The sequence below is a fragment of the Zingiber officinale genome, chromosome 4B (assembly GCF_018446385.1).
Source record: "Zingiber officinale cultivar Zhangliang chromosome 4B, Zo_v1.1, whole genome shotgun sequence".
Classification (NCBI taxonomy): domain Eukaryota; kingdom Viridiplantae; phylum Streptophyta; class Magnoliopsida; order Zingiberales; family Zingiberaceae; genus Zingiber; species Zingiber officinale.
Window position 1 is genome coordinate 109,742,431 of NC_055993.1, and position 62,978 is coordinate 109,805,408.

At 37.8% G+C, this 62,978-nt stretch overlaps 4 protein-coding genes across 7 annotated transcripts; all 4 read right to left on the reverse strand.

The window, feature by feature from the left end:
• Positions 1 to 577: 577 nt before the first annotated feature.
• Positions 578 to 13,905, reverse strand: LOC121976027 (glutamyl-tRNA(Gln) amidotransferase subunit A-like). 3 transcript variants are annotated; one of them, XM_042528006.1, is made up of 14 exons: positions 13,732 to 13,905; positions 13,338 to 13,430; positions 13,136 to 13,252; positions 12,838 to 13,065; positions 12,666 to 12,748; positions 12,473 to 12,573; positions 3,856 to 3,979; positions 3,615 to 3,769; positions 3,384 to 3,520; positions 3,125 to 3,295; positions 2,759 to 2,983; positions 1,973 to 2,206; positions 847 to 929; positions 578 to 754 (listed from the first exon to the last, which is right to left on the reverse strand). In XM_042528006.1, exons 1-13 carry the CDS (start codon positions 13,891 to 13,893, stop codon positions 855 to 857), a joined length of 1,905 nt encoding a protein of 634 aa, XP_042383940.1. In that variant the 5' UTR covers positions 13,894 to 13,905; the 3' UTR covers positions 578 to 754; positions 847 to 854. The 3 variants fall into 3 exon arrangements, with proteins under 3 accessions (XP_042383940.1, XP_042383942.1, XP_042383941.1); XM_042528008.1 differs by having other exon boundaries at positions 13,338 to 13,416; positions 13,732 to 13,863; XM_042528007.1 differs by lacking the exon at positions 13,338 to 13,430.
• A 111-nt stretch (positions 13,906 to 14,016) lies between these two features.
• Positions 14,017 to 16,066, reverse strand: LOC121976028 (UPF0481 protein At3g47200-like). Its single transcript, XM_042528009.1, has one exon. It carries the CDS (start codon positions 16,006 to 16,008, stop codon positions 14,233 to 14,235), a length of 1,776 nt encoding a protein of 591 aa, XP_042383943.1. The 5' UTR covers positions 16,009 to 16,066; the 3' UTR covers positions 14,017 to 14,232.
• Positions 16,067 to 18,925: 2,859 nt separating this feature from the next.
• LOC121978526 (zinc finger MYM-type protein 1-like) lies at positions 18,926 to 23,023 on the reverse strand. The gene is made up of 3 exons (XM_042530862.1): positions 22,621 to 23,023; positions 19,312 to 20,948; positions 18,926 to 19,168 (listed from the first exon to the last, which is right to left on the reverse strand). The coding sequence occupies exons 1-3, from the start codon at positions 23,021 to 23,023 to the stop codon at positions 18,926 to 18,928; spliced, it is 2,283 nt and encodes a 760-aa protein (XP_042386796.1).
• Positions 23,024 to 30,620: 7,597 nt separating this feature from the next.
• Positions 30,621 to 32,394, reverse strand: LOC121976029 (red chlorophyll catabolite reductase-like). 2 transcript variants are annotated; one of them, XM_042528011.1, is made up of 3 exons: positions 32,052 to 32,394; positions 31,084 to 31,347; positions 30,621 to 30,990 (listed from the first exon to the last, which is right to left on the reverse strand). In XM_042528011.1, the coding sequence occupies exons 1-3, from the start codon at positions 32,367 to 32,369 to the stop codon at positions 30,718 to 30,720; spliced, it is 855 nt and encodes a 284-aa protein (XP_042383945.1). In that variant the 5' UTR covers positions 32,370 to 32,394; the 3' UTR covers positions 30,621 to 30,717. The 2 variants fall into 2 exon arrangements, with proteins under 2 accessions (XP_042383945.1, XP_042383944.1); XM_042528010.1 differs by having other exon boundaries at positions 30,621 to 31,347.
• Between the last annotated feature and the right edge of the window lie 30,584 nt (positions 32,395 to 62,978).

Below are 62,978 nucleotides of genomic sequence, written 5' to 3' on the forward strand. Positions count from 1 at the left end.
TAGAATAGATCTCATATTCTATGCATTAAATAAATTTGACGATATTATAATTTAGTTCTCTGAATTTGTTTATTTACATTTGCACCCTTTTTGTGAAATTGCACCCCTATGAAGCATGCGTAAGCCATTATTATAATGGATAAAAGTTATCTATTTATCTCTTCCGTGTCAATCCTAAGACGAATTGACAAGCACATCAAGAGCTCATCTTTTGCCAACTTTGAAAAAAATCTTTTTTATAGTGAAATTGTAGCTAAATATTTGGCCAACTGAACTCTTCAGTTCATTGTTTCACTAGTGTTTTGCAGCTTAATTTTCAACACAACTGTATTGTGTTGTCTATGTGATAGATATTTTGTTGATGTGATAGAGGAATGCCTAAGCCTAAGAATTTAGAATGAGGAATTCTTCATATTTCAAAATAAGCTCACAATTGCAATAAAAATTAAATCAGGAAAATAGGGCAGCCAACATGAGAGAGGGCATTATACACTATTTTTTTTATCCAAATTCGATCCTTGCAACAATACTACCACATAACAATACTACCACATCCTGGCCAACTCAGCCATGCACGGGCCAAAATAAGCTCACAATGTATTGAGTTGAAATTGTTCGTAGGTCATAAACTCACAAATGTTATCGAACGATTAAGTTTTTGCAACAAAATCAACACAATGTATTTTGCAGTAAATAAACAAGCTTTAACTCATTGCATTTCTTTGAGCAAAATATCCTCAAGAAGCATTCAAACCTGAGAAAAACAAGCAAGTTTCAGATCATGTAGAACTTAAATATTTTGAGAAGGGAAAAAGAATAAGATGATCCCTAGAACATGGACAATACCAGTTTAATTAAGGATCATCGATAGGAGGGCGTTGCCTGTGATGATTGGTGGCAGATTGATATGCCATGGCTAATGCTAGAGCCTGAAAATCAACCAAATTTATCCACATTTATATTGTTCAGATTTACAGCTTAAAAAAAAAATAGCAGTTGAAAGAATTGAATTAACAACTCTTTCACATACAGAACTCCACACTAACAATCCTATGCAAGTTCTCATTTCCAGAATTTTGTTGATATCTAAAACATGCATATTTAGACCAACAATTGTTTGTACTTTCTGACATCACCGCCTTCTCTCACTTTATATTACACTTTTAACTTTGGGCTCTTCAAGAATCTTTCTATTGAGAAGTATCAAATGTTTTTCTTTCTTTTTTTCTGAAAGCGTAATAACAATCATGAGATCACATGATGTGTAGCAAAATCTAAAATTATGTATCAAACTTCATTTCTTTCAGCAATTCTAAAATCTCTTAAGTACACTTTTCTACTCATATGATTCCCCTTTTTTTTAAAAAAAAAAAACTCCTACAAGTCCAAATTTTCAAGTCATTAGTAGGAACAGTTTGCTATAGGTTTTTCAAAGTTCTCTTTTGATTGGATCACTCAGTTCTACGGGAGATACATGATTCATAAAAAGATATGAATTTATTTTCCTAATATAAACTTTAGTGAAATAGTTCTATTTCTAATTCTCTTATCTTGGGCAGCATTATCAATATCATCCTTATCTCAACAAGGACATCTAATTTATTTTTATCTTTAAAATTCATTACACTATACTGCAAAACTATGTTACTCATTCACTTACCTTTTGTCATTTTGTTTTCTAAAAGCATATTATGTTTCGTATGAATGTGTTTTTTTATTCCAAATTGCTAGTGTAATCCTATACCAGCTAAATTACCTTCTTTACTAGTATTAGCCCATGATAATGTATATGTCATAAATTTGGTGACTTACAAGATCTTTCGATCACTAGACTGGTTTTAACCTTCTGTTTTCCTGAAATACATTGGAAGGTACCTATGTTGTCATTATATTTCACATAAATATCAACATCAGAAATCTTAATTATCATGACCTAAAATCACTGAGCATATTAAGCATTCAAGCAACTTACAATGTGATCACGATCTGGTGGAGCATATATTCCTGTTGTTATTGTGGTTCTTCTCCTAGTACCACCTGGAGGAGGATTTTTGATGTTCTCGAAACCAGTTGGGACAACAACTACAGGAATGCCAACAAGGTTTCCCAAGCAAACGCGTTCCCAATCAGTTGCATTACCAATAAAAGCATCAACAGTAAAGCTCTCACGGACCTCTCGAATCAGCTTGCCCCGTGCTCTTTGTGCCTGAAAGCACTCTTTGAATTAGAGAGAAACCATATATGGTATGCTATAACATTGTGAAATAAAAGTGGCACAAAGTTTCGATAACATCGTAAAGAATACACAAGAGGCAATCATAATTTCATGTAATGGATTCAACAAAATTAGAACACAGAAAAGTCATTTGTTTGTACTCTATGGTTCTTCATATGAAGATGTTTCACTCATTAAAATAGCATGTAATCCTACCAAGTGTAGCAAATACAAATCAGGAACTGAAAGGCTAATTCTTATTTACAATAAAATGATTCTAGAATGGCATCACTTTCTTTATATGAGCCGTAATCATAGTCCAATATTCTACAAGATATCAAATTATTGAATTGGCTTTCAGTTCATGTTACATGATTGCTAATTGGAGCACCGGAGACACCTGCTATTGATAGATTGAAAGAATATTAGACGAGTTAAATATAACTAATTGAATTGAATTACTATACACAATTTCTAGTTGTATGAGGATTATATAGTTGGTCTACTTTAATGTCATGTCTATCATCAAATATCATAAAGTACCTGTATATAATCTACTGCTGGTATCAACCGTGCACGCCGAAGTTCCACGGGCCACTGATCTTGAGCTTCATAATCATCATCATGTCCCAAACGCTGCCACTTATCAAAGTGGGACAGCATATCGACATCCATTGTGAAGTTTAAAATTGCTGGAACTGATTCGACTGTGTATTTCAACTCAAAAGGAACACAATTTACACCCTTGGACTGAAGAATATGTACAACCTTGAGGAATCAAAAAAAGGTTTAAAAAATATAATTAGAAAACAAGAAGCATACATGAAACAAGTTTACCCTTGTTAAACTCCAAAAACAAGTTCCAGATTGCAGCCCAAGTTAATTCCTCGAAAAAGTAGATACACTCACCTCCATCTCTGCATCTTTGAGAAATCCAACAGTGAGTTTTCTGATGTCGACTTCAAATGGGTCATCAATACCAACATGACGAGAAGATAGGTCACCAGGATCGATTCCCCTAATGGCATCAATCACTAAGGCACAGTCAGCAGCACTTCTGCAGAAAGGACCTAGCTTATCCTGGGAATCAAATTGCATTCAGTCACATATTGTATGTCTCTGTAGTCGAAAGAATAACAATTGATCCCTGAGGTTAGAGATGAAGTACCAAACTCTCAGATATGCTCATGACACCACTTCGACCAACAGTTCCAAATGTTGGTCGTAGGGCTGTAATTCCGCAACGAGCAGAAGGGTATGTAATGGAACCGGCTGTTTCTGAGCCAATTGCAAATGGGACAAGACCTGTCAAAAATACAACCAATCAGTACTTGAAAAATTCATCATATCGGCAATCAGCTGCTAGTTGCTGCCTGATGCTTCCTTGACCCGACAGAACCTGCGGAGGTACTAGCTGCAGGTCCTGCTGATGACCCTGTAGAGAATTCTTCAATATTCCAAGGGTTCCGGGTCCTTCCCCCAAACCAAATGTCATCATAGGCTAGTGACCCCGAAACAAGCTTTGCAACGAGAACGCCTCCCGCAGCCTTTAGCCTACAATGAAATCAAAACTACGATGGTCATGAACTAAAATTGGCTGACTATACTCACAATACTAATGCAGAAGATCAAGATTGTACCTTTTATAGACCCAACTTTCAATGTTAAGAACCTGGTCTTTGAATGTCTTGGATCCCCATGTAGTCTTGTAGTGGGGTACAGCTATAATGTCTTTCAATCCATAAGGGATACCATGGAGGGGACCTGTTATTCATGCCAAACTTCAGCCACAAAAGGATTCTCCTATCTGTTGTTGCTTAGTATTTAGATCAAGGTTCAAAATCTCTAGCTGTGTCAAAGTTTCGATCATTGATTGGAACAAAATTGTTTCAGTATCATGTCGATGTTTCGATACATGGTGTCGCTAATGGATTTAAGTTGAAGAAAGGGGATGAAGCATAGGAATGTGACGTTGTCTAGGCCGAGCATGGTTTTAAATCTTGTACCATGTTGGTCAAAATATATCATTCCGCTAAATTATCAAAAGTCAATACCACTTAGTGCAAACAATATCTTCTTTCTTTGTTTCATCTTCTTCCTCCTTCTACCTCCAATTTACCATCGACACCATGCATCAGAGTATTGACACAATACTGAAAAAGTATCATTCTAGTCAAAGATTGAAACTACAGCACAGCTTGGAATTTTGAACCTTGACGCCAACTAGTATCGAGTTTCAGTGATTTACGAGAATGATATATTTTGACAGGCAGAGTACAAGATTGCAAACCATGATTTAGATAGACTACAGTTATGCAAGTTGCCAATAGCTATTTCAGCAGAACATCCTTGTTATTCAAAAAGAATAAAAAAAATTAAATGTCTAAAATGTTGGAAATGGGACCACTTTCTTTTGGAGAAAAAGTCTCTTTTACTCTTGGGATAATTCCCATTATAAAGGACGCGTCCAAGGGTGATTTACAGGGGTTGAGAAATTGTGAACGTGAGATTCGTTTTCACGTAGAAGAAGAAACATCTGAGGCTGCGAGATTTGATTTGTGAAATTGTGGAGAGCTCTTCAATTTCTATAATTGCTCTTCAGACGGTCAGCAGAAATCTTCTGACGGTGATGAAGAAGGTCCTTGCAAATTGCTGTAAGTGTTTACTGTTTTCATTTTAATTCATGCATTTAAAATGCTACATTGGTATCAAAGCAAGGTTCTAAATGCATGAAAGAATTTATAAAATGCATGTTTGAATGTTTGCAATCATAACGAATGTAGATTAAAATGATTCAGTTCATTTTTCTTTATCCTCTGTTTGTTAGTGCAATCATGATACAGATTGTTCAACGTTTTTTTTCTGCCCATAGTATTTTGCATCTTCTGTTGACATGCAACTTTTTGAGTTACAATTTATGATGTCATCGTGGGCTGGTAGAGACTAATAGCCGTGGAGGACAAGTCGGTGTTGATCTCACAAATCCCAGCCGTAGCCGGGTCATGCACAGCCGCCGGGAAATCACGACTGCGTGTCTTGATTTCCTTCCAAGCCCACAATGGGTCGCGAGCAATTGCCAGAAAGAACCGGCGATGGCATCCGGAGGCAGGCGATGAGCAGCCGTTAATGTTGGCGTGTTCGTCACGGCAGAGGACGTGCGGCGTTCAACGCGCATTGTGCGGCGTGGGAAGGGATGTGTGACGGCGTGGTCATGTTAGCAGTTTATATATAAATATATGCATGTTATTTTTATTTCGGCAGAACAGTATTGTCATTAAAAAAAACGTTAGCTTATATAACTTAATGATTTAAGTCTCAATTAATCAATGCATGTTGGATATTAATTGTAATTGGGTTTAGATCTCAATCTGGTTTACTGAACCAGATCGACAAGGTTAGTTTAACCAGACTATTTTTTGGTCTAATTAGATCTGGTTTAGATTAAACCATTAGTTGGTTTAACCGAACCAGTTCGATCAAATGGATTAGATTTGTTCTAAAGGGTCAGACTTAATCCGACATTGGTTTGATCAAACGGATCTGAGTTTGATCAATAAGTTTGAGATTGGTTGAAATGAACTTAGATTAAATAATAACAGAACATAGGTATAGAAAATCCTGTCCAATTAGATTAGTTTTAACGAGGACGATGGATCGAGCTCAGGATTTGGATTCTCAATTGATCGGTAAAATGGGTCAGTCGACTTAGACTCCTGAAAATTGAGAAGATTTGTTTTTCTTGATTAATTATGTTGGTTTTATGTCTGTATAAATTGAATTAAGTCGATTTTGTACTGACTTGTTTAATTTCAATTTTTCAGATGGCTAGTCGCGATATACGACAACATGAGCTTTGGGAGGAGATTAAGAAGCTTGACTATGGCCCGGTTCGTGGAGTTGGATGGTTTATTGGTCGGCTCGATTGGTTGTTCTGGAAACTTGAGCGAAAAGAGTTTCCGATCCAAGACACACACAGAAGATGGACTCTGGTTCAATCACTGCCAAAACATCTTAGGGAAATAGCACTCCAACTTTGGGATGATTCTGAAGGGCACGTCTCATATTCAGAGATGTACATACATTTATTTTATTTAGCTCAAGGTCCTGAAGAATCAGAAGAGGATCCAGAGGAGGATTCAGAACAAGCTCTTGAAGAATTAGAGAAGGATCCGGATCCTGAAGAATTAGAGGAAGATTTGGAAAAGAGTGTGTAAAGGATCTAGAAAGGATCCGATGAAGAATTCTGAAGTTGTCCCACCTGTGATTACCCCAAATGAGTCCAGATTGAAAGAGATTATGTTGGCCACTACACTAGTGTTTATCCTAGTGGGAGTGGTGTTAGCCTATATAGTTTATTAGAGTTTTGTTATTGTTATTGTCATTATGTATGAACAATATTAGTCCATTTAGTTCATGTCAGTTTGTTATATGCTAACAATATGCAGCATATTTTTATGTTAATGATATGTTCATTCATAAGTTTATTTATGCTGTTTACTCTACATGATGCATGATAAATGATTAGTTCATTTTATTAAATGATTAGTTCATTTAATTAAAAAAATCATGATATAATAAATGATCAGTTCATTTGTTGTGATGTGTGTAATAGAATTGATCAATATTAATTTGATTGGTCATACAAATAATGAGTGAAAACATAGTTATCACTTGATTTTGTAAACCAACTCAAATTAATATTGGGTCAATCATAAATTGCATGCATATGAATTACACTGAATACTAAATAATGTGTTTATTTAAGATAGATTATAACAACTAAAAATACTATAAAACTCAACAAAGGTGAAAATCTTAATGGGGATAACTATAAGATCTGATACCTCTGGATACAGTATGTACTTGAGGAACAAGAAGTTCTAGAGGCTGTAAATCAGATTATGGTAGAACCTGTAGATGGTCCCACTCCACAAAATAGACGATATCTTGATGCTTACAAGGCATGAACGAAAAAGGACTCCGCTATAAAGGACATATTGATTAGTTCAATGGTAGATAATCGAGCTTTTGAGTATAAGTCGTATCTTACAGCTCATGCAGTCTGGGTAGCCCTTAAGGAGAAATACAATGGAGTAAGTCTGAGCAAGCTTCGACAGTTGATAATCAGATTTGATGGCTATAAGAAGCGTCCGAATGTTTCAATGGTTCAATACCTCAAGGAGATATCGAACATGATTCGGGAGCTTAAAACTGCTGGTCATGAGTTGATCGATGTACAACAGGTTCAAGCAGTTATTCGTTTCCTTCCAGATTCTTGGGAGACCATGAAACAGACCCTAACTCATAGTGAGAGTATCAAGACTTTCACTGATGTCTCATGCGATGTAGAATTGGAGGCAGAGTAAGTTGAATCCGCAAGGATTTCTGAACTAACTTATGTAGTTGTTGGTTCTGTTGGATCATCTGGATCCATGAAAAAGAAATGGTTCAAGAAAGGGAAGGGAAATAAGAAAAAAACTCCTAAGGGCCCAATCAAGAAGAAAGGAAAAAAGACTGGAGTGAAACCTAAAAGTTGATTTGCTTTAAGTGCAGCAAGAAGGAGCGAAAGTCCATTGAGCCAAAAAAGATAAATTCAAGTGTGTCTTCTTTTCCAGAGTATTTTGTTGCTAGTTTAGTGTTGTTAGCTGATTCTTATCCTTTGTGGATTATAGATTTGGGAGCAACCAACCATGTAGCTTGGGAGCGAATTACATTTGTTGTACCGTCGAGTACTAGCTGGCAACAAATGGATCTATGTAGGAAACAATGCAAGAGTTGAAGTCATAGGAATCAGCACTTGTAAAACTATATGCTCCTAAAATTCGACGGAATCTTGTTTTCATTACATGTCTTCTTGATTTAGGGTACTGTATTAATTTTTACAGCTAATGTGTTGAACTTAAGATTGACTCAGTCGGATGTGATTTTTTAACAAATGGTTTTTATGGTTCTTGATGTAGAATCAGATGTCAATTGTGCAATAGAAGGTTGTTTTTCGAACATTGTTCTAACTAGTGATGCAGGTATAACTAATGAGATTTGGCATGCTAGATTAGGACACATAGGACAAGAATGCATGAATCGATTGGCTAGAGAGGGTCTATTGGGCACTCAGGTTAAGATTTACTTGTCTATATATGAACATTGTCTTGTTGAAAAAACAACTAGGAAACCATTTGGTAAGGCTATTAGAGTTGAATCACCATTGCAATTAATTCATTCGGATATTTGTGGTTCAATGAATGTGAAGGCTAGACGTGGAGCTTCCTATTTCATTACATTTATTGATGTTTCTCTCGTTTCGGTCTTTTGTATTTGATTTCTCATAAATTTAAACCATTGGATTACTTTATTCGTTATATGAACGAAGTTGAGAATCAAACAGAATGTAAAGTTAAAACTTTTCACATTGACCGTAGAGGAGAATATTTGTCTGATATGTTCAAGACAATATGTAATGATAGAAGGATTATTAGACAGCTACAAAATATGATAGCTAAAAGAAGAAATAAGACTCTTCTTGAAATGGTTAGGTCTATGATGGAGCAGGTCAATTTGTCGATCTCCTATTGGGGTGATGCATTAATAACTGCGGCCTATATACTTAACAAGGTGTCTTCAAAGTTTCATCTACCTCATATGAATGTTGGATAGGCAAAAAACCGGATTTGAGTAATTTGAGACCCTAGGGGTCAACCGCTTATGTTCATGATAGTTCTCATAAGTATGGAAAACTGAGACCAAGGAGGGTAAAAAATGTATCTTTATTAGATATTATGAGATCTCCAAAGGTTATGTTTTCATAGGTGAGCAACAAGATGGAACCATCTCAGAAATAGATTCGAGAGATGCGACTTTTCTTGAAACAGAGTTCCCAACCAGAGATGATGTTGATAAAAATGTTTCTCTATTTGAGGAGGATGAGATATTATCAACAAGAGAAGTGTCAAAAGGGATGCTTGAGTCTAGTCAACCAAGTGGGAGTGATATGTCAAGTCAGTTGACTTCTCAACATCCCAACTTACGAAGAAGTATTAGTAAAATCAAACCTAAGAAGAGGTTTGATATTAAGAATGAGACATTGATAATACTCCCAGTTGACGATGACGAACCTCAATCTATTGAACAAGCATTGAGATGTAGAGTTAGAGAAACGTGGAAAGCTGCAATGGATGAAGAGATGGAGGCAATGAATAAGAATCATGTTTGGGACTTAATCGATCTTTCTCCGGACCGAAATGCTATTCTGAATAAGTGAATTCTCAAAATAAAAAGATAAGCTGATGGATCGATTAATAGATACAAAGCTCGTTTGGTTGCAAAATGATATACCCAAATGGAGAGTATTGACTTTGAAGAGACATTTTCTCCCATAGTGAAATTTGTATCAATACGAGTTATTTTGACCTTTGTGGCACATTATGACTTGGAATTACATCAAATGGATGTAAAAACTACTTTCCTTAGACGAGGAACTCTATATAATTCAGCCAGAAGGTTTCATTGCTGAAGGCCAAAAGGAGAAAATGTGTAGATTTAAAAAGTCTATATATATACTAAAGCAAGCGTCAAGACAATGAAGCATAAGATTTAACAAAGTCGTGTTATCTTATGATTTCGAGATAATCAATGAGGATCATTGCATTTTCTTGAAAAGAGAAAGAAAAGTATGTCATTTTATTATTATATGTTGATGATATGCTGATAGCTTGAAATGACATAGGGTATGTGAATGAAGTCAAGAAGTGGTTGTCCTCACAATTTGATACAACAGATATAGGGAAAACTAAGTACATCTTAAGAGTAAAGATTATTAGAGATCGTCCTAAATGACTTTTGAATCTATCACAAGAGTCTTATATAAATAAGATATTACATCATTTTAGCATATCTAATTGTAACATAGAACATACACCTATTGTGAAAGGTACTGTTTTGAGCAAGAGTATGTGTCCCAAAACTCCAAGGAAATAATTGAAATGAATAAAAAATCATATGTCAGTGTTATTGGTAGTTTGGTGTATACTATGTTGTGTACACATCCCGATATCAGCTATGCTGTTGGTTTAGTCCAGTCAAACCGAGGACCGAGACACTGGAAGATGGTAAAAGTGATATTCAAATATCTAAATAAGACAACAGATTATTATCTCTGTTTTTAAGGATCGGATATAAGTCTGAAAGGTTATTCGAATGCAGATTGAGCTGGACCTGGATGATAGAAAATCCACATCAGGTTATGCCTTATTGCTGAATGGTGGCGTCATCTCATGGAACAACAAGAAACAAGCTTGTGTAGCTTTGTCAACTATAAAAGTTGAATATGTGGTATGTTCAACGATTGTGTAAGAAGCAGTCTGGTTGAGAAGGTTCCTGAAGCATCTGATCCAGTAACTGTCTGTGACAATCAAGCCACAATATCTTTTTCAAAGGATCCCAAATATCACAACAAAGATAAGCATATAGCGATAAAATAAAACTTTGTGAGGAATATTATGGCTAAAAGAAAGGTAATTCTTGAGTATGTCCTTACACGTGCTATGCTTGCATATCCTTTTATTAAGTCAATACTAAAGAGTCATTTAAAGAACATGTAAAGTCTTTGAGACTTCGTAGAATGTAACAACATTTAATTACAATAAGATATTATGATTTGATTGTGTAATTTGTCATAATTTATTTAGTATATGATTTTGTTACATTCATATAAAATCTCGGTGAGCATGTGGCAGGTAGAGATTAGTCTACTCACATGGACAATCATCTATGTTTGTTAAGTATAAATAGCGGTAAGACCGTTACTTATAGGACAACTTACGTAGCTGTGAATAGAGACAAATTCATAAGTTAAGGTCGTCTTAATAATTATATCAAGATGAGATCATTTATGTGTTAATAATGATCAAAGTAAATGAACCCACCATTTACTGAACATGTTGAAGGTCAGATTGGAATTCATAAGTTGAATTCAAGATTAGACATTAGGTATGTCTAGATCAAAATCTGTACGATATTAAATTTGAGAAAAACATGCACTCTTTTTAGTAAGAAAATAATATCGTAACATATAATTCATACCACATGTATTATTGCGACAATAAGGGTAATAGGAGAGTAGATACATGTTTCTCTACTATATGAGACCTTTGAGATTATAAGTTAATCTCAGTTTTGCCGTTAGTGACCATTTATTTGTTTACTTGAAATTTTAATCAGTGACTGTTACTTTAGCATGTATCATATGGCTATAGATGATTCGATCGAGCATAACTAGGAAAGCGACTGATTAGAATAGATAGATTCTAACTAAAAAGAAAGATTAAATAGATTAACATCTTTTGATGTTATTCACTGGTCGACCCATTTCTGTAATGTATAGAAATGATTGTGAATATTGGATATGGAACATGCTCTTGACATAATAGTCATAATAAAGGATTAGAGATATTTATATTGATGTAAATGAAGATTATTTAATCTGAGTAAATAGCAAGACATGGATATCTCCAAGATAATGGTTGTGTCACCGGGAGATTGGATGTTTCCTGGATAACGGATATGCACCGCCAGGAGAGAGACTATGTGCCATTATGAGAATGTCTCTAATTCATTTGAAAGAGCGGCTAAGTGTAACAACTTGATCGCTCAGAGAGCAACTATGTAAGGTGTAGCAATCTTCTTAGTAACTATCGCTCAGTGCTTGCTGCTGCACGAATCATTTTCTCTAAGTATGGATTGAATGTTCTGATATGGTCTTTGTGACTAAACTCTTATATAGTTGACTTATTTAGTCTTTGTGACAAACTGGTCTTAGTGATTTACCTGGATGAACTAGTCTTAGCGGCTTACCTTGTACGAGTGGGAGATGTAGGAAATGAAAATGTGGGCATGCCCACGTTGCCCACTTTCTTTTGGGGAAAAAGTCTCTTTTACCCTCAGATAATTCTCATTATAAAGGGTGCGCCCAAGGGTGATTTACAGGGGTTGAGAAATTGTGAACGTAAGATTCGTTTTCACGTAGAAGAAGAAACATCCTAGGTTGCGGGATTTGGTTTGTGAAATTGTGAAGAGCTCTTCGATTTCTATAATTGCTCTTCTGACGGTGAGCACGAATCTTCCGACAGTGTGTACGAAGAAGGTCCTTGCAAATCGCTATAAGTGTTTACTGTTTTTATTTTAATTCATGCATTTAGAATGCTACATAAAATCAAAGATTTTGTAATGAGTGGCTAATTGGGTAACAAAGATATGCTTTACCCAAATACACTCCTTGAGCCAGCAACTTATCTGCCTCCTCTGCCTGACGGTATGCTAACTCTTCGGTTAATGTAATCACAGCTTCAAGAACAAGATTATACCTAAAGATTGCCCATTCTAAACTTGTGAGTAAACCTGAAAAACCAAATGTACTAGATAATTTGTAAAAAATTATGAAAATACCAGTAAGTACCTTTTTAATCTTCGAAAGAATAAATCAGTGAGCTCTTTCGAAGTAATTTGCTTCGTCCTAATAAGCTCTCCAAGCTCAAGTATCTAGCATTCATCAAAACAGAAATACTAGGGACAAGCTAAATGCACAGTCTTTGCCAGAAATAAGACATGGAAAAAAAACATTTTCACACCGTCATAAAGGCAATATCTTCCTCTTTGTTTGGCCGTTGTATGCCATGAATGGAAGGATATCTAAATTGTATATACTTATGGGGAGCTTCATCATTTCTACCCCAGGATGATTTGAAAACTAACACAGATGGATCATTCAACCCTCCATCACGGGAAGCAATAAGTTCACGGTTCACCATAAACATTGGTAGGTTGAACTCTTTCACGCCAGTTGCCATTTCTTGCACCTGAAAATAGACACATAAGATTTGGACATACGAAAGAGTAAACAATCATTCTCTTTTCCATCATCAGTACCTTGCTGTCATTGAAAAAATCGGCATCAAAGTATTTCAATGAATCCATAAGTTCCTTAACACCCTCAATAGGTTCTACACTCTTGCTCTCTGGTACTGCAGGGGCTCCGCAATTATCCTGAGAGGACAACCCCAAATAACTCGTCAATGGATAAGAAGATGAAGCTTTCTAAGTGGAAATAAGATGACAATGACTTTACTACCTTCCATAACTTATGATATAACGCTATAAGTTTGTAAGAATAGCCATGAGCTTTACCACACAAGGGTGTCCGTATATATCTAGATGAAATTACCTGTGTATAATAAGTGAGCAAATGAAGAAGGAAATCCAATTCAAAATCACTTCATTGTATCTCCTATTTGACTTCAGCACAGATGAAATAATGAACAAATCCTCTCTAAAATTCTGTTTTCTTCTGATCGAGGATAACCCCTCCAAAGTGGAGTAGTTCGTCTCAAGTTCTAGTAACTAAAAGCAACCACATGCCTTCTTTCCGCGGAAACGAAAGGATCTCCTCATTCGACGACAAAGTAAATGATAGAGGAACGGAAATGAAAGGATCTCCTCGTCCGAGTCAAAAGCAAAACAATTACCAGATGGGAGCGATCGATGGCCGGAGGCATCGGAGTCGAGGAGAAGGCTGGTGTAGCTGCCCAGAGGAAGGGCGTCAATAGCAATAGAAGCGGCGAGAAGGCTGCGGTGGCGCCTTGCGGCGGCTGCAGGAGACGCATGGCACTCGAATTCTGGGAACGCATCGGCCCAAAAAAGACAGCGGAAGGAAGTGAGGAGCTCAAAAGGTCAGCAACTCTTCTCACGCTAAATTAAAACACGGAAATAAATAGAAACGACAAAAAAAACAAGACGAAAAAGATGAATAATTATAAAATTACGCTTTGACTTATTTATTAGATTAATTGACAAATCTTGTTCCTTCTCAAATCTCTTCCAAAATCAAAATCCAAAACCAAAAACAGAGTTTCTTTGAATTGAAGATCAAACAACCAATCTCATCACTCTCATCGAGATTATGAACCTAACAAAATCAAACAATCGATCGATCAATGTAAAGGATACATAAGCCGGAGAGTGGGTGATCAGGGAGGGCGGTAATAGGCGTAAACGGAGTAGTAGGTCTGCACGCAGGTGAGCAGCAGCAAGAAGACGGCGGCGATCAAGGAGATGACCGCCCACGGGTTCCCAAAGTACCTGTGCTTCAGGCTCGCGCTCCACGTGTTCCACCGGTGGTTGTAGTACCTGTTCACCCTCTCCGACAGCTCCGACAGGTAGCTGTCGTCGAAGTCGAATACCACCTCGAGGCACAGCTTGTTGAACAGGTCCGCCACCTCGCCGTCGTTGCCCAGCCAGTGCTCGATGATCCCCCGGTAGTGCAGGTAGCTCACGTCATCCTCCGAGTTGATCAGGTTGTCCATGAAGATGACGTAGGAGGTGATGTCCTTGGAGCAATCGGAGTGGCACTGTTCCAGCGCAATCAGGTTCAGGAACAGCGATTTGGTGCCGTCGTGGATCAGCAACCGCGGGATTTTGAGCACGCCGTCGGCGAACTTGATGTCCCAGAACCGGTCCGTCTTCCGCTTCCGGAACTTGATCCCCGCCTCCCGGAGTTCCGTCACGCAGTGGATCAACTGCAGCCGCCGCCGATCCGCCACGCGCCGGGTGTGGGACCACCGCCTGATCCAGACACGCGGCTCCGGCTTCGGCCCCGTCCGGAGCAAGCTCCGCCGGAAGACGTCGAGGCAATGGAGCCCTGTCTCGGTGAGCGGGTCGAAGGACTCGGCGGCGGCGCGGGTGGAGGACTCGATCCTCGCGCGGTCGGCCTTGCGGAGCGGCTCGTCGGTGGGCATGAGGGGGTCGAAGAAGCGGACGGCTAGGCGGGCGACGAAGCCGTGCTGGTCGGGGCGGCCTATCTGGAGGCCGAGGAGGCGATCGAGGAGGAAAAGGGGCAGCTGGTTCTCGAGCATGATCATGTCGCGCTGGATGCCGTGCATCGTGCAGCGCATCGCGAACACGGGGTCGTTGCGATCGTAGCCGAGGTCCCGAAAACCCTCGCCGGCGCCTCCCGCCGCTCCTCGAAAGAGCTCCAGCACGAAGGTGCCGTCGAGCACCAGCATCTCCACGAACTCATCGCTGGACAGGGCCATGCGGCCCTCGTAGCAGGCGCGGCACCGGTCCTCCAGCACGCGCGCCGCATCGAGATACAGCCGCACGTCGTGACCGGTGCGGCGGAGGACGCGGTAGAGGGCGCGCCACTTATGGTGCTCCATGTCGCGGAGGCGGCGCTTGCCGTGGTGGTAGGGGCCGATCGACACCACTTGGGGCACGTACGACTTCTCGTCGCCCTCGCGGAGCGATTTAGGGACGCGGTAGATGGAGAAGCGGGACCACGGCACGGCCGCCTCCTCGTGCCGCGCCTGCTCCAGCCTGTCGCGGACAGAAATCGCCCACTCGGACTCCACTCGGGGGGCGGCAGCGGCGACGGCGACCACCACTCTCACCTCCTCTTCATCCTTGCCCTCCTCGTCCTCCTCCTCCTCCTGCCGCTGAAGCTCCTCCGGAATGGGTTCGCCCCGGGTGAAATAGATCGGCGGTGGCGGCGGAGGCCTGAAGGGCGAGCCGGGAGTGCTAGGCTGCGACCGGGGGAGGTTCGCCTGCACGGTCTCATTAAGTTTCACAGCGAGCAGATACCAACTCAACACCTCTTTGTTGAACACCGCCACCATCGAAGCGATAGACTCGAGCGACAGTTGTTTGATGTTTTGTAGCGAAGAAGAAGAGGAAGAAGTAAAAAGTAGCCAGTTGGTTTGGCACGGAAGATGGGTTGGAAATGGAAATAGACAATGATGTGCGATCATGAATTGAGATGGCTTTCCATGTCTCTGCAACTTTCTCCAAGGATTTCTAATTGAAATGATCTGGTTGCTTATTCAGCGCACATAGAGAAAGCAATGCGGGAATGAATGATTAGGCAACTTGGGGCCCAGCGGGGTCCAGGACAAGGATAATTTTACATACAGTTTCTATTGAGAAACAAATGTTTACATGTAATCCTCATCTATGAAAATTTTTATTTTTACTCCCTAATTAAATATCTTTATCTAATTATCATGATATTTTTAAATACAAAAAATCTAAAAATCAATATAAATTTTCTTAAATTGAGTATATTAACTTAGAATCTAGTATATTTTCTATCAAATTGAGTATGATTTTTTTTTTCATCTCAAAATATACTCGATTTTAATTTAATGTGCTGAATTTAATAGGAATTATATTCATTTTTAGATTATTTGTACCGAAAAATATGAGGATTAATTTCGATATAAAATATACTCGATCCTAGTATAGAGTACTAGATTATAGTATAAAGTACTGAATTTAATATGAATTATACTTATTTTTAGACTTTTTATACCTAAAAAATAAGAGGAACAATTTTGATAGAAAATATACTCGATTTTTAATATAAAATACTGACTTTAAGAAAAATTATACTCATTTTTTGATTTTTTGTACTCAATTTTAAAATTTTTGTACCTAAAAAATCTGAGGGGCAATTTAGGTATCAATATTTACATGAGGGAGTTGAAACAAGTAATACTTTACATGCAGGGAGTGGAAACAAAGTTTTTTGGACATGAGGATTACATGCAAAGTTAATATTGTGATTAGAGATTTCTCTCTAATTTACCGCCAGGACAAAGATAAGACCGGGAAATTTGCAATGAACTGAAGCACCCCTAATTATATTAATTGCAAATGCAGACGTTGATTTTTTTTAAATAAAATCAATAGGATGCATGATTAAACATTTTATCTGAAAATATCCTTTATTTTTTTAATATTATTGTAATAACTATGGATAACTATTATAATAAATAGTTTTTATAATGTGCATGATTAAATATCCTTGATTTTAAAGACGATGCTTTTAATAAAAAAAATAAATCAAAAGATGCATGATTAAATATTTTATTTGAAAATATTCTTTATTTCAGTATTATTGTAATAACTATAGATAACTATTATAATAGGTAGCTATTATAAACTACTATGTAATTATTACAATGTTTAACATCTAAAATAACATTTATTATAGTATTATTAACAGTTACTTAATAACTTCTATATAATTGTATTTATCTAGTAGATTTTATAACGGTTTAAAATGATTTTAACTAATTTAAAATAATTTGGATGGAATTTAAATAATTTTAACAAGTTAATAAAGAATATTTTGATATAAATAGTATCTAAAATTTAGAATGTGAGATTTTAGGATTTATAATTTAATTATGACGGTGTAACAGCTCTTCAATAACTATTACAATTATGTATCAATTACTATTAAGTGATGTTGATAAAGTTAAAATGATTTTAATGAAATTTAAATAATTTTAATCAAATTAATAAAGAATATTTTTATATAATAATATTTTACATATAATAATTTTGATTATAATGAAAGATATGATTTTTCAAGTTGTAAGATTATCCACACCAATTTCTCTATCCAAAATATATAATTTAAGATTTAGGATAAAAAATTTACTTTATTAAATTTGGATATCCATTTTTCAATACATCATATATCAATTTCCCTATTTCTTCTCTCTCCTCTATAATGTTTAGGGAATGAAATTCATTCCCTAAATTTAGAGAAGTATTGTTCGTAAATGCATAATTTAGGAAATCGATAAGGTAGTTGATGTAAATATTTTTTAGCTACCTTATCCAAAATTTAAGGTAAAATTTTTGAATAGAGTATCTGATATGGATACTTTAAGAGTTACTTCAATGTATAAGAACTATTGAATAACTGCTATGCAACTATAATTGTATCTTAAATTTTAAATCTTAAAATTTTAAATTCTAAATTATAAACATTGTTATATAAAAATACTCATTTATAAATTCGATCAAAATTATTTAATTCGATAAAAATACTACATTGTATTCAGTGTTACATTGTAATAGTTACAATAGCACTGAAAATAAGAACTACTGCAGTCATTCTGGAATGAAGGATATTATTGTGATACAATATCTGGTAGGGTGTTCTTTTAATTTTAATTTTTTTTTTTTCGAAAGGGGCACCATAATTTGGAACGTTTTGCCCTTGGCATTGCATATGTTTGTTTAACAGTTTGACGAGATGGATCACTCCTTTGTTGATTGAATGTCCTCTGTGATGGCATGTCTGGACAAGATCTGGTTCGACAATATTAGATTTGCTGTTGCAGTTGAGATCCAGATCGTGCTGCTGGTATCACTGTTATTATTGTGGCGGATCTAGGAATTTAATCATGGAGGGACGGCCGCGTTCTGAGCACGACGATTTTTTTTTGAACAATTAATAATTTCTATGTAATTAAAAAATATTTTTTAAATAACTTGTATACAAGAGAAAAAGGTACAATATTATGAAAAGAAACTCGTACAATAATATTAAAATATTAAAGCAGTCTACTAACAAATACGTGACAATTGCATTCTTCGAGATTTCATGTTCTGAAAACATTGTAAAATTGGCTCATTGTCGACAGTATTAAAAACATCTTTCTCGATATAGACTACCAAACTATCATTCATCCATTCATCTTCAATCTTATTTCACAAATCTATTTTGATAATATTCATTGCCGAAAACACTCTTTCAACGGTTGCAGTAGCAACTGGAAGAAGTAAAGCTAGCTCAATCATCCGATAAACCAAAGGAAATACACGGTTCTTCATTGTTTCAATCATTTTCTTTGCAAGAGCTCCCAAATCTTAAATGTCTTCAAATCGTTCATCTGATCTGACATCATCAATATATGTTTCAAGCTCTTGTTCAATCAACATACGCTCATTCCAAGAAAAATCATCCTCATAAAAATGAGCTAGACGCACTAACTTCTGTACATCAAATCTAGAGAACGAGTTCCTAGGATCAAGGCATGACATATAAATCAACAAATCTGTAGTTGTTTCAGAGAAACGACTATCCATCTCCTGTAGAATAATATCGATAACCTACAATTTAAAAATCAAACAACAAAAGTAAAAATTAATAAATATGTTACTGTTTAAAAGAATTTAATTGAAGGTAAATAAAAAAAGAATTAAGAAGTTACCTCACAAAAGATTTCAACATGGAAGTAGTGATAAAAATTAACATTTTTTCCATCTCTCTTCAAACGACTACGGCTGTTGATGTTATCTGTTATATTAATTATTTCAATGAAATGAGTGTTACAAAACTTCTTCACATCCTCAAGTAAAATATTCCATCCAGAATCTCTCAACTTTTGCAATTTGGATTTCACATTATTGATCAAACGCATCGCATTCACAATATTTTGATCTTTCTCTTGTAGAACGGTTGACAAATGATTTGTGATTGCCAATATACGTTTCATCAATAGTAGAATAAACACAAATTCATACCTCTCCATTCTTTCAACCAAAGTTCTATTTAAACCCTTGGAAGAATGATCACCATCATCAATCAAATTTTGAAGAACCTCTATAACAGATGGCCACATTTGTTCAATACGACATAAAGTTGAATGATGAGACCCCCATCGTGTATCTCCATGTCTAGCTAGACTAGTTTCTTGGTTTAGTCCTCTACCTGAACTAATCTCTCCTCTTTCAAGAAGTTTAACTTTTCTGTCATGTTCAAGTTGTAGAAGTTTGTCGGCCCTTTTGCAAGATGATGCAGATGTGTTTACAATCGAACCAACAATCCACATGAAATCACAAACATATTGATTTGCTTGAGCAACAGCTACAACCACTAGCTGGAGTTGATGAGCAAAACAATGAACATACAATGCATACGGATTTTCTTTCATTATTAGTGACTTTAAGCCATTAAATTCCCCAGACATATTTGAAGCACCATCATATCCTTGACCCCTCAATCTCGCCATTGACAAACCATATTTAGCAAATAAAGAGTCGATTGCCTCCTTCAAACAAGCAGCTGTAGTTGTTGCAACATGAACTACAACCATAAATCGTTCAATCACCTCTCCATGTTTGTTCACATATCTAATAACAACTGCCATTTGCTCTTTCACTGAACAGTCACGAGCCTCATCAAGTAGTAAAGTGAACCACCTATCTCCAAGATCAGCTAGAATAACATTTGTGGTCTCAACTGTACAAGCATTCACCAATTGCTTTTGAATTTTTGGGGCAATCATTTGATTATTTCCAGGTGCATTCATTCCAACAACTGCCGCAACTTCTGGACACTCTGAGCTATACCATTTGAGCAATTCTAAAAACTTGCCTCTATTGGATGATGTCGAAGACTCATCATGTCCCCGAAAAGGCAATCCTTGTAACAACAAAAATCGAATTACTTTTAAAATGGAAGTCAAGCGTTTGCGATAAGCAACTTCAAGCTCATGTTTTCCCGATGAAAATGAATACTCCACACTTTGTCTTTGATTCTTGAAACCCTCAAACTGTATTCTTGCCTCATTGTGCGCACTACCAACTCCACCTACATGCTCATTGAATTTTTCAATTGTTTTTTTCCAATTAATAAAACCAGATCTCGTAAACACATCATCTCCTCCAAACCCTATATTACTAGGTCTAAAAAGATAACACCAGAAACAAAAGGCTGCATCCTTTGAAACACTATACTCCCACCAATCACGGTCTTTAAACCAAACCTCCCTGAAACATCTATTGTCTTTACCCATTTTTTTTCTTGGAAAATTATGGCCTCGAGGTTGACAAGGGCCCATAGCAACATATTCTTTTCGAATACGATCTCTATCACCAACATCATACTCTTCAATCAATTTTCGTAAACCAGGATCAGCAACAATTTCTACTTCACTACTCAGATTTTCAATATTTTCAAATAAAATTTGCGGAGGAGGTGGTGGTGGTTGTGGTGCAGGAGTAGACTCTTCATTCGGAACACTAGACGATTCAATTGAACTCCTAGGCCTCTTTGCAAAATATTTCAACATTTTCTACAAATTATAATGTATGGGAAAAAATTATCAACATAAAGTAATGTGAACAATTTAACAATAACACAATTAAATTATTTAACATCATTCATCGACACAATTCTTTTAAAAAAATAAAATTAATTTAGCATAAATTATCATTATTCACATATTACAATTAACTAACAGCTAATAAAAAAAACTAATTACATATTCAGAGTTTATAAAAAACTAAATTACAAATTATCCAATCATTAAATATACAAAATCTAAATTTTTAATTATCCAACAATCAAATATTAAAAACAACTAAACATTTAAACAATTAAAATTTTAAATTATTACTTGTATCATACATTGCAATCAAAAAATAATCAAACAATTATTAAAGAAATAAAATAAAATAAAATAAAATCTACTTACTTGAAGGATGAAGGTTGAAGGCCGAAGGCTGAAGGCCGAATCTTTGCCGCTTTGATCGGCAATCGGAAGAGAGGGAAAAATAACCTTTGGGCGCAGGACTTTACCGCTTTACTGCTTTGGTCGGCGCTTGGAGAGACAGAAGAAACAAAGGGCAAGATGTCAAGATCATAAGGTAAAGCCGTAAAAGTTTTGTGAGCGGTGGCGGAAACAAATCATAAGATAAAGCCGTAAAAATTTTGTGAGCGCGGCGGAAACAAAACAAAAATCGAGCAGAGATAAATAAAAGTATAAAAAATAAATATAGAATGAAAACGTGTCAAACAAAAAAAATTGAGGAAACCTTTGAAAGTGTGTTTACACATATAAACATTTGAAAGTGTGTTCACACATATAAAACCTAAACCTTTGAACGCGTTCACACATATTGAACGCATATAAAAAGCAACACGTTCACACCTATAAAAAGGTAAACATTTGAATTCACATTGTATAAAAAGGTAAACATTTGAACTCGCGTCAATGTGAACACGTGGCTGTATAAAAGGACATGTGGTTTACAATTAACAAAATGCACTATTCGTCTCTTCGGTGAGCCTGCGACTGTGATTTCTTCTCGTCACTGTGAAGAGTTTTTTTACCACCGACGCCCGATTTTTTTTTTCTGCGAGGTGACTGATCTGATCGAGGCACGACAACCAAAAATCGAACCACATATACTGGAGAATAATTAGAATATCGTTACTGCTGCACCATAGCCTACGGCTAAAATTGATCATGCTGCATGGTTAAAACACTTAGGCCTACAATTACCCAAGTGAAGTATGCCTTCACGGATTTATACAAGAAAATTGTCATTTAGCGACATATTTAGAGACGGAAATATAATTCCGTCTCTAATTAGAGACAGAAATATACTTTCGTCTCTATTTTCACCGTTTTAAATTTTAAAATGAGTTAATTCGTAAAGATTAGCGACAGGAATAAATTATCCGTTTCTAAATAAAGACGGATATTTTGATTCCATCTTTAATTAGGGAGAAAATATTTATTCTTTCACTATTCAAATAGGGAATTAAGCCCCACCAGGCGAATTAGAGATGGAATTAATAATTCCGTCGGCAGGGTTCTTCCACTTCGGCCGCTCCGTCTCCGTCTCCTGCATTTCCTCTCCTCCGGCGCTCGAATAGTTGTCGGCGCTGGACTCCGACTCGAGCTCCGTCTCCTGTATTTCTCTCCGTCTCCTTCGGTGTCCTCTCCTCCGATGCTCGAACAGTTGCCGCCGCTGGACTCCGACTTCGCTCAATGCAATCTTTTCGTCATCCTCGCCAACGAGCTTCTTCCTTGCAGAGTGTGCTCCGTCGCTGGTGATTTCTCTTTTCTCTTCAATCTCTCTTTTCCTTTCTTGACTTCCTCGTCCGGTCATCGAATCTCTGGCTGCTATTCCAGTAGGAGTAGCGGAAGTGCCACGACTTCCCCGTCTGGTCATCGAAGCTCAGCAGCATCCCTTTCACAAAGCAGCATCCCAGCAGCATCACGTCGCTGGTGATTTCTTTTTTCTCCTCAATCTCTCTTTTCCTTTCTTGTTTCTCCTCAAAACATAAAGGGGCTAGGATCCCTTGTACATCTTGAGTTAATAATATTATTTGCTTCCCCATTTGTCGAGAGTTGAGTTGTTTTGGTGGCACAATTTGTTCGTACTGCATCAAGTTGTATGAGAGACAAACTTTTAATTCGGTCTCTGGTACAAATATATGAACACATTCCCTCAAATACATGCTTCATTTTGCTGATTTTTCTGCTTGCAAACTCTTGTATTGCTTCTCTTTTATAGAAAAAATCTAATTGTGAAATTGATGTTTCTTTTGAGAAGGTTGTTTGTTGCTTTGAATTTGGCTGTCCTTCTAATTGTCAACCAAAATGAAAGAAACTTGTGCATTTTAGTAGAGGAGTGCATTTGTAGGTTTATAATTAGTTCTCATCAACGATGCACAAATATCCTAAAATAGTTCAACCTTATCATCGATAGTGATTTGTCATGATTTTGATTAATGAAGAAGTTATCCCTCAATGAAAATGATTAAATACATGTAATTGTCTATTGCTGCAATCATTCATTTATAGATATTCAGTTGTTTGAAAATTAGAACATGCGTGTATTTGATTTTCATTCTTGTAAAGTTAGACTGAAATTTAAAAAAAGATAATCAAAATACATATGAGAATATCATTGACTGGGACATAGATATAGCCTTAACCTAACCAAAGATGATCAAAATGGCCTTAGTATAGGGATATGAATATAGAAAGTCAATGAAAGGATTTACATTTCATATTGTAACTTCTAAAGCTTCCAGTAGCTAAAGCCAAAATAATATATTAAAGATAGATTAAAACTAGGCATACAAACAAATCTAATAATCCATGGATAGAAATCAAAAGGTAAGGACCAAGAGGAAATATGAAGAAATTTGAATAACTAAGAAAACAAGAAAGAGAAAGGATTGATGATGATTTAGAGATCAAAAAATAAAACACCATACGACTGTCACCTATTATGATATGATATTTTGATAACACCTATGAAATTGATTTAAAATTGTCTAAATGTGTATTTTTTTTATTTTTTTATTTAAATGTCAACTTCTTAATTATATACTTAATATTTTCTATTCATGACATGATTTTTGAATACATTGAATCATATGTGTAGTACCTCTATTATATTAATTGCATACTAAGTAATTGATCTTATGTTTATTAGGATACAATGTACTTGAACAAAGGATGTACAATAGATTAGAAAATGGATTTATCCGATATGAATATTTTGCTGGAGTTGAAGAGTTTGTGAACTTTGCGAAGAGTCATCCAGAATGTATGGATGGTGTCACGTTACGTTGTCCGTGTAATCATTTCAAATGTAGAAATAAAGCTTTTGTAATCACTCCTAGGTCCAGGGGTCGTCCCAGCACATCATCGAGTGCATCCGAATCATGTGCTAGAGTAGACACCTTAGAGAAAGAAAATGCAGGTTTGAAGACTCGACTCTCGAGCTTGGAGGCAAATTTTCAAGCAGAGCGGCAATCCCGATTGGATCTTGAGAAAATTGGGCAAGATATGCAGGCCTTCTTGGATCTAATGAGTGCAACACCGCATCATTTTGCCTCTCAGGAGACTCAAGACTCTAATAATCCTCCTGATCCGTAAATTGCCATAGGTATCTTGATGTTTAACTTTTTATTTTTTGGTTGTTCACTAATGAAACTATGTCTAACATTGTATTATATCTTTTCAGGAACGTTGATATCTATACGACACCATCATCATATATCCAATCTAGCACTCAGGTATGTAAAATAAATTCATAATATTAAATTTAATATGTTACTCATAATTGTGTATTAGTTTATTCTTTGTTTTATTAGTAATCTATCGTATTAACATTTTTGCAGGATTGATTACTACTCGCTAGCTTAGGATTGGATTTTCTTTGTTAGAAGGTGTTGTATTGTGTTTTTTAATTTCATATGTTATAGTACTATACAATCAGGTGTTTATGATTGGAGATGTTTGGATATTTATCTTTGTTTTTTAATTTAATATTTAGTTTTAGCTTTGTGCTTGGATTATTGTTATTGGAGATGTTATAGGAATGTAGTGTGCTTGGATTGAATATTTGGTTTGATATTTACATTCATATATTATTTTGTATTGTCATTGTCTAATTGTGTATGTATTGTGTTGTTTGAAAACCATCGTATGTGATGGTTTAGATTGATATGAAATGTAAACAAGGATAACTGCAGAAACCAAATTGTGCTGCTGAAATTTCCAGGTATTAGAGACGGAACTATAATTTTCCGTTGCTGAGTGACCTGAATTTGTCTGAAATATCGATACCTTGCGACGGAACATTTAAATTCCGTCTCTAATTAGAGACGAAACATAAAAAATCTGTCTCTAATTAGAGACGGAATATTAAATATTCGTCTCTAATTATAGACGGAATTTTAATATTCCGTCTCTAATTAGAGACGGACCATTAAACTTCTGTCTCTAATTAGAGACGGAATTTTAATATTCCGTCTCTAATTAGAGACAGAAACTAGAGATCAGATTCTATGGTTAGCGACTGATGATTAAATTTTCGTCGCTAAATTTTAGAGACGGAATATATATTCCATTACTAAATTTAGAGACGGAATATATATTCCGTCTCTAAATACGGTCAGCGACAAAACTCGTATCGACACAGTTATTCAGTCGCTAATCTAATTTAGCGACGGAAAAGCCCGTCTCTAATGTTGATTTTTTTTGCAGTGTTAGGTGAGATAGTAAACGGATGATAAATTTATCCAACGAATGAAGAATTTAATCATAGAATTAGGCGGGGTATAAATTTTTGTACTCTGCATAACTCACTCTCTCATCCATTTACCTCTTAATTATCATGATTTATCTCATTCGCGATGTCCTTTCATGAACTGATGGACGCTGAGGGTAAATGTAATCATCTTTTGCCCAGTTACCCATTAAGAGTCATGGACACAGACAATGTGGAAGTCCTATATATAACCTAGTTGTTAGAGTGTATACTAAAAGTTTAGCTTTTGTATAAACATAAAGAATCACAATGGTCAAATATCTACATTTATTTGTTAAATATAATTTGTTCAATTAATTTATATAGTAGACAACATGGTGTGTGGTGTCACACATAGAAGATCATGTTGTCGGTTCTTTATAAATTATAAACAGTTGCTCGCGACTAAAATGGAAAGGAATCAACCGTTGAAGTAGTCGTAGTGTAATTAAGTATTAGTTTATCTTAACTAATAAATTGCACTGATACACTCTAAGTCTATTGAGTAGGACCATTTTAGGTAAGTTCTTTTTGTACTGACTTTATAAAAGAACTAGACCTTAGTTATTATGGAAGTGTGTGCTCTTAATCCTAATATAATAACAAACACATATATTTAGTATTTATTTCTTTGACTTATCAATGAATGAGATTTAGCTCAATAAATCAATAAGCCTGATAAGTTGGGAAATGATATTACTTATAGTGTGTGTTGTTGATTATAGAAGGAAACTGTGTCCTAGTAATCTAGGTTGAGAATGACCCCAAGAGGAGCTCATAAGGATTGTCATGTTAAACCATGCAGGTGGACTTAGTCCGACATGACGATAAGGTTGAGTGGTACTACTCTTGGACTAAGATATTAATTAAGTGGACATTCATTATCTTAAACACAGGGAGACTAACACACTCATAATAAGAAGGAGCCCAAAATGTAATTTGGGATTGATGCGGTAGTTCAATAATAGTTCTTTAGTAGAATGAATTATTATTGATGAAATTAAGTTATGTGTTCGGGGCGAACACGGGATGCTTAATTTCATCGGGAGACCAAAACCAATTCCTCCTCTTGGTCCCTATCGTAGCCTCTTAATTATAGAGTACTATACCCACCTTCTTACCCATCCTATAGGGGCCGAGCAAGCTAGCTTGGAGTCCAAGTTAGGGCCAGCCAAAGGCATGGTTCATGGGTTCATGAGGTGGCCGACCCTAGCTTGAACCCAAGCTTAGGTGGCCGACCCTATTAAAATAAAAAGTAATTTTATTTTTTTAAATTTTTCTTATGTGGATTCCATGGTTTTAAAAGAGAGTTTAAAATTTAAATATTTCCTTTTATAACTTTCTACAAAAGATTAAGAAAAGATTTAAAATCTTTCCTTATTTGTAGATTGAAAAGTAGATTTTAATTTTGAGAAAACTTTCCTTTTTTAACCATGTTCATGATTTAAAAGAGAGTTTAAAAATTAAATATTCTCTTTTATTAGTTTCTACAAAAGATTAAGAAAAGATTTGATATCTTTCCTTATTTGTAGATTAAAAGGAGATTTTAATTTTTAGAGATAACTTTCCTTTTGGAAATCATCCACATGTTTAAAAGAAAGATTTTAATTTATAAAATTTGCTTTTTACAAATCACCTTGAAGGAAAAAAAATTATTGGAGAATTTTTTTTTAAAAATTTTCGGAAACAAATTAGGAAGTTTTAATTCTTGTGTGAATTAAATTTTCCTTAATTGAGATTAGAATAGTGGCCGACCATATGATTTAAGAAAAAGTTTTTAATTTTAATTAATTAAATTTTCCTTTTCATGGCAAAGGAATTAAGGAAGTTTTTATTAAAATTTCCTTATTTGCCAAGACCAAGGAATATAAAAGAAGGGGTAGAGGTGCCTTCATGGCTAACGACTCTATTCTTTTTCTTCCTCCCTCTCTTCCTTGGTGGTGTGGCCGGCCCCTCTTTTTCTCTCCTCTCCTTATTGTGGCCGAAACTTCTTCATTGGTGGAGTTCTCTTGGTGGCCGGATCAAGCAAGGAGAAGAAGGAGAGAAAGGAAACCTAGTCTCTAGCATCCCTTGAAGCATTGGTGGTGGCCGAACCTATCCATCAAGAAGGACTCTTGGTGGCCGAAACCTAGAAGGAAGAAGAAGGTGCTTGGTGGTTCTCATCTCGGAAGATCGTTGCCACACAACGTCCGAGGTTAGAAGAGGAATACGGTAGAAGATCAAGAGGTCATTAAAGTTCACAAAGAAAGGTATTACTAGTATTTATTTTCAGCATCATGCTAGTTTATTTTTCTTTGTATGAATTCCAAACACAAGAGGCATTAGATTTAGTTTTTCGAATTAGCTTTTCAAGTTTGTGTTTTCTTCTTTTTCGAATTTGTGATTCAATTGTTCTTTTTGGTTAACCTAGAGTTATTTAAGGAAATTAAATATTAACTTTCCTTAAAAGGCTTTGTCTAGGTGGTGGTAGTTGCTCCCATATCCAAGAAGGTCATGTGTCTCGCCATGCAGTCCTGGAAGCCAATTTTGAAAATTAATATTTAATGGAATTAAAAACATAGGTGGATTTGAATCAATAGTGTTAAGTTCCGCTTGCGATTCAAATCTAAACCATTAAGAACAGATAAGTTAAATTTGGAATCAATGATGTTAAGTTCCGTCTGCGATTCCTAATTTAACTTTTAAAGAACACAATAGGTTATTTAAGGAAAGGTTCGACACTTGTACAAAAATTTTTGTACAGTGGAACCGGTACGTTTCCTAGGACTAACTAACACTAGTCACACAGTTACCTTTTGGATATTGGCACATAGACATCTTCTCATTAAAGACATGTAAAGACATTGTACCTTCTATGAGCAAGTGCTAGAGACACAAAGCATTTATTCTTTGGATGTCCCCCGATTGTAGAATCAAGGAGTGACAACATATGAGATAAGAAATATTTACCTACTGATAGATGTTTAGAGTTTTCGAAAGATATTATTGTGGGAGTAGGTTGTTGATTAAGACTAGACATCTTCCTTGTTTTCTTTGATACACTTTATATGAAGGACTAGAAATAATAGTTTCTTTAATGAGTAGTTGGATAGTGATAAAATTTTTAGAAGTGCTTCGGGGGAGTGTATTATGATATGATATTGTATTAAACATGAATATTCCTAAATTCATATTTTGTGCATGATGCAGACGTAACTTAAGAACACATGAGTAATTAGGGAGGAAGAGAAGGGCAAAGTGATCCTTTTACATGTTAAGGGTTTTGATGGAGGCACTGTTCATCATTGAATGGGAGAGATGAGGGGGTGTTTTCCTGGGTATTTCTTCTCCACCGTCGAAGGCAGAAAGGAGAGGAGGAGGAAAGGACAAGACGCACACGTTGCCTCCGCCGCTCACCCAACCGATCAACGTCGCCTATTCTCCGTCACCGATGCTAGTGTCGCCATCTCTGCAGTCACTTCCCTTTCTCTCTCGTCGCCCACCGACAGCCGTCGACGACACAGAGGGTTCTTCCGCTGCTAGGAGGGTCGCACACGCCAAGGTCACCTTCACAGCCTCCGACATTCTTAGATGTTATGTGTCCTGGAATATTCATAGTCGTTGTCAACGAGCTCGTGTAGGGCATAGGCCTGTCTTGAGGGTGAAAAAGGTGACATCGATGTGGAGTGACCTTGAGGAAAGACAAAGTTAGGATCTGAGACCGAGACTAAAAAGATATTGGCATCTAATACTGAGAGAGGGTCTCGGCAATTGAAACTGAGACTGAGATGATGTCGGCAATTGAACCCAAGACTAAGAGACGTTACCGGGTCTTGGGGCTGAGCCACAAGGGGTGTTGGGATCAGGAGTTGAGACTAAGGGATGGTGCAGGGACCTTAGACTGAGGTAGAAGGGGTGTTGGGATCCAGAGCTGAGACTGAGAAATGATACAGGGACCTTCGGCTGAGCCAGAAGGGGTGTTCGGATCAGAAGCTGAGACTGAAAGATAGTGTAGGGACTTAAAAATGAGTCAAAATGGGTGTCAAGATTTGTGCTGAGATTGAGAGATGGTGTAGTTGAGACTAAGCGACAAGGGGTGTCAGGATTAGGAGTTGAAATTGAGAGATGGTGCAAGGACCTAAGACTGAGCCAAAAAAGGTGTCGGGACTAAGCCAAAAGGGGTATTGGGATCAAGAGCTGAGACTGAGAGATAGTGCATGGACTTGAGATTAAGCCAGAAGGGGTGCCAGGATATATGCCGACACATGGGCCATGATAATTAACTTGCCCTTGGTTAACTTTGTTAGACTCATTTGACTTAGCTTGAGTCTCTTTTATGAGAAGTTTGACTCGAATCTAGTGCATCTTGACTTTCCATGACTTTTTATCTTAAGAGACACGTAAAACTGCATAACTGCGGCGCATCAAAAACCTTACTGCTACACCATGCAATGGTAGATACATTTTCATAGATATTAGTTTATTCAGTTTCATTAGATTATGGCACAACAAAGTCATCAATGCTATCTAAAGCAGACAATATCTTCACAAATCAACAAACAAAAAGGTCGAATCATAGTAAAGCTCCAACATACTCAGCTATTGCATAGACAAATACATCAAGCCAAATCTTTATGATGGGCAAACAAACTAACAAAATTTATATATTTATAGCCAAATCTATGGTCGCTTCCTTATTCTTACTGTTGTCATGCATGTACAAAATATCAAGAGGATCAAGTTAGACATGCAAATTTGGTTCCTCTGGACTAGTTTCTATTACAATTTTGCTGCACCTGCAAATCTAAACTCTCATCGTAATTACATTTTGGGAACTCTTACACGAATTTTTTTCCACTGTCTTGTACCTTATAAGCCTCCTTAATTTCCCTCACTACACGGCTTGCGATCTCAGGAGTGAACATTCTAGGCAGGTTTACCTCGAGATCAATTTCAATGGCCTTGCTCTTGATCAAACTATCTCTTTTAACCAAAATGTCTTGATCCACTTCACTCAATAGCTTAGTTTTAACACATAAGCGCAACCATATTTGAACAATCTCCTTGCAAATCATATTGAGTTTGCCACGGATTATCTCTTCCAGCATGGTCTGTTCGCCGTCACCGCAGTTGATGTTAACTACAATTGCTGTGGGTGATAGGATACTGCGGACATAAAGAGAGGGTGACATGTAAGGTTGCACCTGTGGAAGTTTGGCAAGCACTTGCCTTTGTTTATCCAGATCGGTTTGATGGTAGAATTCATCAAGGTAGTCAGGGTGGAGGACGACATCCTTGCGTGGTATCAAGTCCAGGAGGAGAACGAGGGAGGTTGGGCTTCCTTGTATGAACTCCATAAGAAGGTGAGGAGCATCTGTGGAAGAATTAAGCGAGACAAACAAAGTGGCTATATTGAGAGCACCAGTAGGGATCTGGCAATGCAGCCATGATTCCAGTATGAAGTCTACCTGAACAAAATTCCAATAAAATGTGAATAAGACGCATTTTTTTGAGGTTTTGTGCCACTGATACATGATTATCTGTGTGAATTATCATCGGTATGACAAATCTCAGTCTCACAACTGGCTTGTTTTTAATTAAATAAATTCTCAAATTACAATAGTTTGAGCTTTGAATTCCTTTAGTGTGGCATATGATTAGAGCATCAAAATGAGAAGACTAATTTTTCAAAGCTTGACCATTTGAAATGCCGTTCATAATGATCATATCACTCCACCCTATACCCAAAATGTTTGTTCTTAAAGCATGCTACAAAGGGAATTCTAATCCATCTTCATCAAAACACAACAACCGAAGCTTAATTCTACAAACAGTGATTTCTATGAACAGATTAGAGTTTCTTTCAAAGAATTGTTTCTGAACAAAGTAAAAAAGAACTCAAGCTAAGTTGATCGTAACAGACTCATTCGAAACCTATTAAAACTTGTGCTGCAATTGGAATACACTAGAAATCTACTCTTTTGCTATATACACATCTTTTATCTTTGATAGAATCCGGCATTATTAAGCATGAGAAAAGAGAGAAATTGAGATAGATCACACAGAAATACTACTGCTACCGATCGAGTTTCACTTTTAAGCACATAGAAACTCATGGATCTATTATCTATATGAAGGAACGGAAAGAATGAAGACATAAGTGAAATGGTACCGTGGAATCGCGGCCACCGTATCGGATATCGAGGGCGCCATGGGCCGACCCGGACGGATTTTGGTAGGACAGGACGTCGGAGGGCACGGTGGAGGGGAGGAGCTGCGGCCCGAGCCCGGTCTCCACTATGGAGAGGACTTCCACCATCAGATCCCGCTGCGCCGGCGGTAGGTAGGGGAACTCCGCCACGGGAGGCGGAGGGGAGTTCATCGATGCGTGGACCCGAATGGATCTGCTCTTGCAACTTGCGACCGCGACGGCAGAGCCCGAACGAGGAAGAAGAGGCGAAAGGAGACAACGGACGGCCAAGGAAGACATTGTTTACTCCTCTGTGGATAATTCATTTGCAAACTTGAATCAATTTCAAAACACGTGTGTGGACTTAAATTACACGTGTGTGGATAATTAATTTATATTTTCCCTTGAAAATTTTAATGTTAAGATGTAATAAATATACAAATTTATTACATTTTTATTTTGTTAAACTTCAATTAATATGTAAACTATGATATATTATAAATATTAATTAATAAAATTTAAATTATTAACATTAGTCAAGCCGCAAGCATGATCATGGGCCAAACGGACCTACGCCCATGCCAGACCAAGTAATGTGATGGCACATGTCTAAGGGGACGTATCCTTTAAATTCGTAGCAAGAGTCCTTTATTGGTGGGATCTCAAAAGATCAATTCAATCAATTTTTAAAATTTTAAATTCAATTAAACCCATTAAATAGAATATGTATCAATCAATTAATATATCATGAATAATCGACTATTGTTTCCCGATGTCAAATTAATTAAATTAATTAGAGGATAATAAATTTATTATAATAAATAAGAGATGAATTTTTAAATGAGTACATCTAAAATTCCACCACTTAACTACTGATTATAATTGATCCTATAATCTTTATAATCTAGCGACGGAGTAAGAGAAACACGAGCTTCAACACTTTTTGGTATAATGAATTATCGGCTGTATCACTGAATGCCGTCATCAATTTACTGTGATATCACTTATTAAAAAAGACAATTAATTTGATAATCGTTTATCAAATTTATATTGATACGATTGATTAATAAAATTCAATCAATTCGGTTGGTAAATCATCCCATCCAGAAGTTAAGAAGATACGACTATTAATGATGTGATTGGAATGAAAATTAAGTCGGTGTGACTTTAAGAAAGTGAGAATGATGAACTTTCTTCTATATTAACTGAGTCACTAGACCTCCCTAAAAGAGAAGATCGAAGGTGTCCGAAAATCTCCGATCAATGGTGCCTATAAGGTTGTTAGAAAATAGACTGGGAACTGTCCCGGTCTAGCGCTCTGATACTCAAGTTAGTCTTCGGTAATATAAATGAAAAAAGATAAACAATATTATAATGAAATGACTAAATGTAAAGCGTACTAGGCCCGCAAGTGCAAACCCGAAGCGGCACAGAGCCGGAGGATGACATGGAGCCAAAGACAGAGGCGGCGCGGAACCCGGGGGTGACACAGAGCCGGAGGATATCACGGAGCCTGAATACGACAACCGCACGTAGGTCGTAATATGACAGCGACACATAAGCCAGAATATGACAACAACACACAGGTCGGAAGGCGCAAAGGCCGGAAACATAGCCTCAGCTTGAAAGTCAGAATACAATATTGGCTCAAAGGGCGGAACATAACATGTCAGATCGAATCACAATGGCAACGAGGGCTCGGATTCCCGATCAATGATAAAGGCTAGAAGTACCAAGGGAGTGCGCGACGATGGAAGCTAGAAGGCTCGATCGGCACCAAAAGCCTATGACTTTGGTGGATCCGCACCGACAGCGGAGGTTTATACCAGATTGATAGGGGAGGCTACTAGCAACACTGACTGAAGGCCAGCTTAGCGTCGTGAGGGCCGATCGATTGGAACAAGGGTGCTAGACAGTTGGATCTGACGACGGGAGTGCAAGTTGGTCAGATCTGATAACGGTAATGTCGACAGCGATGGTGAGGGCGTGATTGCAGTGGCGAAGGCGCGAGAGGCGGCGTCTTGGAGGGCGACGGACCGGGGGCGGCGTCGCTAGAAGGTGGAGGTGACATGCGAATGCCACAACAACTCAGGAGGCCAGGGCGTTGACAACGGTGTCGATGATTGGGGCTGCTAGAGGTCACTGGAGGTGGTCAATGTGTAGAAGGGAAGGGAGAGGCATGGCCATCGTGGGTCGACGGTGTGTGCGAGGGGCGGTGGCGTTGAAGGCCAATGGAGGGTGGCCGTTAGCTGGAGCGGGAAGGTCCCCGATCACATTCAAGTGTGAGAGGAGATAGTTGCTAGCAGCAACAATGAGAGAAGGCAGAGGCGGTCGCACTATCGTTGGGAAGAAGGGGGCGGTGCGTGAGCTTCTTGGCAGCGTGGTCGCGAGAGAGAAGAAGAAGCATAAGGTGGGGACCACGAGGGAGGAGATCGACGAGAGGGGAGTCGACTACGAGGCTTCTGGCGAGGCGGCATGGGGGGGGGGCATGCGTGCTTGGGCCAAAACGAAGCCCTCTCCCATCAAAGCCCTTTCTCTTCTCTAAAAGACCTAACCAAGAATTTGTTGGTGCAACCTTAGGTCAAAGTTGACCTGGTTGACCAGACTCGAGTTGACTTGACTCGAGTTATGTTTTGATGTTTGACGAGTTATGTTTGACGTGAACAGAAAAGTTGTATCTTGATGTTTGACAAGGATACAAGCTTGGGAGATTGTGGGTGCAACTCGTGGTCAAGGTTGACCTGGTTGACCCGAGGTGAGTTGACCTGACTCGGAAAAGTCCAAGCAGGGAGCTTGGCACGGGAGAAAGTCCAAGTATGGAGACTTGGCACGGAGAAGTCCAAGTATGGAAGCTTGGCACATGGAAAGACGGAGAGGGCTCGGTAGCTCGTTCTCCGGACTGTGGTCAGAGAGGGCTCGGTAGCTCGTTCTCTGGACCGGATGTGGAAAGTCCTGGTGAGTGAAGCCAGGTGAAAATCCTAGCGAGTGAAGCTAGGTGAAAGTGAAAGTCCTGGTGAGTGAAGCCAGGCAGTTAGAAAGTCCTGGTGAGTGAAGCCAGGTAGATTGGAAATCCTGGTGAGTGAAGCCAGGTGAAAACCCTAGTGAGTGAAGCTAGGTGAAAGTCCTGGTAAGTGAAGCCGGGCAAGGGAAAATCCAGATGGATCAAGGGTGATCGGACATCTGGTGATGGGGAGTCCAAGTAGGTCATAGGAGTGACCGGATACTTGGTACGGAGAGAAAAGTCTAAGTGGATCAAAGGGATTGACCGGACACTTAGCGGGGAGTCCTAGCAGGTCAAGGGAGTGACTGGATGCTAGGCGCAATGTACCAACAGGTCAAGATTGACCGGATGTTGGTTTGGACTTGGTTTGGGCGAAAACCATGAGTTGGATCGATCTGGTGATCGATCCAGTGATACCGCGAATATTCTGATCGGTCTGGTGACCGATCAGTAACACATCAGTAGCATACTGTGTGATAACTGATCGGTCTGGTGACCGATCAGGAGTCGATCAGAAGCCGAACAGGAGCGAGGTGCAAGAGGGGCTGATCGGTCTGGGGACCGATCAGCACAAAGCCTGATCGGTCCCCAGACCGATCAGGAAGTTCCCTGATCGGTCTGTGGACCGATCAGGGCACTAGCCGTTGCGACGCAACGGCTAGATTTCTTCTGTGCTTCTTTCTCCGCAGGTATAAAAGGAGGCTGAGAGCTTCTACACTTATTCTTCTTCTTCCTCAGATTAAAGCTTCTACTTCTGTGCTCTGAGGTTCTGAGCTTTGTTGAGCTTGCTTCCGAAGCTTCGCGTGAGCTTCCAGTCGTCGATCAGCTGCTGCAGTTGGGTTGTGAAGTTGCTGCTTCATCGCCTCCGGTCGATAGAGAAGGCAAGCGAGTGTTGCATTCATATTGTTGTTTGTATTTGCTTCTTGCTTTCCTTGTACTCCTTTCTTGTTGTTACAAGTATTGTGGCGAGGTTTCTCCACCCACAAGGAGCATTTATTAGCCGGTTCTCCGGGGACTCATCCACCGACGGATTGATAGGCTTCGTCCACCTTACGGACACGCCGAGGAGTAGGAGTTTATCTCCGAACCTCGTTACATCGGTTTGTTTGAGGTTTGTTTTCTTTCCCTTCGTTTCTGTGTTTATTTTCCGCTGCGCTAACACGTTTTGTAGAAAGAAACGACGATTTGGGGTCGGCTATTCACACCCCCCTCTCTAGCCTTCGTACGAAGGATCCTAACAAGTGGTATCAGAGCAAGGTTGCTCTTCGTCGGATTAACACCCGGGGGAGCACAAGCTAGAGAATGGATCGACTCGGAGAAGATATCACGTTTCCACCATTCTACGAGTGCTGCGACTTCGCGTATTGGAAGGTAAGAATGAGGTATTTTCTTATGACTAACCTTGAAAATTGGAGTTGTGTTCAATTAGGTTTCAAGTCTCCGATGGACAAGAAAGAAGAAACCCTAGAGAAGAAGGAGTGGACCAAGGAGCAAATCCACCAATCAACCATCAATGATGAGGTAACGAAAATCATTGAATTTTCTTTACCTAATGACATTTTGTGTAGAATAGGTGGTTACAACAACGCCAAGGAGTTGTGGAATAACTTGGCCAAGTTTCATGAGGAGAGCTCCACTTCAAGCCATGAAGAGGAGTCAAGTGAGCCAAGTAGCTCACATCATGGAGGGAGCGAATTAGAAGTTGAGAGTCACTCAACGTCTAAGGAAGAAGAGGAGGAGGTCTCTTCTTCAAGATCGGAGCAAGAAGAAGCATCTACCTCCGGAAGGGATGAGGAAGAGAGCCTTCATCCATCCTCAACCCTAGGTAACTCAAGCATCGTAATTTCAAATAAGTTACATATAATATGCTTTGAGTGTAGAGAATCTGGGCACTACAAGAGTAAGTGTCCAAGGATGGTTAGGAAGACTCCACCAGCACCAAAGGTCAAGGGAGCCGGAGTCCCGACACGCAAAGGCAAGGGGCACGTGGTATGCTTCCAATGCAAGCGAAGGGGACATTATCGGAGTCAATGTCCAAGGGGAGGCAACCTCACAAGGACAAGGGATGCACATCGATAGGGGGAGCTAAGGCAAACCCTAAGGTACCTTTTAAGGCACACTATTGCAATTCAAATAAGAAACATGCTAGTAGTTTTATTGCTATTGCAAATAATGATGAGCATGTTAACAATAGAAAATCATATGTGTGCTTAGGTGCTAAACATGTTAGCTTAGATAAGGATAATACTAGAAATGTCAACCCTAGGATTAACTCATCTAAGGCTAAGGAGAACCTAGGTAGAAACCCCAAGACAACTAGACATATGCCTAGGAACACCTCAAGAAAGAATGATAAATTAAAATTTGAGGTTTTAGAGAAAGAAAATCAAGTCTTGAGGTCAAGACTTGACACTCTAGAAAAGGCCCTAAAGAATTTAGAGAAGTCAACTCTAGGGTCTAAGGGTCAAATTTCAAAGCCCAAGGACAAGAAAGGTTTGGGTCACAAACCTAAGTCCCAAATGGTCAAGCCCACCTATCATAATGTTACATTCGATTATGGAACAGAACCTAGGGCTAGGAAGACCAACACCAAGGTCACAAGGGGAGTCACCCCTAGAGTTGATCTTGATGAGTCCCAAATGGCCAAGGCTTTAAAGCCTAAGAGGATCATTAGGAAGGTTGCTAGGGAAGTTATCCCTAGTGAATATTTAGTGAACCCAATGAGCTCTAATAGGTATTGGGTTCCTAGGAGCATCTTCTCTACCCCATAGATGGGTTAGAAAGTGTCAACTCCGATTAGAATGGTAGTTAACCCAACTGTGAGGAAATTGACACTCAAGAAACATTTTCAAGGTTTTGTGAACCTTTGAAAATGAAATGGATTTATCATTTACTCCTTGAAGAGTAAATTGTGCCATATTTGAAAAAAAAATTATATCGACTTTAATCTTTATTGGCACAAGTTAGGAAAACCTAGAGAAATACCAAGTTGGGGTCTTGGTACTCTCTTAGGAATTTAAGACAATCTAGGCCTTAATTAAAAAGGTGCTATTCTTGAGGAAATATGAAATATGCCAATATTTGAGGATATACTTAATGTTAAGTGGCATAAATTAATCAAGAAAAATAGGAATGCCAACTTAGGTTTGGACATTTTCTTGAAGCACTTTGAGCAATCTAGGTTTAGATTTTAAGTTAGCTAAGGTGTTAAGAATACTTAGATAGGTAATCTAGGTATTTTATTTGTGCTAACTTACCATGGTTGTTTGCCATATGCCATGCCATGACATCATGTTTAACTTATTATCATTCGAAATGTCATGATCATGCTTAGGCTAATTATATGTCATGCTTATTTTAAGTTTTATACTTTATGCCATGACATCATGAAATTGGAACATGCTTCTATTTATGACATCATTTTATGCCATGTCATCATCTCTTGCATTAATAATCAATGAAATTGATTTAAGGATAAAAACACAATTTGATATTGATATCAAATTGGTGTTTAGAAAATGCATGAGAACTTAGCCTAAGATAACCTAAACTCATATCTCACATCAAAATTGACTTGGATGTGTTTGATACACTTTAGATGTGTGTGAGATATTAGGATCATGAGTTAGGATCAAGGTACATAGTTCTTGTACCTAGATGAGCCTAATTCAAGAGATTGGAGGATCATAGGGAAAACTTGTGTACAAGTCATGTACATATAGTCCTAAGATTATGGTCCTAAATTAAAGGGTTTAAAATCATTTTAAAATTGATTTGAAAAACCTTGATGAAGCTTTTCTAGTGATAACATTCATCATTGAGCAAGATGATACAAAGATGAGTTAAACTTTGAACTATTTCAAAAAATTTTGAACTTTGTATCAAGATTTGAAAATGGAAGTTATTTTCATCTAAAATTATTTTTCCATGATAGTATATGGTATGAGGAATGTATCCTCAAAATTTTACGATTTTTGGAATTTTCTGTAATTTTCTGTGAGTTTCTGAATTTCTCCCAGGGAGAAAAATCAGAAATCTCTGATTTCAGAGGCTGGATCGGTCATCGGACCGATCCAGAGAAGTCCTGATCGGTCTGGTGACCGATCAGTGACGATCCAGAAAGCGAGGATCGATTTGAGAATCGATCCAAGGGGTTCCTGATCGGTCTGGGGACCGATCAGTGCGTGCCGAATTTCTAATTTTCAGCAGGTGTCTGAAATTTCAGTTTTTGGGAGTTGAGTTTCAGATCTCTAAAGGATTGAAACTCTCCAAGATATTGTTGGTGCAATGGTCAAGGGGGAGTTGGCCTTTAGGGGGAGTTTTACCTATTAGTCAAGGGGGAGTTTTTACTCCTTAAGACTTTTGAGGATTAGTGATATGGAATTGTCACTAAGTTGAGTGTTGAGTTTAGTATCAAGGGGGAAATTAAGGGTTTCAATGAAAGGTATGGGACTTTCATTGGGAAGAAACTCTTGACCTTGATTCCCTCTTTTTGATGTGTGTCAAAAAGGGGGAGAGATGTCCCAAGGGGGAGAATGGGAGAATGTTTTGGAAAACCTAAGTTAGGTTATCGGGTTAACCTAACTTGTTTATGGGTTTTGTCAAACATCAAAAAGGGGGAGATTGTTGGTGCAACCTTAGGTCAAAGTTGACCTGGTTGACCAGACTCGAGTTGACTTGACTCGAGTTATGTTTTGATGTTTGACGAGTTATGTTTGACGATGTTTGACGTGAACAGAAAAGTTGTATCTTGATGTTTGACAAGGATACAAGCTTGGGAGATTGTGGGTGCAACTCGTGGTCAAGGTTGACCTGGTTGACCCGAGGTGAGTTGACCTGACTCGGAAAAGTCCAAGCAGGGAGCTTGGCACGGGAGAAAGTCCAAGTATGGAGACTTGGCACGGAGAAGTCCAAGTATGGAAGCTTGGCACATGGAAAGACGGAGAGGGCTCGGTAGCTCGTTCTCCGGACTGTGGTCAGAGAGGGCTCGGTAGCTCGTTCTCTGGACCGGATGTGGAAAGTCCTGGTGAGTGAAGCCAGGTGAAAATCCTAGCGAGTGAAGCTAGGTGAAAGTGAAAGTCCTGGTGAGTGAAGCCAGGCAGTTAGAAAGTCCTGGTGAGTGAAGCCAGGCAGTTGGGAAGTCCTGGTGAGTGAAGCCAGGCAGATTGGAAATCCTGGTGAGTGAAGCCAGGTGAAAACCCTAGTGAGTGAAGCTAGGTGAAAGTCCTGGTGAGTGAAGCCGGGCAAGGGAAAATCCAGATGGATCAAGGGTGATCGGACATCTGGTGATGGGGAGTCCAAGTAAGTCATAGGAGTGACCGGATACTTGGTACGGAGAGAAAAGTCTAAGTGGATCAAAGGGATTGACCGGACACTTAGCGGGGAGTCCTAGCAGGTCAAGGGAGTGACTGGATGCTAGGCGCAATGTACCAACAGGTCAAGATTGACCGGATGTTGGTTTGGACTTGGTTTGGGCGAAAACCATGAGCTGGATCGATCTGGTGATCGATCCAGTGATACCGCGAATATTCTGATCGGTCTGGTGACCGATCAGTAACACATCAGTAGCATACTGTGTGATAACTGATCGGTCTGGTGACCGATCAGGAGTCGATCAGAAGCCGAACAGGAGCGAGGCGCAAGAGGGGCTGATCGGTCTGGGGACCGATCAGCACAAAGCCTGATCGGTCCCCAGACCGATCAGGAAGTTCCCTGATCGGTCTGTGGACCGATCAGGGCACTAGCCGTTGCGACGCAACGGCTAGATTTCTTCTGTGCTTCTTTCTCCGCAGGTATAAAAGGAGGCTGAGAGCTTCTACACTTCTTCTTCTTCTTCTTTGGATTAAAGCTTCTGCTTCTGTGCTCTGAGGTTCTGAGCTTTGTTGAGCTCGCTTCCGAAGCTTCGCGTGAGCTTCCAGTCGTCGATCAGCTGCTGCAGTTGGGTTGTGAAGTTGCTGCTTCATCGCCTCCGGTCGACAGAGAAGGCAAGCGAGTGTTGCATTCATATTGTTGTTTGTATTTGCTTCTTGCTTTCCTTGTACTCCTTTCTTGTTGTTACAAGTATTGTGGCGAGGTTTCTCCACCCACAAGGAGCATTTATTAGCCGGTTCTCCGGGGACTCATCCACCGACGGATTGATAGGCTTCGTCCACCTTACGGACACGCCGAGGAGTAGGAGTTTATCTCCGAACCTCGTTACATCGGTTTGTTTGAGGTTTGTTTTCTTTCCCTTTCGTTTCTGTGTTTATTTTCCGCTGCGCTAACACGTTTTGTAGAAAGAAACGACGATTTGGGGTCGGCTATTCACACCCCCCCTCTCTAGCCTCCGTACGAAGGATCCTAACAGAATTGACCAAAATGCCCTCTCATTTCTCCCTAATTTCCTTGAGCCCCCTAAATATATTTATATCACAAGTCTCCCCTTCAAGTCTAGTCGAAGGAGACACAAGTCCCACTGACTAGACAACCTATCGTAAAAGTTGAATCACTCTCGACTACAAAGTCAAATCATTAGGCCCATCGTATAATGCCAAGCGTGTGATCGCAATAGTAGTAGTGTCATGCGAGCGATGAAAAATGGTGTCTAGTAAACGACACAAAACAATGTCAAGCGAGCGATGGAAGTTGTACCGATCGAACAATGGACAAGATTTTTGAGAAATTCACCAAGAGTGATACTGTGTTGACACGAACGCTGATAGATATGAGTCAACATCTATTGAAAAATCGAGGTGAAAGTATCTCTCAGATAGCGTACTCTCGAGTGATTAGAAGTCTAATATACTTGATGAGTTATACACGACTAGACTTGGCTATGCAGTAAGTAAACTGAGTAGATACACGAGTAATCCCGGTGTTGAGCATTAGAAAGGGATAACAAAAGTACTAAGGTACTTGAAGTATACTCATGAATATGGATTATACTATATGAGATATCCTGCTGTGATTGATGGATATAGTGATGCCAATTGGATATCTGACATAAAAGACTCAAGTTTATGAGCGGATATGTATTAACTTTGGGAGGTGCAACCATTCTTTGGAAATCTTCTAAGCAAACGGTAAAAACTAGATCCACGATGGAATCTGAGTTTATAGCTCTTGACAAATGTGGTGAAGACGCTGAATGACTACGATAATTCTTAGAAGATATTTCGAGATGGTCGAAATCTGTGGCGGCAATTTGCATACATTGTCATAGTCATTCAACAATTGGTCAGACATAAAGTCGTCTGTATAATCGTAAGTCTTGGCATATACATCGTAGATATAATACCATTAGACAACTACTCTCAACGGGAGTTATCACTATTGAATATGTGAAGTTAAAGGATAACCTAGCAGATTCGTTAATCAAGGGGTTAAACAGAGAGTCAGTTACAAGCTCATCGCGAGGGATGAGTTTGATGTCGTTGTCAGTAATCAGTGCAGAGGACACCCAACCTATGCTGACTGGAGATCCCAAGAACTAGGTTCATATGGAGAACTAATTTGCATTGATTAGATACACTGTGGGGGCTAATCCAATGAAACAGTGACTAGACCAGGGTAAGTCGATGGACTTTTAATGATCAAGAAGAATAGATGACTACTCTCGAGGGATCACCTATGTGAGAAAGAAATGAGATCACTTTGAAGAGAATTGGAGGTACAATTCTTAGAGTTTGTCACAGAACCAGACATGTTTATGGTTAAGAACGAACACACTTATGATAACTGAGTTATATTGGGAAGAATCTTGAGTGAGATTTGTTAATGCTTACACAAACGACAGAATAGTTCAAGGACATTATGTCTATTGTCAGCCAATATGCAAACAGGTCTTTACAAGGGATGGTTCAAAGGGTAAAACTTATCTATTCTATACTTGACTAGCTGCTAAATATTATCACATAACCTATATTTCATTCATGTAGGGGATTATTGGAAACGTGAATAGAATAAAGAGGTTAAGACGAAGAGACTCTATTGTGCATGTGTTTAGTCCCACATTAGAAATCTCTTGGCTTTATTGTTGGGTTAAATTATGACACATGCATTGATGTTATAAACATATATATGGGGAGAGACTCTTTCACACATGGGTACGCATGGGTCGATGCAAATCCAAAGCTCGGATTGTACTAAACCAAGGTTGACTCATGTGTGAGCACGACCTGTGCATGTTGAATGTCGGACCGGTCGAGGCAAGATTTGTTAAGCGAATGAATCAACGTTTTGCCACTTGTATCTCTTTTTGCTACTTGCTCAAGAATGTAACGGAAGCATTAATATGAAATTAATGATGATTCCGTAGCATCTCGATATTAATGACGACATTAAACTCATTAATGATGACTTCGTAACGTCTCGATATTAATTGCGACATTAAACTCATTAATAATGATTTTATAATATCTCAACATTAATGAAGACATTAAATTCATTAATGACGATATTAAACCCAGCATTAAATGATCATAATTTGATCATTCATTGCAGGCAAAGTGAGAGCTCCTATATAAGGAGGCTGAATCTTGAGCAAACAATATAAAGTATTGGAAGCTAAGCGAAAGAGAGAACGAGAGGAAGAGTAGGAAGCGAACCTCTGTCTACCCATCTTCTCTCACAAAAACTCTCTCAATCGTGCATCCGTTCGGCTGAACTACTCGTGATAGCACTCGGATGCATTTTCAGTTCGCCACGAACAACCAGTGCTTGGTTGTATGCGTGGTTTTGTCATTGTATCCTGGGAAACAGATGACCCGAGAGAACCTCGAAGCACAACCGGAGGTAGGGCGAATTTGTTTTAAGAAAACTACGTTGAACGCAGGCCTCGATATTTTACTCGACGAATTCGCTTCCCGACTCGACCATCAACTCCCAATTTTGCTGCGCATCGTATCAACTTCGTAACTTGGACCATCGAAAGCTTGACAAAACTAGCCCCACTGACAATCTGAGATTATCCGCTCAGGACATCTCAATAGATAAGTTAGAATTAATTTTGTATAATTTTAATTTAGTAATATTTCTTAATATCTTCGATAGCAGATTGTCCAACAAATAGAACCACCAAGTTCATGGAACTCTGCAGTAATCAAATCCACTGCATCTGTTAATGCAAAGGAAATACAGTCTCAATTTGTTTTAACATAGACACGAAAGAATTCTGAAAAGAAAGATGCAAATTAATAATTTCAGAAGACTTATGTGAGCATTATTTGAGAGAAACAAACATTGATGAAGGCGATAACTCAGGATCAGTAAAGTTGCTAAATTCATCACATTGATTAGTAAAGTTACTAAATTCATCACAACATTACTAGAATAAGACTGAAACAAGGATGCATACAAATCCTTAACAGAGGAGTAAGATTCAGGTTGCCCTCCCCAAATAGGTGGAACAACAATATGATACACATATTCTTTTGAAATGCATGGATCAGGATGAGTGTGATAGGGAGATGCATGTAAATCCCTCAAAAGTAATATTTCATAGTCTCTTGCTATGAATGGATCTGACTATATCATCCAAGTTAGATGGAGAAAAAAATACTCCTAATTAAATCTAAGTCAGCTCAATGCTTTCAGAATTTAGCTCAACAAGAGCAATTTCTTGCTAAACCAATAAAGATAATGAAAGTAAAATAACTCAGGTGTTGCACTGTAGAAGCCATGTTGTGCCTTGGATATTCTTCAACAGAGATGACAAGTTTAATCGAAGTAAACTATATTCCAAATGGCAGAGGTGACAACTACAACATTTCCATCTTCAAGTGTATATTCTTAACACTATGTGAATTTGATTAATATACTTCACATATTCAACTAAGTCTAAGATAAATAATTAATGAAAGTAAAGGTGAAGTAAAAAAGTCAATTTATTATTTTATCATAAAAGTACTAAAGTCTTTATCGATCTAAGTCAATTTGAAATTAAGCCGATTTAGAAGTAAAAAAAACTCTTTTACTTCATCTGTTCCGTACAAATATTGAAGTAATTGATCATATATGATATCAAAAATTATATTAATTGACGAAGCAAATTATTTATATGACTTCACAATTTTTATATCAAAGTACAATAAATGCTTGCTTTTACTTCTATACAGTTTAATTTGATTGAAGTTTGTTTTATTGTATTAATTGAATAAAATATTTTTTACTATCAAAATTAAACAAATATATCATAAATATCTATCAAATACAACATAAAAGTGTATTCACAAAAGCACGTTTGACCAACTTCAACTAAAAATGTATTCACAAATATCTAAATACAACCTAAAAATTTATATCACAATGTACATGAATCTTAGGCATCCACATAGGAATAGATGAATTCGCTTACTTTTTACTTCATCATATTGAGATTGATTGTAAAACATCTGGAACCTTTAAGTGCTCCTTTAAGTGTTTCACCCGAAAGTGCTCCTTTAAGTGCTTCTCCAAGTGGTAAGCATCTTGTACCTTGAGATCTCGAGCATCTAACATTTTATACCGCTCATCCCATATCCGCTTGCTTTGGCCCTTTTCAAACATCCTATCTCTGACCAAGTCTCTTAAGTCATCTTCTTTATCTTCCTCCCTTGATGGAATATTAGACACATCAATTTCATAAATTGGAAACCTATCAACTATTTCAGAAGCAAAATAGAGTTGAAGATGCGACACTATCAAGATGCAATCATTTACCATGATGGAGCATATTTCAGAACTGAAAATGGAACGTGAAATGCAGCTCTAGAGTAATGGAGCATTAACTATGAGGCAGGACTTCAAAGCATCTTATGACAGTATATAGCCATATGATAAGAACTATAGACATAATAATGAAAATCACAAATTGAAAACATATCTTGCTTCATGCATTCTCATAACTCATTCAAATATACAATGGAAATGTTCTCTTACCATACTAGGAGAACAAATAACATGAATGGAACAAAAGCAAGGTAGGTACAGATTTAGCATGAAAACCATACCTCAAAGGTTTTACTCTGTAAGTCCTCCCCAAGAACATCAACTTGAACACCTTCATTTCTTAATGACTGGATTACTTTCTCTCTTAAATGTTGGAATGCATGTCTCAAGCCAACTACAACTCTTGAAATTCCTGCCTAATAAAAAGCTCAAATGTTGCATTCCTTTATTTAAATAAACAGATGAATTCAAAGCTCCAGAAGGGGAGTCTTGGCACAACGGTAAAATTGTTGCCATGTGATCAAAAAGTCACGGGTTTGAATCCTGAAAGCAACCTCTTGGAAAAAGTAGGGTAAAGCTGCGTACAATGGATCCTTCCCGGGACTCCACATGGCGGGAGCTTCGTGTACTGGGCTGTCTTTTTTTTTTTTTTTTAATGAATTCAAAGCTCCATTCTAAATCTACTAAAGAGCAATTAAGGATTTCCTTACTTTCACAAATTTTGAAGATTTTAATATTTTAAAAGGAACAATTTGCAGGTTTCATTAGGCTTTTAGAACAAACATTATAGATTAATCTATCCAGAGAGTTCAGATAAAGAGCATAAATCTATCAAGAGTTCAGATAAAGGCAGAATGAATGATCACCTTTTCTTAGTCTGCCAACTTAGTCCACTAAATTCTATCAGATGTCAAAATCAAAATCAAAATCATGATTTTACAAATATTGTGGCATTAAACATGATAAGATGCTTCAGAAATATTGAAGTGGAGTATAAAAAAAACACCTGAACAGCAATGAAAGAATACATTGTGTGATTGAGTTTCCAATGTCCAAGTTCATGGGCAATAACTGCAACAACTTCATATATTAAGTTCATGAAAGAATGCTTGTTGGAAGTGGACCTTACAATTATGGACATCCAAACATTCATATATTAAATCTCCAATTTCTCAGTGTTTGTAGACTTACAAGGCACTTGCAATTCTTCCAATTCACTAAGGTTTCCTATGTCACAACTCAAACTACCATTAAAATCCATGTTAAATAGTTCCTGTAGTAGTCTTTCAGATTAATATTGATCAAAAGGAAGATACAATTAATAACAAATGAACAATTCATCAGGTGGCAAGGAAATTCACTGTCGTATCACCCTTAAATTACTGAAGTTGACTCCTTCCCATTGATCGCTGGGAGCCGAATTCTTGTAGCTTGGAGGTGTACTCGTCCATTAATTAGACACGGAATTCAGAGCAAAAACTGTCCATGTATAGAAAAATAATAGACAATACATATTGAAGTATACATCTTTTAAAAGAATCATAACTAAGTTATTAGAGAATGAAATTAGCTTAACTTGAAACAATCCAAACAGTTTCAAAAGAAAATGATTACCATTTCTTGGGTCTGTGCTGCTGAATCCTTGTCAAAAACATGGGAAGCAAATTAGAAACAACAGAAATCCTTTTATCAGCTAGTTTGCAAGAAAAAGGAGCCCCTTAAGAAGGATATCAGTAGATAGCAGTGGTAGAGAGCAGTAGTTCATCAAGATCACATACCTTGTTTTGGAGATAAAGGGTTACTATATATTGGTTTTTGCCTTTTGGTTCCAGAATTATTTGAGATAAAAAATAGGAGTGAAATATCATAGAGGGAATGCCACATCAAGCTTGTTAAACTCGATCTATCTCATCAAACAAAAAAATATTATTATGTTAACAATGCAAGAAAGAACCAATCAAGGGTACCTCAATAAAAAAATACATTGTAATAGAATTATGCTAACTGAAAATATAAATTGAATGCATATTCCATTTAAATGAAAAAAAAAATGAACACCAATAGAACAACTATATGCACACAAGCAATGCATATATGTGCAACTTTTAAATCTAAGCTTTCAGACTTAGCTTTATTTTAGCCTCTTGTTCAAACATACTTTTAGAGATTTAAAACAAAAAATGCAAAAAAATAATAATTCCAATTTGACAACCCATTCTGATTAAAGTGGTTAGCTCCCTATCTTCTGCAGCTAACTGTGTCTCAAGTCTTTCAACTTTTTCCTCTAATATTGAAAATCATAACGCAATATGTAAAAATCATCTTTAAAAAACATAGAATAGATGATTTTGAGCACGCAGAATAGATGAACAAAATTTGAGGCAGTTGGTAAGGGTTTCTTCAATTCCTAACTTTGCTCAACTCAGAAGAAAGAGGTATAGATGAAAATCATCAGACGTTTCTGTTATTGTCAACTATAAGTTTAGGAAATTAATCATGGATCTTTTAATTGCTAACATTCAACTCAGAAGAAAAGAATGAACATGAAAATCATCAGACACTGGTTCCAAGATTGTCAAGTTTAACTCTATGTTCCTTATAAATCTCTTGAATATCAAATCAACAAATTAAAATCATAACTTGAAACAAGAATTAAAAAAAAAAAATCCACTTCCAGTTACATGCTGACTTCGTGATCTTTTGTCAAACATTAACTGAAAACAATAGCATCACTAATTTAGTGGGGAGAATTACTAGAAAAATCAAATGAAGAAAAAAGAATACAACTTTACCTTTGTTTATATTCATTAGAGCCCTCTCTAAACTTAATGTCCCCTGTTGAACCAAAGAATGACTTCAATTGCAAGTCCTCATAATTGAGACCTGTAGCCAACATTTCATTCAGATCCGAAATATAAAAAACTATAGAAAAACAAATAAAAGATGTAAAAAAAAAAAATTAAGAATGGTGACGAATTGAACGCATGAGTGATAAGATCCTTTAATGGATCTTTTCAAATAAATCTATTAATTTTATTTCCTTTTTAAAATAAGTTTAGACTTTTTCTTTTTTATTTTAGATAAGTTTTAATTTGACATTTTCTCATGAAAATGTATTTTTATTTTATTTTTCTTTTACAGCTTTTCTTTTGAAAAGGTAGTTTTATTTTATTTTTCTTTTAGACCTTTTCTTTTTGAAAAGGTAATTTAGGTCTCTATTTAAAGAGACGTTATGTAACTTTGGAAGATAAGCAATTTCCCTTTTAATTAATCAATTTCGTTTGATTATTGGAGGCCGATCCCCTCGAAGCGATCACCCTATCCCCCTTTTCCCTTTCTCTTTCGATTTTTTCACGTGATAGGCCCCTGGGTTCCTATCAACTTGGTATCAGAGCAAGTTCATTTCATCTTCGTCCTATAGTATCTCGCAGCAACTTCAACAAGCGCATGGTCTTAACCCGACTTCAAGAAAAGAAAATTCACTCTGTCATGGCAACCGGAGGATCTCATCCTGACGCCAAATGGGCTATGGAATTTGAAGCTAAACACGAGACAAGGATGGATAAACTCGAAAAAACTATGGCATCGTTGGTCACAATAGTGCAAGAATTGAAGGATCATTTAGAAGCAGATTCCAGCTCAAGCATACTAATCAAAAAGGGAATAAATCAACAATCTCGACAACAACATTATGACCAAGGAGCAAACTCAAATGAAGATCGAGAGCACAACCATCTACGTATGAAGGTGGAATTTCCTCGCTGGGAGAACAACGATCCGATTGGATGGATTTCAAGGGCTGAAAAATATTTTCGCTTCCACGGCACGTCGGACAATGCAAAGGTAGAACTAGCATCTATAAATCTTGAAGGCGATGCCATCCAATGGTATGATTGGCTTGAAGCATGTCATGGGCCTCCAAAATGGGAGGAATTCAAGGAAGAACTCATTAATCGATTTGGTCCCTCCGGTTATGAGAATGTTGATGGAGAATTGGCCAAAATTCGACAGACTTCAACCGTACTAGAGTACCAAGGGCGATTCGAGCGACTCTCTAATCGAACTCGTGATTGGTCAGAAAAGCAACTACTGGGCACTTTTATTGAAGGACTTCGCCTTGATATACGACGAGAAGTAAAAATGAATCAACCTCGCACCATGAAGGCTGCCTTATCCTTTGCACGACTACAAGAAGAGAAGATCAATGAGGAAGGAAGAAGAAATAACAAGGTAATTCGTGAAAACCCATCACATTATTCAACACCTCGTAGATTGACAAAAGAAGAGATCAAGGAAAGGATGGCAAAGGGATTATGTTGGCATTGCGATGAAAAGTGGCACCGTGGTCATCAATGCAAGCAAAAGAGGATACTGATGATTGAACCAATAGAGAACTCCGAGGAAGAAGATGATTTCTATGAAGGTGAAACACAAGATAATATCAACGAAGTACAAGATGACTCTATGGCAATATCAGTACATGCCTTAGAAGGATTACAAACTCCGCAAACAATGAAGGTAAAAGGATTCATTAAAAAGCAACCAGTAATGATACTTATAGATTCAGGAAGCACCAACAATTTTCTAGACTCAACCTTAGCAAGAAGGCTTAAACAAAAAATAGAGCGAGCATCTACATTTGATGTTAAGGTGGCGGATGGAAGATCACTTACAAGTCCAGGAAAATGCGAAGGTATTAAAATTATCTTACCAAATTATGAATTGATCACAGATCTTTTTCTTCTACCCCTGGATGGATGCGATGTTGTACTTGGAGCACAATGGTTGAGAACATTAGGAGACATAATATGGAATTTCTCTCAACTAACAATGCGCTTCCAAGATCAAGGAAAAGAAGTTTGCATCAGAGGCAAGAGACAAGATACTATCACATCAATCAGTAGTTATCAGGCAGAGCGGCTATTAAAGAAAGATTGCTCCATTTTTATTATGCAACTCTCCATCAAAAAGGATCATAAAGGTACCTCATATACCCCTCCAGAATTAGAGACACTTCTTTCTAAATTTTCTATGATATTTGCTAAGCCAAAGGGACTTCCTCCATCACGTTCACATGATCATCGTATACCTCTAATACCGGGGAGTGCACCAGCAAATGTTAGACCTTATCGCTACCCTTACATACAGAAGGAGGTAATTGAGAAGATTGTACAAGAGATGCTTCAAACTGGTATTGTTCGCCCAAGTGTAAGCCCATATTCATCTCCAGTACTGCTTGTGCGAAAGAAAGATGGAAGTTGGCGAATGTGTGTAGATTATCGGGCACTCAATAAAATTACGGTGAAAGATAAGTATCCCATCCCCATCATTAATGAATTACTTGATGAATTAGGAGGTTCCTCATTCTTCTCAAAATTGGATCTTCGCTCAGGCTTCCATCAGATAAGGATCTATCAGCCGGACATTCCAAAAACAGCCTTTCGGACTCATGATGGTCATTATGAATTTTTAGTCATGCCTTTCGATTTAACTAATGCACCTTCTACATTCCAAAGTTTGATGAACGATATTTTCAGGCCTTATCTCCGCAAGTTTGTTTTGATTTTCTTTGATGATATCCTTGTTTATAGTTCATCATTCGAAGATCATTTGCATCACCTTTATAAAGTACTCACTCTTTTACGTGAGCATTCTCTTTTTGTGAAAAGATCTAAGTGCAGCTTTGGGACAACTAAGGTGGAATACCTTGGTCATATTGTAAGTAAAAAAGGAGTAGCTACTGATCCCTCAAAGGTGCTAGTTATGAAGGAGTGGCCCACCCCAAAGAATATCAAGGCATTACGTGGTTTTCTGGGTCTCACAGGTTATTATCGTAAATTTATAAAAAATTATGGAAAGATTAGCGCTCCACTAACGGCTTTGTTAAAGAAAGATGCATTTAGATGGTGTCTGAAGCAGAAAACGCATTTCAAAATTTAAAGGAGGCTATGACGACAACACCAGTTCTTGCACTACCTAATTTCAATAAGCAATTTGTCATTGAAGCCGATGCATCTGGAGTTGGAATCGGAGCAGTACTTATGCAAGAAGGACAACCATTAGCTTTTACTAGCAAGGCACTATCTCCTCTACATCAACAGATGTCAATTTATGACAAGGAAATGTTGGCTATCATACATGCTGTTACAAAATGGAGACCCTATCTTCTTGGCCGACGCTTTCAAATACGAACTGATCATAAGAGTCTTAAGTTCATCTTGGATCAACGTATCTCAAATATGGATCAACAAAAATGGATCAAGAGACTTTTAGGATATGATTATGAAATCGTTTACAAGAAGGGAACGGAAAATACAGTAGCTGATGCTTTATCTCGCCTTCCTAACCAAATAGAGTTCACTGCTATATCCTTAGTAACTTGCAAAAACTTGGAGAACATAAAAAAAGAGCAAAAGGAAAATTCAGCGACACAGGCTCTCATCCAAAACATATTACAAAATTCATCGCTAGAACCCCACTATTCTTGGGATGGAGAAATTTTACGATATAAAAATAGAATCTTCCTTCCAAGAAACTCAATTGAAAAGGAAGTAATCTGGAGGAATTTCATTGTTCACCAATTGCAGGGCATGCAGGCTTCCTACGCACGTATAAACGGATTTCAAGAGCTTTCTATTGGAAGGGAATGAAGAAGGATACCAAAAACTTTGTTGCTGAATGTGATATATGTCAAAGAAACAAAGGAGAAAATGTAGCAAGACCAGGTCTTCTTCAACCCCTTCCTATACCTGAACAAATTTGGACAGACATTTCCATGGATTTCATAGATGGGTTACCCACTTCACAAGGACAAAGTACTATCATGGTGGTCGTTGATCGTCTGACAAAGTATGCCCATTTTTGTACATTATCGCATCCTTATACTGCTGCCCGTGTTGCTCAAGCATTTGTTGACCATATAATCAAACTACATGGTCTACCAAGATCTATTGTCACTGATAGAGATCCGGTTTTCACAAGTAAATTTTGGAGAGAATTATTCCAATTGCAAGGTACTAAACTTAATTTTAGCACATCTTACCACCCACAGTCTGATGGACAAACAGAGGTTGTTAATCGATGTTTAGAGAATTATTTACGTTGCTTAACTGGTGATAGACCCAAGGAGTGGGTTCGTTGGCTTCCATGGGCAGAATGGTGGTACAATACGACTTACCACTCAGCTACTAAGATTACCCCATTTGAGGCCATTTATGGATGTATACCACCCTCAGTTAGCTCATACACACGTGGATCAACAAATGTGCATCAAGTCGACCAAAATCTACGCACAAGGGACCAAATATTGCAACTTTTGAAAAATAACTTATGCGATGCACAAGCAAGAATGAAGCAATTGGCCGACATGCATCGTTCGGAAAGAGAATTTGCAATAGGAGATTGGGTTTTTCTAAAACTACAACCATACAAACAAGTTTCAATTCGTCGTTCAAACTCTATGAAGTTGTCACCGAAATTTTATGGCCCTTATAAAGTGATGGAACGTATTGGACCTGTTGCTTATCGCTTGGAGCTTCCACAAGATTCTAAAATACACCCAGTATTTCACGTGTCTTGTTTAAAGAAGAAACTAGGTGATAAATTTACTCCTCAACAACATCTTCCTGAAGTAAATTCAGATGGTGAAGTTAAATTTCAACCTTATGCTATTTTAGAAAGGAGACTTGTGAAGAAGAACAATCAAGCAACGGTTGAGCTATTAATTCAATGGGACAATTTATCTATCGATGATGCAACATGGGAATTATATGATACCATTCAAGAAAAATTTCCAGAGTTTATTGATAAACAACCTTGAGGACAAGGTTGTTTTGAAGGGCGGTGGAATGATAAGATCCTTTAATGGATCTTTTCAAATAAATCTATTAATTTTATTTCCTTTTTAAAATAAGTTTAGACTTTTTCTTTTTTATTTTAGATAAGTTTTAATTTGACATTTTCTCATGAAAATGTATTTTTATTTTATTTTTCTTTTACCCCTTTTCTTTTGAAAAGGTAGTTTTATTTTATTTTTCTTTTAGACCTTTTCTTTTTGAAAAGGTAATTTAGGTCTCTATTTAAAGAGACGTTATGTAACTTTGGAAGATAAGCAATTTCCCTTTTAATTAATCAATTTCGTTTGATTATTGGAGGCCGATCCCCTCGAAGCGATCACCATATCCCCCTTTTCCCTTTCTCTTTCGATTTTTTCACGTGATAGGCCCCTGGGTTCCTATCAATGAGATCTGTGACAAAGATATCGAGGGAGGCAAAGAACCCAAATGTCACTAGTGTCTGGTTTTGGTACTTTGACGCAATGCTCCATGTTGTCATCATCTGCGAAGGCATGCTCCCTGAAAGATGGAATGAGAAGCATAGATCAAGAGATCGAGGGAGAAAAGCGACAATGGTTGCTCCAGAAGAGAAATGGGCTTACCGTACCGTGAATGGAGGTGCAGAAGATAAAAAATAAATAAATTTGTTAAATGACGATGGAAAAAGAAGGCGTCAAGGAAGATGAGAAAGGAATGGGGAAAGGGTATCTTGCCGAGAGGGTGCGAGGCGACTGCACGTTGTTGGTGATAGGAGAGTACTAGCAGGGTAGTAAATGAAATTACACCAAAAATAATAAGCATGCAATAAACAAGTAAATAAAAGAGTAAGATTTAGAAATTGGTATCTTCCGGTTGAAGCATCGGCGTACCGACTATCCTTAGAGAATTTATTACTGCCCACGATGCAGAGGCTCTCCGGCAAAATTCTCCCAAGATCCGACAACCACTCGCGTCATCCGTAGATGCACTCCAAGATGAACGTCGCACTCGGACTCAACCTCAGATCGCTAAAAACCAAGCCTCAGAATAAGGAAACTAGAGCACGTAGAGAGGGAAGGAGGAGAGAGCAGATTGCTCGAGAGAGAATGAAAAATACTGCTTGAGTGCGCAGGTATTTATTCACCTTATTCACCCTGAAGCGAAGCACTGCTTTGCCTCGCGTTGGTTCACGGGGGACAGAACCAAACCTCGCGTTGGTTCCCTCTCACGCGAGACAAAACGGGGACAAAACCAAACCAAAGAAATCACCTGATTTGGGCTCGGCCCGCGTATGCGTGTAAGTCCCTTTAACATTGCTAAACAAGGATGGAAGGGCTCCATATATAAGCTCTTCCAACCTTCTTGGCTTAACAATGTGGGACTAAATGCATACACATATGTATTACCAAAACAAGAAAAACCAAGAAAAATACTTTGAATTAAACTCAAAACTCAACACACATAACGAGCAAAGGCCTACTGTAAGAGATTATTATGACGAGAAGAAGGAAGAAAGAGTTACCTTGTTCGTGCCGATAATGCGAAGAGGTAATGGAATTGGCAGGTAGGCTCGTGGGAAAAGAATTTGGCGGAAAGGAAGTTAGGAAATAAGGGAGCGGCCACTCGTTGCTTGGCGAAGCGGCCGCTCCTTGCTTGGCGAGGCAGTGGCCGCTTCGCATGCAGATGCCGCTCACCTATTTGCTCGCCTCGCCGACCACCTATTTCTCATTTGTATGTCCTATCAAATTTAATCACCCTAAATCTAATTCAAACTTTATTTTAAATCTTTCAAATATACTATACTCTAATAAATTCTAAATTAGGTTGATTATTCATAATTAACTATTAATTATAAATTGATCATAAATAACACCTATTAATATATCGTGACCCTAATTAATCAAAAAATTATAGTTGATCCCAGAACAATCTTAAATCCTTTCGCAGCTATAATAATTAGTATGTATGTTCCTTTCACTTATCTTATACGCACTTGGTTTAGGACATGGTCTATGTGTTAGTATCCACTAGGTTGACTAGGTCACACCTAATCCAAGTAATAATTTCTTATCGTGTGAATTCAAATTACTTAAAAACGTGTCCAAGAAAACCATTCTCTTGATGTGTCATGCTTTGGTCAAAGACTTATGAGTAATAATCCTAACAAAAGGTCTTAAGATATATATCTCCTTTATCAAAGGAGTAATGAATCCTCTGTAAGCTATCCAAACACTTTTGGGTATCTCGACTTACGCTCAATCAATCCAGATTTACACCTCCTAGGAGATATTTACTAAAATATCAAAATATAAGCCTCCCTGACCAAGATGACTTAAATATCTCAAGTCTAAGGAAGCTTGCACTCGAGCAGTAATGAGATCGTCATTGACATGTATAAAACCATATTAAATCTCATAGCATATCACATCCAATGAATTAGTTACTTTTAACTAACATTCATATGTTAACTCTCAACATCCTAATATTTCCAGCCAGCGAGGATCGACTGCTTGGATAAACCAAAGAACATATGCTTGTCTTATAGAATTGATGATATCCAATATCATCGATTCATTGACTAGGAAATATTTCAATACATACATATTTATATTGCACATTAAGAGATATCCACTAATTGTGATCCTATCACAATTTCTCTCACGTTATGCATTGTATTGTGAACTTCATTAATTAAATTAAGATCAATATCATATACATAGAGAATGCACATTCAAATAGTTAATTTTATTTATCCAATAAATAATACAATATCTAAGACAATTAACCTTAGGGCACTCGTAAATATAATAAAAGGGAATAGTAGATTGGATATGTAAGTACTCCGTGGTAGTTTTGGTGTGATCAACCAAGTAAAGTTAGGTCATGTTGGTATTTAACCTTTGTGTCTAAGTGTGCAGGAACTTAGGAGCATAGAAAGTCGATCGAAACACGTAGCTAGCGAGAAGGACGGTACAGGAGAGAGTCGACGAGCTTGGTGCATCCGAGATACGAGGTGCTGCGAAAGAGTATGTGGGCGAACGAGAAGAAGGCGCGCAGCGTTTTTGAGGGATGAGAAGCCGGAGTGGAAGTTTGCTTGAAGACCGAAAAATTGATTCAAGTGAGCCCTATTTCGGATGGTCAAAATCACCTAAGTGAGCGGAGCCGGAATGGAAGGCCCGGACCAATGCAAGCGGAACCAGAGCGGAAGACTATGGACAAAAAGTCAACAGAATGTTGACTTTCTGAATTCGGGCGTCTGAAACCTTTCCGAGGGCTCGGAGCAATTTTTTTCCCAAAACACGATGTGGCGCATTCCATTGCGACGACGATAAAAGTTTATCCCCCCAGACGCCCCAACCAGGGCTATAAATATAGCCCTGGTCCCGGAAGCTTAAACATAACACTTGTAATCATTTCTCTTTCGTTTAGCTTTATGATCTAGTGCTTTAATTGCTGTAAAGAGACTTCTCCGTCTGAAGGAGAGTTTAGTACGCTTTTAACTTTCTTGGATTAACAACCTCCCTGGTTGTAACTAAATAAACCCCGTTGTGTCTCTTCCTTTTTAGTTTCTTATTTCTTTTATGCAAGTGTTGATTATTGTTAAATTATAAAGTCAAGAAAGGTATTTTGTGTTTTTGTTGTGCAGGCTATTCACCCCCTCTAGCTGGTTGCCAAAGGGACCAATAAGTGGTATCAGAGCCACAACTTCAGGAGGAGTAACCATCGAACGAAGCACACAAGATGGCAGGACTGAGCATCTACCACCAAAGTTCAAGGGGGAATTCGCGAGATGGAAGAAAAGGATGGAGGTATTCTCAAAAACATATTTCGATTTACTTTTAATAATGAAATTTATTTTTGTAGCACTTGAGAGTAAAGAAGAATACCAATGGACGAAGAAGGAGAAGGTCTACTTCGTGGCAAACGACAAAGTAGAGTTCCATCTGCTAAGGATTTTACCGAACAAAAAGTCAACCGGATCAGAGCCTACGAGTCAGTAAAGGAGCTCTGGGAGAAATTGCTGGAATTACAAGAAAGGACCTCGGAAGCGAAACTCGCGAGATGGGATCTGCTCAGGAACCAGATCAACAACATCAAATTAGAAGAAGGAGAAACTGTTGGACATCTTCACTCAAGAATAAAGGAATTCATCGTCATACTTACGAATCTCGAAAAAAAGGTAAGCAACCGAGATTCGTTAAGGTACGCGCTTAATGCATTTCCTAAGACTACTGAATAGACATCATTAGTAGATGCTTATTATATATCTAAGGATCTAAAATCAAGTACTTTAGAAGAATTATTTTTAACATTTGAAGTCAATGAAACAAGATGTCTAGATCTGAAAAGGAGTCAAAGCACAACATTACTTTAAAGGCAAAAACGGACGAATGAGATTCTAAATCTTCTCTCGATGACGACGAAATGACACTGATGGTAAGAAAATTTAAAAAGTTATTTAAAACTAAGAAATTTAATCAAGTGCAGGATATAAGAAGAAAAAGGAAAGTAAGATGCTACCACTGTAATGAAGAAGGGTATGTAAAAGACAACTGCCCAAAATTGAAGAATAAGGACAAGGAGAAGAATAAGAAGTCGGCTCATACCTAGTATAATCTAAAAGCAACATGGGATGACACGTCATCTGAATCGGAGACAGAAGCCCTCGCCGAACTTGCGCTAGTGGCAAGTCACCAAGAAGATAAAGACGAAGCAAGCTCGTCCAAAATGAGCATTGATGAAGGAGGAGTGACATCGGAAGAAAGCAACACTTCAAGGGGAGCTTCAAATTATGGGATTGACAAAGTAAGTCAAGTATGATATCTTCCTCTTGACAAGTTATTTTAGTTTGTAAAAATATTATCGAAAAATTGTTATAAGTTAGAAAAAGAAAATAAGGAATTAAAATTAACCTTAGCTGGTTCTTGTCTATTAAGACTTCGACAAAGTAAAAATAGAAAATGACAAATTGAAAATAGAAATAAAATACTTGAAAAATTGTGTATGCTTAAATAATTAAAATATTAGGAGATAAATAGTTTAAATTGATATTTTAAATATTAGGAAAAATATCACAAAAATACATTCTTAAGAAATTTATGATTAATCATGTAGGAAGGAACCTATTTTGGGTTCTAAAATCATATTTTAATTATTTTATGACTTTCAGATAGAAAGTTAAATATTTAATTTCTTTAAAAGACTTTGTATAGAAAGTGGTTGTTGCTCTATCTAAGAAAGTCTAGTGCATTGTCATAGTCTGGAAGTCAATTATTGAAATAAGTATTTAATTGACTAATTGTTAAGCAATTAGTTGTTATAAAAATACTTTCAATTGTTTGTCAAAAAATTTATTAGAAATTATTTAAAAGTTAATTTTTTCGAGAACTTTATCATTTAACTGTACGAAAATTTTCAAATGTTAAAATTTTCTGAATATTAAATTTTTTATAATTTTTTTAACGATAATTTTAACTTTATATGAAATTATTTTTCTACCTTAAATATGTTAAAAAAATCAAAGTTTAAACTTTAATGCTTTTTTTAATTATCCCTTAGACTTTTTATTGTTATTAAGTAAATTTTTTTTAATGTACCCCATTTTTAATGTGATTAAAAGGGGGAGTAGTAAAGATTAAGTCTAGGGGGAGGGTAGTACAATTTTTAATTTTTGTATTTGCAAAAGTCTTATTTTATAATTATTATTTTTTTTATGGTTTTACCCTAACTTAACTTGGGGTTTGCTCACATCAAAAGGGAGAGATTGTAAATATCTCATCGTAGTTTTGATGTGATCAACCAAGTAAAGTTAGATCATGTTGGCATTTAACCCTTGTATCTAAGTGTGCAGGAACTTAGGAGCACAGAAAGTCGAGCGAAAGACACAGTTAGTGAGAAGGACAACACAGGAGAGAGCCGACGGGCTCGGTGCATCCGAAGTACGAGGTGTTGCGGAAGAGTATGCAAGCGGACGAGAAGGAGGCACGTAACGTTTCTGAGGGGCCAGAAGTCGGAGTGAAAGTTTGCTTGAAGGCTGGAAAATGGGTTCAGGTGAGTCTTATTCTAGATGACCGAAATTACCTAAGTGAGCAGAGCCGGAGCAGAAGACTCGGACCAATGCGAGCAGAACCGGAGTGGAAGGCCGGGATGGAAAGTCAATAGAATGTTGACTTTTTGAATTCGGGCGCCAAGAACCCTTCCGAGTGCCCAGAGTAGGTTTTTATCCAAAATGTGACATAGCACGTTTCGTTGCAACAGGGATAAAAGTATATCCCCCCCAGGGGCCTGGAACCCTTCTAGGCGTCCCGACCCGGGCTATAAATACAGCCCTGGTCCCAAAAGCTTAAACAAAATACTTGTAATCATGTCTCTTTCATTTAGCTTTCTGATCTAATGCTTTAATTGTTGTAAAGAGGCTTCTCCGCCTGAAGGAGAGTTTAGTGTGCTTTCAACTTTCTTGGATTAACAACCTCCCCGGTTGTAACCAAGTAAATGTCGTTGTGCCTCTTCCTTTTTAGTTTCTTATTTCTTTTATGCAAGTGTTGATTATTGTTAAACTATAAAGTCGAGAAAGGTATTTTTTGTGTTTTTGTTGTGCAGGTTATTCACCCCCGCCCCCCTCTAGCCGGTCGCCAAAGGGACCAATAGGATAAAAATGTAGTGAGACTTCCATCCCATATGTGAAGTCGACATCTCATCCAAGAAGCCACACTAGGGTCGGGATTGGAAGTAGAAGACCCTGACAATCATCTTCTTTGGGTAGAAGAAATAATGAAAGACTCGGGGTGTGAAGGGGACTCGGTACAGGTGGAAGATAATGACCACCCCATAGAGCAATTAGAATGAGTTGGGGGCTAATTGTTGAAGAAAAATATTGTGAGACCTCAACAAAGAAGCTTGGGACGGGGAATCAGAGGCTACCTATTAGTTGACCTTTAAAGAAAGTAATGAACCTAACAAGAGGAAGGTGTGGTCTATCGATGGCACTCATGATTGCTATTCGATGGTCTGTGGGAATTTTGATTGCAACCAAAGTTGGTCTAGGTCTTCCCCATTAATATCCCCCGTGGAAGTATACCAAAGAGTAGAAATACTCTCAAGGACCATGAATAGGAGGGCAGATAGGATGGAGAAGAGAAGAAAAGAAAGGAATGAAGGTTAGGACGAGGTGACAAAGAAACTTACGGGCAGGCATCTTTAGAGATGCAGAAGATCGCTAAGGATTACTGCTACGGGAGCTTGAAGACGATGACATAATACTATGGTGTTCTCCCTTTGCTAATCATAATATTGCCCTAGCCTGCTAATCTTGACCGTCTGAATAGGAAGGCCAAAAGGCGACTATTATACACAACCATCGGATCACACCCCCGAATCAGTAGAATCCTAACAGTCTCCTCAAGTTGATATTCGCAACATGATGTCGCCATATAGCAACCTCGGACGGGTCAACATTGATAATCGACAATCTATAAGATGGGCTAATTATGATCCAGGTACGCCATCACGCATATCACTGACATTTATGGCGACTGACTCGTCAATTTTCAAGACAAGCTCTTGTATAAACTTAATATTTCTCAATCTGAGAATCCAATTTTCAAATTTATTTTACGTCTTTCGGATATACTTGTAGTGCGTGTGACCCAATATGTTCCTAGTTATGTTAGCAATTTATAATTAACCATTAATTATGAATCGATCATGAGTGGTACCTACTAGTATATCATGACGTCCAATTGACCAAAAAATCATAGTTGATCCTGGAATAATTCCGAATCCTTCAGCAGCTACAATAATTAGTGTGCATGTTCCTTTCACTCATCTTAATTATACCCACTTGTTTCAGGACATTATCTATGTGTCAGTCTCCACTAGGTTGACTATGTTACACCTAGCTTAAGTAATAGTTCCTTATCCTATGAATTCGAATTACTCAAAACACCTGTCCAAGAAAATCATTCTCTTAACATGTTATACTCTGGCCAAAGACTTACGAGTAATAATCCTGACAAGATGCCTTAGGATATACATCTTCTTTATCAAAAGAGTGATAAATTCTCTGTGAGCTATCCAAACACCTTCGGGCATCTCGACTTATATCCAATCATTCCAAACTTACACATCCTAGGAGATGTTTGCTAAAATGTCAAAGTATAAGTTTCTTTAACCAAGATGACTTGAATACTTCAAGTCTAAGGAAGCTTACACTCAAGTAGCAATGAAATCTTCATTGACATGTATAGAATCATATAAAATTTCATAGCATGTCATATCTAATAAACTAGTTATCCTTAACCAGCATCCATATATTAACTCTCAATATCCCAATGTTTCCATCCAGTGAGGATCGGTTGCTTGGATAAATCAAGGAGCACAACATATGCTAGTCTTACAGAATTGATGATGTCCAATCTTATCAATTCATCGAATAAGAAATATTTCAATACATACGTAATTATATTATATACGAAGAGATATCTACTAATTGTGATCCAATCATAATTTCTCTCATGCTATGTATTGTATTATAAACTTCAATAATTGAGTTTAAGATCAATATCATATACATAGATATACATAGAGAATGCACACTCAAATAGTTGATTTTATTTATCCAATAAATAATACAATATCTAAGGCGATTGCCTTAGAGATCTCAAATATAATAAAAGAGAGTAGTAGGTTGGATAAAAATGTAGTGAGACTTCCATCCCTTGTGTGAAGTCGACATCTCATCCAAGAAGCCACACTAGGGTCGGGCTTGGAAGTAGAAGACCATGACAATTATCTTCTTCGAGTAGAAGAAATAATGGAAGACTTGGAGTGTGAGGGAGACTCGATACAGACAGAAGATAATGATCACCCCGTACAACAATTAGAATGAGTTGGGGGCTAATTGTTGAAGGAAAATATGATAATATTGTGAGACCTCGGCAAAAAAGCTTGAGACAGGGAATCAGAGGCTGTCTATTAGTTGACTCTTAAAAAAAGTAACGAACCTGACAGAAGGAATGTGTGGTCTGTCGATGGGGATTTTGATTGTAACCAAAGTTGGTCTAGGTCTTCCCCATTAATATCCGACCCGGGGAAGAATACCAAAGAGTAGAAATACTCTCAGGGACCATGAATAGGAGGGCAGATAGGATGGAGAAGAGAAGAGAAGAAAGAAATGAAGGTTAGGACGAGGTGGCAAAGAAACATATAGGGAGGCATCTTTGGAGATGCAGAAGATCGCTAAGGATTACTACCGTGGGACCTTGAAGACGATGACAGAATATGATGGTGTTCTCCTTTTGCTAATCGTAATATAGCCCTAGCCTACTGATCTTGACCATCCGATTAGGAAGGCCAAAAGGCCGTTATTATGCACAACCGTTGGATCACACCCTTAAATTAGTAGAATCC

Excerpts from the sequence above, each read along its gene's own strand:
- LOC121976027 (XM_042528006.1), bottom strand. The coding sequence starts at position 13,893 with ATGCGTTCCCAGAATTCGAGTGCCATGCGTCTCCTGCAGCCGCCGCAA. Across the intron at positions 12,574-12,665 it reads TTCTTTCGAAGATTAAAAAG|GTATAATCTTGTTCTTGAAG; the intron begins GTACTTACTGGT and ends GGCAATCTTTAG. Across the intron at positions 2,984-3,124 it reads TCAAAGATGCAGAGATGGAG|GTTGTACATATTCTTCAGTC; the intron begins GTGAGTGTATCT and ends TGATTCCTCAAG.
- LOC121976028 (XM_042528009.1), bottom strand. The coding sequence starts at position 16,008 with ATGATCGCACATCATTGTCTATTTCCATTTCCAACCCATCTTCCGTGC.
- LOC121976029 (XM_042528010.1), bottom strand. The coding sequence starts at position 32,369 with ATGTCTTCCTTGGCCGTCCGTTGTCTCCTTTCGCCTCTTCTTCCTCGT. Across the intron at positions 31,348-32,051 it reads ACGGTGGCCGCGATTCCACG|GTAGACTTCATACTGGAATC; the intron begins GTACCATTTCAC and ends AATTTTGTTCAG.
- LOC121978526 (XM_042530862.1), bottom strand. The coding sequence starts at position 23,023 with ATGACCAGACGGGGAAGTCGTGGCACTTCCGCTACTCCTACTGGAATA. Across the intron at positions 20,949-22,620 it reads TTCCATCTCTAATTCGCCTG|AGTATGATGTTGGTGATAGA; the intron begins GTGGGGCTTAAT and ends AATTGATTGAAG. Across the intron at positions 19,169-19,311 it reads TGAAGAGAGATGGAAAAAAT|GTTATCGATATTATTCTACA; the intron begins GTTAATTTTTAT and ends TTTAAATTGTAG.